The sequence below is a fragment of the Dipteris shenzhenensis genome, chromosome 17, assembly GCF_047967505.1.
Source record: "Dipteris shenzhenensis isolate YYH24624 ecotype China chromosome 17, Dip_SZ_1.0, whole genome shotgun sequence".
Taxonomy (NCBI): domain Eukaryota; kingdom Viridiplantae; phylum Streptophyta; class Polypodiopsida; order Gleicheniales; family Dipteridaceae; genus Dipteris; species Dipteris shenzhenensis.
The window spans coordinates 19,120,648-19,192,736 of NC_141612.1; the positions used below are offsets into that span (position 1 = coordinate 19,120,648).

The window sequence follows — 72,089 nt, forward strand, 5'->3', positions numbered from 1 at the left end:
ATAGCACATTGATGTCATAGAGTACTTCATCAAAGTGTTAGAAATAGATTACTTTCATGAGTCCAAGCCAACAATAATATATTGTGATAATGAATTGGCTCAAGCACTAGCCAAGAATCCAGTATATCACTCCAAGACAAAGTACATTGATGTTAGAGAACACTTCATTAGAGAAAGAGTGTTGCTTGGTGACATCACATTGTAACATTGTGATAGCAAAGAGAATGTTGCAGACATATTTACCAAACCACTTGGAAAATAGTTTTTTTAGAAGCACCCACAAGCTCTTGGTTTAATGCAAAGGAAGGAAACTCCCATTAAAGGAGTGTGATGGAATGTAATCCTCGGTCCTTCTTTGATTCCCCATAATCATCATCTTGAGGGAAGGAAAGATCATGAGACTAGAAGATCCACACAAGGATATGTATTTTTCCTTGGTCAAGGTGCTATATCATGGGTGTCAAACAAGTAGTTAATTTTTTCTTTGGCTTTAACAAAGGTAGAATATAGGGCACTCAAAGAGGTGCATGTGAGGCTATATGGCTCAGAAGACTATTGTCAGGAACAGATTACTTTGATGAGTCAAGGCCAACAACAATATATAGGGATAATCAATCGGCTCAATCATTAGCCAAGAATCTAATATATCGCTCTAAGACGAAATACATTGATGTCAGAGAGCACATCATTAGGGAAAGCATGTTACTTGGTGACATCACATTGCAACATGATGAAACAAAGAGAATATTGCAAACATCTTTATTACCAAACTACTTGGGAAAGAGATTTTCGAGAATCACCCCCACAAGCTCTTGGTTTGACACAGAGGAAGAAAAATTCCCATTGTTGAAGGAGTGTGATGTAATGTAATGCTTAGTACTTCTTTGATTCACCATAATCATCATCTTGAATGATGATCTACTTCATGATGTTGACCTTGCGGGAAGGTGTTGAGCATTTATTTCAACATCATGTGACCATATGTGCATAGCACTAACACAAAAGAGTCCTAAAAGGCACAAGGGTTGGAAACCCTAATCCTAACCCTAAAGAGGTTTGTATATATTCATTATTTTCAACTAAATCTTGTGTACAGTTAGTCATTTGTGGTACGCTCTCTTAGCAGTTATCTCTCTCTCCTCTCATCTCCACTCTTCTCCTCTTTTGTCTCCATATTTGTTCACGAGCAACAAATTTTACCTATGGGAGAGCTTGATCTATTTTAGGTAGCTGCTAAGCTCACAAAAAGATGAAAGACACACAGTTGGTAGAGCAACAATATTTATATCCTAGCAACTTTTCCAAAGATGTGATTGGTGAACAGGGGCTGGACAAGCCAAAGATGACAATCACTCAACTTGGTTCCGAGCACTTGGTCTCAGAATTGACTTGGGAACTTAATTTGGGAACCACAAAGGATTCATCTTCTTTATCTTGAAAAGGTTTTGATATATGCAAGCAAGTAGGTCTTTCTTGGAACCCAACTGAAAGCATTTTCTATGTATGGGTTGGTGTATTGCTCAGTCATTTAATTTTCCAAGGAAGAATTTAGATCGAGCTAGGTAAGATCAAGGCCATTGAAAGTATGCTTCAATGAGAGAATCAAACTCATCTTCTATATTTTATGGGATTCATCAACTTCTACAAAGATTTGTCAAGGATTTTGCCAAAATCGATGCTCCTTTGTATGAAATGACCAAGAAGGATATGAAGTTTGAATGGCCCAAGGAGTTATCTTTAACCTTCCATGAGTTTAAAAAGAGAGGCACTGAGACATCGATTCTCCAACAAGCCCCAGTGAGACATGATTTCTCATGTCCATGGTGAATTCTATAGCTATGCAATTGGCATTATTCTTAACCAACTAGATGGCAAGCTAGATTATCTTGTTTTTTATGCCATCAAATTGATGATGCCACCCAAATGAGGTCCCCCATGTGTTGCACCCATCGATCTATGTAGCCCATGTTTGCACGTCCACATAGCACATGCAAGGACATTGTGTGTCCGCCATGTTGTTATTATGGTGCCTATAGATTTACTAGGGCAACTAGTGCTACCATGTTGTTTACAAGGCTATCACATCATCTAAGGAGATGTTTGATTGCCATGCCTAGCTATCACATCATCTACTAAGGAGATTATAAATTTACTAGGGCAATTTGTGCTACCATATCACTTGCAAGGCTATCAAATCATCTCAGGAGATGTCCAATTTCCATGTCATACATAGGTCCATACTCCTCCATAGTATGCTACCCATTGATCCATGTAGCCCACATACTATACATCCCCATGGTGCATGCAAGGCCATTGAACGTCCATCAAGTCATTACTATGGTGCTTGTAGATTTAGAGAGCCAGTGATGCTACCATGTCATCTACAAGGCTGTCACATCATTTAAGAAGATGTCCGATTGCCATGTCATATGTAGCATTGCTATCTCATCGGGGAGTTATTGGGTTACCACATCATACAAAGGGAAATAGGACTACCGGGTTACCACATCATTTAGAGGACTATCAAGTTCCCACATCATCAGGAGTGATTTTAGGATCTAGATTAGGTACGGAGATCTCTAGTTTATCGAGGTCTCATCCAGCCAATGGTAGCCATATGCAAAGGCCACATATTCTATTAAGGCTTCTCGATTACACATTGCATAACTCTTAAATGAGAACGACTAGACTAAATAGTATTGGCACCCTGATAGTATGATGGAATATTTCCCACAAGTGGGACTCACATGTACATACCAAAGCGTGATGATTAAGCTTATATGGCACGCACCACACATGATGTCTTGTCTAGGTTGTGTCCATGCGTCATTGTATGCTTTTGGCCATTAGGGCCTTTCTTTCACTTTAAATCTTACTTTGAGATGAGATGAGAGGGGAGATAGCTGATGGAAATATGTAATCCTCTAGGCTATGGCTAAGTAAGGCATTGGCTTCTACTTCTCTACCTATGCGTCTTGTGTTCACCTCCACCAACTGCACTATGCTTGTAATCTCCCCTCACTTTGTCACAACATTTCGTCTTCCTAGGAATCGTGTGTTCACTCACCTCCACCAAGTGCACTATGCTTGAAACCTCTCTTAACCTCTCCTCGCTTTATTGCAACATTCCTTCTCCTTTGCATATGCATCTTGTGTTCACTCACCTCCACCAAGTGTACTATGTTTGTAATCTCCCCTCAATCTATCGCAACGTTTCATGCACTCTTCTCCTTATTAACTTCTTCACTCATAGCAATAGTTTCCTGTGATCTTTGAATACTTGGCGATGCATAATAGCTTCATCCAGTCGAAGGGCATTTGAAGATAATTGCAACAACATGGGTCTTCCCTACAATGGAATCCCATTTTTGACAAATGAAGCACCACATGTGGTGGATCTTGAAACTCCATTCCTTAGTGCTGCGAGATAAAGTTTCCATGGTGAACTCCATTATTCATAAACCCTTTGTGTTGACTTATTACTTCACCACAATGACCACTCAGTTGTAGACCCCTAAGCTTAGTTTCTAATGTTGAAGCACCTTTGAACCAAATTTCCCATAAGATTTGGTTTTCCTTGTTTTGATTTGGTAAAATTGGTCAACTCGTTCACAAATAGTTGTCCCTAATGTAAATAGAGCCTGGGTTTGTTTCCTAGAGCAGTGTGGATATATAGGGTCTGCATCGTCACATAATGGTTTTTCATGATGGCAATCATGGTTGAAACAGTGAAATGGCGTAACTAGATCCCATTCACATAATCCAAAGTTTATCATGTAGCTGATGCTAGTGAGATAGAAGAGGATGAAAACATTGTGGGCATGATTTGGCATGTAGGTGATTGTGAATGTGAACATTCTAAAACACACGATTTGGCATACATCTAACTGTGAATGTTCTAAAACACATCAGCCCCATAGACACCAAAGGTTTTGCATAACCAAGTGTGAATGTGCTAAAACACATCAACCCCATAGACACCAAAGGTTTTGCATAACCAATTTCTTTGAGATGATGGAGCAAAATGCTTGAGTTTGTGGAAGAGCTTATGGAGGTCATGCAATAAGAAAATGGCATGCTGCATAGGCACATTGTAGAATTTATAACCTCTACGGTTGAAGTCAACGTGGATGAGTTGAAGGAAGCTTAGAGAGATCCTCGATGTGTGCTCCCAAGAGAAAGCCAAGAAAGCCCAATCCCCTTGATGGAAACCAAGACCAAGTGTTCCACACATCCATCTTTCTCACCAAGGATACCAAGATTTGGTGAAGACAACAAGAATGATATGGTGCATAACCAAAACTCCTTCAGTGTGTCTTCATGAGCTAAGATGAAGATTACTCTTTAGCATTAGACATTCCTTAACGTTGAATGGAAGGCACTAAATTTCTTGAGGCATTTCAACATAGTCTGAAATTACATAAAGGCACAAATAGATCTCATGCGTTAGGTCAGAAAATGAGGAATGAAGGCAAATTATTCTCCTTTACATCCACAATTTGTATATTTGCTCATTTTTTATCTACCACCCCCAATTAGTTCATAATAATTATCCCTGTACTTCCCTTGGGATAATTTAAAAAAAAATATTTCTTCCCTCATCAGAACTCGCAATGAATCATCCAAATCCTTGGGCTCATGATGCCAAAAGGTGAGGATTCAAGAGAGGCATGCAATAGTTTGCAAGTAAAAGCACGCAGAGTCATTCTTATACTCGTGGGAAAAAGAGGCCATGACCTTCTCTTTAGGGAAAGTGAAAGGGGGACACCATGTAGTAATCCAACAATACTGCATCTAGTAATGCTCCTACATAGATAGCCCCTCTGATGTGTGCTAAGGGTAAAAGAAAGTTGGGCCCAGAGTAGTAAGAGCAATGGTGGAGTGACATGGGCCTAGCAAGATCTGGAAGATCAATTGCTTTATTTGTTCAGCATCTGATTATGTCAATACTACCCAACGAAACAATCCTTATGTCCCATAATTGGGAACCATGCCATATTGGAGGAAACCCGCACTCAGATCTTGACACCCTTACAATTGTGGAGCACTATGATAATACACACCTGTTCTTTTGAGGTCTGATATTGAGGGAAGATTCTGTAACGAGCCCTGATTCAATGGCTGACCTGAGTCCCATTTAGTCTCTCTGAAACATTGGCCCTTGAGATCTACACTCACAAGATGGCCCAAGATTTGTTATGTACCCATCTAGCTCCCATAATGTGGTATGGTTAGGTTGAGACCCTAATGGATTGTGTGGTCTCCCCTTTGGTTGTGTGGTCAAGTCGAGAGCTAATGGGTTGTGTAGCCTCCTTATATGGTAACCTTTGGTTGTATGAGACCCTAATGGATTGGAGGCTGCCCTTCATGAAATGGAGCTTAACAGCCTCCAAATAGTGTGCTAGCCAAGTAGCCCTTTGGATGATGTAATAGCCTGGCAACCCTTTGGGTGATGTGATAACCCAGCAACCCTCCGGATGACATGGTAGCTAGATTGCTCCCTAGATGAGGTGGTAGCCCCACAAATGGTGTTGTATCCCAATAGCTCCTCGAATGAGGTGGAGAAGACATGGCAATCGCAATAAGTCCAATTGAATTGTGGGCCCTGTAGTAATGAAATAATGGACATTGAAGAGCCCCACACTCATCAAATCACCAAAAAGTGCAGCACACATGGGCCTCATGCATTAACAAAGATGTGCTACCACTTAGCGATGTTGCATGGTTGTTCGGTAGATGATTGGCTGTAGGTGGGACTCGAGACTACATGGAGGCACCTGAAAGATTTATTTTTCAAAGGAGTACGATTAGAAATCTTTCAAAAATAAATCTTTCAGATGCACCTAGAAATTCTTGGACATCTTTCCCAAGGCCTGCTCATCTATGATAAACCATCATAAAGACTTAATCCATGGCACAAAGTCTAACCCTTTAAATTGGTTGAGGGCCCTAAGTGTATACTATCCTTTCAAAACAAGTGTCAATTTCTATTGGGATTTAATGTGATTCAGCAGTTGATGGCCCCAAGTGCACTATATTTTGCAAGGCCTCCAGATCTATGATAAACCATCATAATACTTGTATCCATGACACAAAGTCTCACCCTTTAATGGTTGATGGTACCAAGTGTACTATCCTTCAAAAGAGTGTCCATTTTTGTGGGATTTAATGTCTCTTTAAAGCTAGATTAAGTCCAACCTCAACATAAGAGGCACATCATGACATCAGGTTTACATAGCAGGGGAAAAGGGTGAAAAATTTCACATGGACTTATTGCTTTCAATACCAGATCCACAGGCAGAGGCGAGGCATCACAACACCGAGTCAGGAAAATCTAGAGAAGGATAATATTTGCAAATATCCTATCACTTTCAGCTATGATATGACCATTTTAAGAGTTCTTGGCCATGGCCCATAAAATAATTCTGTTTGTCAATACATGCAAAATCCTAATTGAAAGTCCTTGTCACTGTACGCCGTTAGTCAGAAACAATGGTTTCCTCATTGTGAGCGAAATGCAGAGTGCATGTGGGTGTTTGGCCACAATATTTTCACACGCAGGAGTAAAACAATGAAACTTTTTGTTCATTTTCTGATCACTGTTCTAGCATCCATCCACCCACTCACACTATAATAGGACCTATTTGTGACTGCAAACAGTGTTGACGAAAGGGGACAAAAGGTTTCCCACTTTATTAAATTCCATTAGGAGAGCCCCAGTTCTCATATGTTTACAGCTGCCTTTCTGAAGTATTGAGAGATGGAATCAGCACTTTCATAAGCTCCTTCCACACAGCGGCCAAGAGCCACACCCACGACATAATTTCCACCCAGAAAAAGTCCTTCCAAACCTGCCTTTTCTAATGCCTTGCGTGCATTATCTAGAAGGTCCAGATGACCCACTTCAAATTGGGGAATAGCTCTAGGCCAAACTCTCACACCCAACACATCTGGTTGCGGTGCATCTGGTTTGATCAGCATTTTCCGAACATCTTTGTCGACTTGGCTCACAAGTTCACCTTCACCCTGTAGTAGTTCATTGAAAGAAAGTTAAACTTGGATATTGAAGATAAGAAAATATGGTCTTACACTCAATCCTTTTTCTATTCTATGTGAGATTGTACCAGGCAAGCATACTCTATGCATACCCTTAACTTATCAGAAGTCAGTCCTGTAATAAGCTGTAGAGGTGTATTCCTCCCATTCGAGCACAACTGTCTCCAACGGATTCCCATGAATTGTTTTTTATACCATTTTACAGCATGTTTTCATAATTATCACAAAAATATATCATAAAGCAGAATGTTTATTCCATACTTATCAGAAACCTATTATGATTTCATACAATATCTGCCACAAAATGAAAGGGGCACACCTTCTCAGTAATCTCAGGATTTGTAGATCCCCCAATATAGTTTAGTAGCAAAACACGATCAGGAGGAGCCCGTCCGGGGAACAGAGAAGAAGAGTAGATGGTTCCTGCATAGATTTCTCCACCAGAGTAAGTTCACCATGTAGCCTACACAATGCTAAGCCTCAGGTGAACTTACCAATTGATCAGATATCAAAGGCAAGCCCTCCTTATTTAGCCGAGGACAATTTCAGTTGCTTTAATTAACTCTTATAATACAAACCAATGTCACATATAAATACCCTTTCTAGGATGGGTCTGAGCATGACTCAACTTCACGTTTATGCCATACTCACCTAAAGTTTGAACCCCTTGACTGCGAGGATGAAGCTGACCAAAACCTTTCAGCTCCCCATCAATGAGGCGTTCTTCCCTAACTGCAGACTTTGGATACGAAATAGTCACAGCTGCAACTGGTGGATAGTAAAATTTTGAAAGCGCATCAGCTGCAGCTTGCTGCAATGATTCACCAAGAACAACTTAAATTCAACAGGGAAAGACAAATATGAAGTACAAAATCAACACACATGATTCAAGAGGGGAAAGGCAAACATGAAGTACAAAACAAATACACATGCAATCTCTCTCTCTCTCTCTCTCTCTCTCTCTCTCTCTCTCTCTCTCTCTCTTGTGTGTGTGTATAGTTCTTCTTGCCTTTACTACATTGGTCCTCTAGAGATATCTCAGCTTTTATGTCTCAAGCTATGGAGCTGTTATGGAAGACAAAAACTGCTGTGAAAGCATTGAGACTGCTGAAGATGGAAATGGTGTGCTCCCCTAGGATGCATGGAGGACTTAATGTTCTAAATATCAGATATCATGTACTTGCAAGGAAGGCGACTATGCTCCATACTTTTTTCCGTCAAAAACAGCCATGGACTTGTATGATAGCATCCATGTGTGTCAACATGAGGACAAATGCTTATGGCCATTGGACTACTGATCATTGGGAGGTCGTAATTGGGAGATTTGTAGGAAAGATTCCTGGATGCCCTTTCTCTACTGCTCTGATACTGGACTGGAAACAAGTGCTTTCTAAAGTCAAATGGGCTCCTGATAATCATTCGGGGACAAACTCAATGAGGAAAGAAAGTATTCATTGGAGTGCCATCTTTGCCACTCCACTTGCTTTACAGGAACCGGTTAGGGCATACAATCTCATGAAATTGGGAATCAGATACATCAATGACGTGGTAGATGATCATGGTCATGTCTTATCTTTTCCTCAGGTCACTGCCACTTATGCATTGGGAATGCATCACAGATTGATATGGAAGAAAATTGCTGATCTCTTGCACCCTTTTCTACCTATTCCCCCTGTGGCTGACACAGACAGGCTTATGGAATGGCAATTGTACCCCTCTGCTACATGCTCTCGTCCTATTCCTCTGCCTGTTTTGACCTCCATCAAAGTCTACAAGCTTCTTCAGCCTGCCCCTTGGATTCATCAATATGCTAATACTCTGTGGCATATCAGGCGGCCCCTTTCATGGTGGCAAAAAAATCTCCGACTAATATGGAGGTGTAAAATGCCTTTGAAACAAAGACTTTTTCTTTGGAGATGCATAACCGGCACACTATCAGTGGGAATAACACTTGCCAAATGTCACATTGCTTCACCCACTTGCTTACGGTGTCACGCTCCTTCAAAGACTGTCCCTCATTTGCTTTGGCATTACCAGTCTACTCGGAACCTCCTGGGGGAAATTTCGGATCATCTTCGCCTCCGTTTCCCGAGTCACATATTTGGGAAACACTTTTGGTTATTTGGCAGATTTAGGATGCCTTTATCTCAATACTCACTCTTTTTCTCATGGGTGAGATATTGGGCTCTTTGGACAATCTGGGAAGAGCATAATCTGGCATACTTGGGCCGTCAGTTTCAAAAGTCATATGAATCTTTTAGAGCCTCATTGCGGCAATCTTTATATGATGCCTGCCATGAGGGTGATATACATGCATCTTGCATTGAGCTTTTCTTTTTATGTTTCTGATCTGTGGAATACTCTCCATCTTGGAGACTTTCCCTCTTGTAAAGTTATGACAATATAAATACACTGCACTGGATTTTACCAAAAAAAAAAAAAAAAGTGTGTGTGTGGGTATACCTATGTAAGACTAGAATATATCCAATCGTATAAATTCAGATTTTTGTTGTTATAAATGTCATGACAAGAGACATGATTATTTAGTTAATTAATAGTCATTAGAACCTTATTATTGTTAGGAGCTAATTTGATGGTGCTGTTTATGTTTGTATTTATGATTGATCAAGCGGTGTATATAGTACCGCTAAACTATGTAACATTGGCCCATGATTAGTAATAAAGGTGTGCACACACGTGTCTAGGTCCTAGAGGCAATAGGAAAGGAAAGGTTGCATTAGAGTGCATTAAATAGTAGGTGCAAGAGTCATAGGCTAAGGGTAGGTCTAAATGGGAAGATGGAACTTGAGTGATCTCAAGGGACATTAATGAAGGGGTACTCCCCTTCATTGTGATCATTCGTAGCATTCTCTCTACCACATTGCATTCATCCGCCTTCTCTCTCCCACCTTGCACGTAGGTCGAAAGAGAAAGAAGTACTCTCACGAGGATGCTCTTCCCCATTGGAGGGCCAATTGGCATTCAAATTATGCATGCATTGCACACATTCGCATTCTCGAGAAGCATGGTTCTTCACACTGAAGACCGAAATTCTACAAAGAAAACAAAAGAGAAGAAAAATGAGCTAACAAATTAAAAAAAAAAAACAAAAGGTAGACATACTTAGCAAGCAAAGCAACACTTATGTCGCCATCAGTACCCAAGCATAAGCAGCTATACGTGGTTTCTACTGACCCACGGAGTCTCTTGGGAAAACCCAATGCTTACTAAGATACATCAAATAAGCAAAAGAGAAAGAAACAAGAAATAAAGAAGAAAGGAGGAAAGTGACTCATAAAAACTTTAATTATTTTAATAATAATAATAATAACAAATAAAAATAAACCCCCAAGAAAATCAAGAAACAAAATTGACCTTTCTCTCTCTCTCTCTCTCTCTCATGTAAGAATGAAAAGAATGAATTATTTAAAACATAAAAACTAAAGGAACCACTTAAGTCTTACACTCATGTACCACTTCCTACAATTACTAACTTAGAAAGCACATGCATACTCAATCAAAATATCTTTTGAAACTAAGAGCACCTGAATTAGCAAAAGAAAAGAGACCGGGATGGAAGAAAAATGGGCAGCCTACAGGGAAGGGAGAGCAATCATTTCAATTTCAATGCTAAGAAAACTTAATGAGTCTATAACTGATGTGTAAAGACACTCAGTCTATAAATGAACCCTTACTATGCAGGAGATTAAAACGCAATACGTTTATGTTAGCTAGTGAAGGAGGTGCGTTGCCCTCGCTTTTGGCTACTGTGGTACTGCATTTTTAATCCCAAAGGCCATATTTGGCTTCCAGTGGGTGATAAAATGATGATCATCATCTACGTCCATTATCATTGTGCATCTGCAGCCCATGGAATTGCTTTGTATGTGGGACTTCACATCCCACAGCAACGGCAGGCCAGCCAGCTAGTTACCGCAAGGACAGCATGATGTCAGTCTGTATGGCAGCTGAAGTCAACAGCACAGTGCAGTAGGTCAGCAGCGCAGGACAGCAGCTCGGCAGTACAGTATGGCAGCCTGTACAAAGATTTGATGTCAATGTGTAAACTCGTGTATTTTGTTGCTCTCTTAATGTGCACTGAATTCACCAGAAATTATTCGGGCACTCAGGAAGCTGCAGTCTGGAGGAGAGAGGGAGAAGGGAAGGGGGAGGGGGATTCTCCCCCTTGCCGAAGGCTGTGAAACAAGATCGGGTCGAGGGGCAGAAGCAGAAGAAGCGTTCGTACTTGCTGCAGCAGTGGGAGGGGGAGGGGAAGATGGCAGAGAGGAGGATGAGGGACAGATAGAGACAGTGACAGCAAGGGGAGCGGGCAGAAGGGGGGCAGAAGAAGAAAGCGGCAAGGAAGGGGGGAGGCGCGAATGGGAGGGGGAATCGGTCACCGAAGTAATAGGAGATCCAATGCCTCGCTGCTGTGTAGCTGTGCACGTCATAGTTACCAGGAAACGGGAACGTTCCGAAATTTCAAGTGCCAGAACGGGAACGTTCCGGGAAGGAGGAGCGGGAGCCGGAACGCCACGTCATCAATTCATATAAAAATATACCAATTATGAAAAGAAAACCACTTTTAGCAGCTCTAAACTTTCCATTTCATCTTTAGACATTTAAAGACACTCTTAGAATACTCAAAACTGAAATGTACACGTTTGTGTAGGCCATCCTCTGGTGGTTCTAGTGATGCCCTATAGGCCATGGTATGTGCCTTGTAGGCATAAATAAAGACACTTATAGTGTTAGTGTCTTTTAGGCCACATAGGACACTTAGTCCTATGTGACACCTAGGACACTTAGTCCTAGGTCTAGGTACTTGTACCTTGTACTTCTTTGTTTTTATCTAATCCAAGATTTGACGTGACGGCTAACTCATCGCTTCTTTAGCTACCTGCACTCCCTCTCTCCTACTCGATCCAACAGTGGTATCAGAGCTGGTTTTGACTCATCTTCCTGCATCTTGCAGACAGTTGTTTCATTCTTTAGCTCATGCACCTCCAGGGGGGATTCTCACATGTGCTAATAATGCTTCATATGCTGTTAAAGGAATTGGAGATGTGCAGCTCACATCCATTTCAAGCCATCCTGTTACTTTGACAAATGTTCTTTTTGTGCCTGGAATTGAAGTCAACTTGATTTCAATTTCAGCAATTGCCACTTCAGGTTTCCGAGTTTTTTTTAATGGCTACAGATGCCTAGTTTATGATCTTCGTGATGACAATGCCATAGTTCTCACTGGCACTTTGCAAAAGGGGCTTTATCACCTTGATCATCACTCAGCTGCACTTTCTATTGAAGCATTTGCAATTTCAGATTCACAGCTTGCTGAAACTCATCTTTGGCATGAAAGAATGGGTCATCTCAATTATAGAGCTCTTGCAAAGCTACATTCACAGCAGATGGCAAATAATGTACCTCAAATTCACACAGTTTCCAAACAGGTGTGTGAGGGTTGTCTTTTGAGTAAGATGCATCGGTTTCCTTTTCAAAAGAATTGTCCAAAACTCTCACAAAGGAAATTGCAGCTAGTACATAGTGATGTCTATGGCCCAATGAGGACAAATGCCATTGGGGGGTATAAGTATTTCATGACTCTCATTGATAATTTCACAAGATATTGCTGGGTATATCCTTTAAAAGCCAAATCTGAAGTTTTCTTATGCTTTCAGAGATGGCTGAATATGGTTGAGAATGAATCAGGATGCAAGCTTGTCACCCTCAACACAGATAGGGGGGGAGAGTATATGTCAAAGGAGTTTGATGCATTTCTGTCTTCACGGGGCATTATTCACTCATGCACTACTCCTTACACTCCTCAGCTGAATCCTGTTTCTGAAAGGAAAAACAGGTCCACAATGGAGATGGCCAGATGCATGCTTAAGGCCAAGTCTTTGCCCAATAAATTTTGGCTTGATGCAGTAATGTGTGCCAACTATGTGCTGAATAGATCACCTACACGGGCATTGAAGACTGTTACACCTTATGAAGCATGGAAAGGCAGGAAGCCTTCACTTTCACACATGAGAGTTTTTGGGTCTCTTGCATATGTTCATGTACCATCTCAGCTGAGACATAAGCTTGATGACAAGGCAATCAAATGCATATTTACTGATTACAGCCAGGAGAGAAGAGGGTATCGGTTATATCAACCAAATTTTGGGAAGATTATTGTCAGTAGAGATGTAATCTTTGCTGAACATTCAGCTTCTCCTATTGTGGACTGCAAAGCAAAGCCAGATGTTGACATGTTTGATGCCTTTGAATCTTGGTTACCTCTGCCATCATCAAAAGAGGATTTTGACCAGCAACATGAGCCTCTTGCAGGCCCTCCACTAAGCAATAGCCACAACCTCATGCTGATTTGCAAGTTTCTCTTCCGGCACAAAATGATCCCACTATTGATGATGCAGTCATTGAAGAAAGAGCTGTCAATAGACAGCAAAGGTAAGTTCCCAGATGGCTTCTTGATACATTGAGGGACAGCAAACAAGATCAGCCTTTTGCTGCCCAGACAAGATCAGGGAATAGACAGCATGGTCACTTTCTTGAGTTGGCACTCCTTGCTACAGCTTGCAATGAAGAGCCTCTGTGCCATAAAGATGCTTTTGACAGCAAAGAGTGGATGGATGCAATGAGAGCTGAGTTACATTCCATTGCTAAAAATGACACTTGGGAATTAGTAGATCTCCCTCCCGGCAAGCATGCCAATGGAACGCCGTGGGTCTACAAATTAAAAAGGAAATCTGATGGCAGCATAGATCGATACAAAGCCCGTCTTGTTGCAAAAGGGTATGCCCAACAACAAGGCATTGAGTTTGAGGAGACATTTGCTCCCACATCCAGGATTACTACCATTAGATGTGTCATTGCCATTGCAGCCCATCATCATTGGCAAGTGCACCAGCTTGACATCAAAACTGATTTTCTTCTTGGGGATCTGCACGAAGAAGTCTATGTCACACAACCTCCTGACTTTGAGGTTGTTAATTCTGAAAATAAGGTATGCTGGCTTAGAAAAGCCCTTTATGGTTTGAAGCAGGCACCCAGGGCATGGTATGCCAAAATTCATGCACACTTACTATCCCTTGGTTTTCAGAATAGTCCCACAGAACCCACTCTTTATGTCCATGGGAGTGGATCTGATTTTTTAGTGCTGATTTTATATGTGGATGATATGCTTATCACAGGCCCAGATACTCAGCAAATTGCAGCTTTCAAGGCTGATTTGCAGCAGATTTTTGACATGTCAGACATGGGACGGCTCCATTATTATTTGGGCATTCAGTTTGCTCATGTTGAGGGGGGTATCATGATGTCTCAGTCCAAGTATATTGGACAGCTCCTTGATCGTTTTCAGTTTGAGGATTGCAAGCCAATCTCTACTCCAGTGGACCCTGGCTTCAAATTCTCAGCTCATGATGGGAGCCCACCATGCGATATCACTCTTTATGAGCAGGCTGTTGGATGCCTTATTTATTTATGTCACACCAGACCTGGCTTGCAGTATGTAGTATCTCAGCTCAGCAGATTCATGCACATGCCCAATTCACAGCATTGGCAGGCAGTGAAGAGAGTCTTCAGACATCTCAGAGGCACTCAGGATTTAGCCCTCTTCTATGGTGATCAGGATTCACTTACCATGCATGCTTACACGGATAGTGATTGGGCAGGATGTTTCGACACACCAGTGTCACATACTGGCAATTGTTTTTTGCTTGGCAATTCATGTATCTCTTGGCTCAGCAAGAAGCAACCAACAGTTGCCACATCTAGCTGTGAGGCTGAGTACAAGGCAGCTTTCACCGCTACATTAGAGTGTGTTTGGCTTCGAAAGTTACTTACAGATCTTGGTATTCGCCAGACATCCTCCACTATTGTCTACACAGACAGCCAAAGTGCTTTGGCCATTGCGCGTACCAAGCATATTGAAGTTCACTATCATTATGTTCGGGAGCGGTTGTCAGTAGGAGACATAGAGTTGTCCTATCTTCCCACAGAGGACAACATAGCAAATATGTTTACAAAGGCACTTCCTCGTCCCAAGTTCGAAGTCTTTCGACAGGCTTTACACTTAGTTCCCTTTGTTACATGATCTAACATCCCTTGTACATTCATAGGTGGCTATATCCTTTTGGATGAACATGTGCCACCATGACTAGAAAATACCAGGTATTCTGAGACGTTTCCAGAGTACTTCAGCCCATCCCATGGAGGGGGGTTTGTAGGCCATCCTCTGGTGGTTCTAGTGATGCCCTATATGTTAGAAAAGACAGTGTGAGAGCAAGAGAGCTGAACATAGTGCTTGTAATGGAAGAAGTAAGTAATACAAGAAGTGGGATAAGTTTTGTCCAAGTGACAAAACCTTATCCTTCACTAACCGTAGTTAGTGAACTAACTGTGGTTAGGGGAAAAACCCTCTAAATGAACCTACTTATTACATTACATTGGTTACTGCTAAATTATAATAATAATTCTAACACCCCTCTGCAGTGCCAATGTCATGTACAAGGAAATGATCAATCACCAAAAGGAGATAAGTTCAGGGCACTGCGAAATGTTTCAAACTTTTCACATGAAGTGCTTTGGTGAAGATGTATGCAACATTGTCATGTGTTGACACATAGATCATACTGATCTCTCCTACATGCAACTTCTCTCTGACATAGTGATAGTGAACCTCAATGTGCTTCGTGCGAGCATGAAACACAGGATTCTTTGCCACTGCTATAGCACTCTGACTATCAGTGAGAATCGGAGAAGGACCCTCCAATGAAAGATGAAGGCAAACACATTCAATTGTCGCTGTGAAAGCTGCCCTGTACTCAGCTTCACATGAGGCGGTAGCCACTGTAGACTGTTTCTTGCTCAACCAAGAAATGCAAGCATGTCCTAGAAAGAAACAATTCCCACTGGTGGACTGCCTAGTATCATAGTCTCCAGTCCAATCTGAGTCACTGTAAGCATGCATCTGCAAGTCACCCCCCCTGGGAAACATTAAGCCAAAAGACTTTGTACCTTGCAAGTAACGGAAGATGCGTTTTACAGCCTGCCAATGCATAATCTTTGGGCTGTGCATATACCTGCTCACCTGAGAAACTGAAAACTGAATATCAGGTCGTGTATTGCAGAGATAAATGAGGCATCCAACAGCTTGACTATAGAGTGTGACATCAATTGATTCACCCACATTATGCATTGTAAGCTTCAGCCCCGGCTCCATGGGAGTGGACATAGGCTTGCAATCATGCATGTTGAATCTGTCCAAGAGCTTTTGAACATACTTGGACTGAGACATAACAATGCATGTTTCTCTTGAATAGACTGGATCCCCAAAAAGAAATGTAACAAGCCCAAGTCTGACATATCAAATGTAGCTTTCAATTGGGCCTTGAAATCTGCAATTACTTCCTCATTTGATCCGGTGAGCAGCATGTCATCTACATAAAGAATGATGACCAGAATATCCCCCCCATCCTTCTTGATGTAGAGGGTGCTCTCAGTTGGACTATTGTGCAGCCTTTTGCTGGTCAGAAAGGCATCAATTTTATCATACCATGCACGTGGGGCTTGTTTCAGCCCATACAAAGCTTTATTCAGCTTGCATACCTGAATTGCATTTCCTAAAATTTCAAAGCCCGGAGGTTGTTTGACATAAATCTCTTCCAACAAGTCTCCATTAAGGAAAGCTGTTTTAATGTCCAACTGATGAACATTCCATTCAAAATTTGCAGCCATGGCTATAACTGACCTGATGGTGGTCATCCTAGATGTAGGAGCAAAAGTCTCCTCATAATCTATGCCCTTTTTCTGAGCATATCCTTTTGCAACCAGCCTTGCCTTTGTACCGATCAATGGACCCATCTGGCTTTCTTTTGACTTTGAAAACCCACCGTGTACCTATGGCATTCTTACCTGGTGGCAAATCCACAACATCCCAAGTCTGATTTTTATGAATGGACTGCAACTCATCGTGCATGGCATTCATCCAATGCACATTATCTTTTGCTTCTTCTGTCTCAGGCTCCTCCTCATCAAGAAGAGTACCTGCATAAGCTGATTCAACTGAATGAGCTCCCCCCATGTGCCTTACTGCACTACGAGTTCTGCCAAGCAATGGAGCTTCAAGCCTACTCTCCTTGAGAGTCTGAAGCAACCAATGCGGGACTGTTTTGGCTGCGTGTATCTCTTGAATTTCTTGCCTAACAACTTCATCCACACCCTGAGGTTGTACCAATTCAGATGGGGGCTGAATCTGTACTTGTGGAGCTGGCGGAGGTTGCTGTAAATTCTGATTTTCAATGGGGGAACCAAATGCTATAGGAAGCATCCCCTCAAAGACATCATCTGAAGAGGCCGGAATCTGAAATTCAGCATTTGTATGTGCAGAATTTTCAGAGAATATGACATCTCTACTAACAAAAATCTTGGGTATAGCAGGATTGTAGAGACGATAGCCTTTGCTTTGTGAACTATATCCCACAAAATGCATTTAAGTGCCTTATCTGACAACTTGTGTCTGAACTCCACAGGCACGTGGGCATATGCAACACAACCAAAAACTCTGAAGTAGTCCACTGAAGGCTTTCTCCCATGCCATGACTCATAGGGAGTGATTGTCTTCAAAGCCTTTGTAGGAGCCTGATTTAAAATATAGTTGGCACACATGAGGCCTTCCAACCAAAACCTGTGAGGCAACTTCTTCCTTGTGAGCATGCATCTATCCATTTCCATGGCGGTGCAATTCTTCCGCTCAGCTTTGCCGTTTTGTTGAGGTGTAAGCCTCACTGTAAGCTGATGCATAATGCCTTTTTCTTTCAGAAATGTCTCAAACTCATGAGACATATATTCCCCCCCTCGATCTGTGCGAAGTGTCTGCACCTTGAGTCCTGTCTCATTTTCAACCATAGCCACAAAGTGTTTGAAATGCATAAACACTTCTGATTTTGCCTTGAGACCATAGACCCAAGTGTAGTTGGTAAAGTCATATACCTAGATGAATCCAGGAAACATTCCCAAACTCATCCTCTAAAAACACAACATAGTGCAGTTTCAATCTCATGATAGTCACTCACAAGGTTAAAAACCATAAACTCCATCATGCATAGTAGGGACTAGCTACTATGACATCCCCACTGACGTCATCAGCGCCCAACAGTGGGTGTAGACCATAGTATAAAAATATGCTCTCACATACAAATCCACACACCCACACATACTTGAGCATCCATTTATACAAAGTCTTCATACTGAGTTTCTGTCGGCACTCCGAAGGTGAAGGGCACACTCAACCATGATGAAGGCTAGCACTAAAGGAGAAGGCTAATCAAAAGGTAGTCCAAAATCTCTTCATTCAAGCTACAACTGCTTGTGAAGTCTAAACATTTTCATTTTAGTCTCTCCCCAACGAGCATCTAAATCTAAATCTAGCTGATAGGGCAACGCACCATTTAAGATAGAAAGAATTGTCACAATACCAGCAGGCCGCAACTTGGATGAAAACTTCACAAGGTGAAATTTGCATGTCCGCTAATACGGCAGAAGCATATACCTAGATGAATCCAGGAAACATTCCCAAACTCATCCTGTAATAACACAACATAGTTCAGTTTCAATCTCATGATAGTCACTCACAAAGTTGAAAACCATAAACTCCATCATGCATAGCAGGGACTAGCTACTATGACATCCCCACTGACGTCATCAGCGCCCAACAGTGGGTGTGGACCATAGTATAAAAATATGCTCTCACACATACAAATCCACACACCCACACATACTTGAGCATCCATTTATACAAAGTCTTTGTACTGAGTTTCTGTCGGCACTCCGAAGGTGAAGGGCAGACTCAGCCATGATGAAGGCTAGCACTAAAGGAGAAGGCTAATCAAAAGGTAGTCCAAAATCTCTTCATTCAAGCTACAACTGCTTGTGAAGTCTAAACATTTTCATTTTAGTCTCTCCCCAACGAGCATCTAAATCTAAATCTAGCTGATAGGGCAACGCACCATTTAAGATAGAAAGAATTATCACAATACCAGCAGGCCGTAACTTGGACAAAAACTTCACAAGGTGAAATTTGCATGTCCGCTAATACGGCAGAAGCATATACCTAGATGAATCCAGGAAACATTCCCAAACTCATCCTCTAAAAACACAACATAGTGCAGTTTCAATCTCATGATAGTCACTCACAAGGTTGAAAACCATAAACTCCATCATGCATAGCATGGACTAGCTACTATGACATCCCCACTGACGTCATCAGCGCCCAACAGTGGGTGTAGACCATACTATAAAAATATGCTCTCACATATACAAATCCACACACCCACACATACTTGAGCATCCATTTATACAAAGTCTTCCTACTAAGTTTCTGTCGGCACTCTGGAGGTGAAGGGCAGACTCAGCCATGATGAAGGCTAGCACTAAAGAAGAAGGCTAATCAAAAGGTAGTCCAAAATCTCTTCATTCAAGCTACAACTGCTTGTGAAGTCTAAACATTTTCATTTTAGTCTCTCCCCAATGAGGATCTAAATCTAACTCTAGCTGATAGGGCAACGCACCATTTAAGATAGAAAGAATTATCACAATACCAGCAGGCCACAACTTGGACGAAAACTTCACAAGGTGAAATTTACATGTCCGCTAATACGGCAGAAGCATATACCTAGATGAATCCAGGAAACATTCCCAAACTCATCCTCTAAAAACACAACATAGTGCAGTTTCAATCTCATGATAGTCACTCACAAGGTTGAAAACCATAAACTCCATCATGCATAGCAGGGACTAGCTACTATGACATCCCCACTGACGTCATCAGTGCCCAACAGTGGGTGTAGACCATAGTATAAAAATATGCTCTCACACATACAAATCCACACACCCACACATACTTGTGCATCCATTTATACAAAGTCTTCGTACTGAGTTTCTGTCGGCACTCTGGAGGTGAAGGGCAGACTCGGCCATGATGAAGGCTAGCACTAAAGGAGAAGGCTAATCAAAAGGTAGTCCAAAATCTCTTCATTCAAGCTACAACTGCTTGTGAAGTCTAAACATTTTCATTTTAGTCTCTCCCCAACGAGCATCTAAATCTAAATCTAGTTGGTAAAGTCATCTATGAATGTAACAAAATAGAGATAACCCCCAAAAGCAGGTGTCCTCATGGGACCGCAGACATCACTATGAATAAGCTGCAATTTTCTTGTAGCTTTCATTGCACCATCCTTCTTGAAGGGAAGCCTATGCATTTTGCCAAGAATGCAACCTTCACATGCATGAGGAGGAGGCGACTCCAAAGGAGGTAATGCATCAATCATATCATGCCTCTGAAGTGTCATTAAGCTGCCATAGCTCATGTGCCCATACCTGGCATGCCATAACTCCGCATTTTGCATCACAGCAAAGGGAGTGCTAACTGATAATGCAAGATGGGATCTTTTTTCATATAAATCAAGCTGAAAAAGACCCCGATACAAAGTGCCAGACAACCTCAAAGCATATTCATTTTCTTTGTCTCTGACTGCACACTTGTCATCATCAAAAACAACCTGAAATCCTCCTCTATTGAGTGAGGACACTGAAAGCAAATTCTTCTTTATACCTGGCACATAGAGTACATCTGAAATTCTGAAATCTGTGCCATCAATGGATGTGAGAATAATGTCTCCCACTCCACACACTGAATAAGAAGAATTATTTGCACAAGTTACCTTCTTCTTGGTGGGTGAAGAATGCAGAGTTACAAACAAAGAATTATTTGCACAAGTTACCTTCTTCTTGGTGGGTGAAGAATGCAGAGTTACAAACAGATTTTTCTTGGAAGTGATGTGCTTTGAAGCACCACTATCAAAATACCAAGTATGTAGTGTCTCATCAACACTGAAAGAGCATTCATCCTTTGAAGGATCGTAACTGCAAGTCAAAAAAGCATATGGGTCATCATCATTAGTGGCTGTAGTATCTGAACTACCCACTGAAAAATCTGAATTGGCATGTGGCTTATGCTGCCCTTTACTGAAGTCCTACCAACTCGTGAAAGAAGAGAGGATTGCTGCACCCCCTCAATGACAAAGTCAGCGAGGTGTGGAAACCGAGATAGGACTCAGGAAGAGAGTTCAGAGTGGTGGAGATCATCTCTGAATTCATCAATGTTCAGCAATTGTTCCCTGAGATCCTGAAGCTTCGTGAGGTGAGAATTCATGGAATCTCCCTCCTCCATATGTGTATGGGAAAGTTCTCGCTTCAGAAAGGAAACTCTGGCATCGTTTCTTGCTGCAAACATACTCTCCAGTATTACCCAAGCTGCCATAGATGTCTTGCATGACCGAATATGAGGTATAATGAACCTCTTGACAGAAAGAGAAATTACTGAAAGAGCTTGTGCATCTCTAGAGTCCCATCTTTTCTGCTCTGATGTGGGAGCTCCTGGAGCGGCTGCTCCAATCACCTGTGCTGTATTTGTACCTCTACCTCTGCCTCCAGCTGTAGGAGTGACAGGTATAGGCGTTGTATTTGGTCTTTCTTCATCTCCATTGACATAATCCCAAAGATTTCTGCCAACTAAGATATTGCGAACCATGAAACTCCACAAGGAGTAGTTGGTGGCATCCAACTTATCCTCCTGTGTGAGAACCCCGAACACCTTATTTGAGTTGTTCTGTGCCATTTTTGCCAGATAAACTCAGAAATACAGCAAACTGAACAAGTAAAATCCCTTCCTGAGATGTAAGATGCACAAGTAAAATCTGCAAAGAAAAATATGCCCACAGTGACAAATACTATCACAGCCTGTCAAAGGCTCAAAATGCACCACAATGCTCTCTGCTCAATGCCCAAAAATCTGCAAATAGAATCTGCAAAAGGTGGCAAAAGTCTGCAATCTGACTCGTACTGAGTCGAAAACTGTTTGAAGACTTCCAAAATGCCCTTTTACCCGCAAAATTGCAACCCAAATGCAAAAGCCCCAATTTCTTGTGAGAAATTTCATACAAAAGAGGGCAAATGGTCTGAAAGCCCCAAATGTTGCACAAATTGCACACTGCCTGCAAAAGCCCCAAATTTCACTGCAAAATTGCAGTGTGATTGCAAAAGCCCCAAATTTTGGACAACCTGCAATGCCCCAAATTCTTTGCAAGATCTAAGCCAAACAATGGCTATCTGCAGATAATGCCTACCAGAAAACAACTGCTCGAGTACCTGCAAGAATATAACCTGCACAAAAGTGCAGATGCCAACCAAAAGTACAAGGGCCTGCAAAATGTACGAAAATCCGTACATACGATTTGCAGGTGCCACACGTGCGGCGCAATTGTACTGTGAAGTACAGACTGTCAATCCGTCGTACGAAAACTGATGGAGTTGTACGGACCTGGCAATGGTACGAAATTGTACGATGGTACGGATTGTACGGCGCCTGTTACGGAAATATAGTCCGTACGACTGTATAGACAGCAACGTACAGACGAATACAGATTTCACGCCTACAGTACAGAAGTCAAGCTACTGTACGGGCAATGAGCTGTAGTACGAAAGTCTGTACGTTGTACGACGACTGTACGGCGCATGATAGTACGGCTGTAAGAACGGGATCTGCGAGCAGGGAGAGCTTGCGGGCAAGGAGCAGGGAGCAAGGCAGGGAACTAGGAGCAGGGTCTTGCTTCTAATACCAAATGTTAGAAAAGAGAGTGTGAGAGCAAGAGAGCTGAACGTAGTGCTTGCAATAGAAGAAGTAAGTAATACAAGAAGTGGGATAGGTTTTGTCTAAGTGACAAAACCTTATCCTTCACTAACCATAATTAGTAAACTAACTGTGGTTAGGAAAAAAAACCTCTAAATGAGGGAAAAGTGCCCCTAACCTACTTATTACATTACATTGGTCACTGCTAAATTATAATAATAATTCTAACACTATAGGCCATGGTATGTGCCTTGTAGGCATAAATAAAGACACTTATAGTATTAGTGTCTTTTAGGCCACATAGGACACTTAGTCCTGTGTGACACCTAGGACACTTAGTCCTAGGTCTAGGTACTTGTACCTTGTACTCCTTTGTTTTTATCTAATCCAAGATTTGACGTGACGGCTAACTCATCGCTTCTTTAGCTACCTGCACTCTCTCTCTCCTACTCGATCCTACAGTTTGCAATGTGAATAAAGCATAGTAGACTATAGAATACTTAAGATCCGAGAGCATATAATATGCAAAGTACAAAAAAGGGAGGCCATGCCTCGGGCCTGAAGGCCTCAATACAAAATAGGACTCCAGACTCTCGAGTCAATTACATGGTGTATAGAAAAAAAGAGAGTCAGCCCTAATGGTCTGAGGGTGGCATAGCGATGGAGGCCTCTCCCTCACCCTGCTGGGCCTCACCATCTTGGTCCTGGTCTTGGGCCTCATCATCCTCATGCTCAGGAGCATCCTCTGCTGCATCACTGTAGGAGTCCTCATCAAGTTTAAATCCAAGATATGGTTCAAGAGTGCACTCTGCTTTGAACTTGTTAAGCAAACGCAAGTTTGCAATAACAAATACAAGATCACTTGCCTTCTGAACCCCAAGCTTGTTCCTCTTTTTCAATGCAATGTTTCCAAAATTGCTCCACAACCGCTAAACGGGTGAAGAGCTAGCTCCCTGGCTGAGTATATGAATGGCCAAATGTGGAGCATTTGCCCCATAGTCCTCCCACCAACAAACAGAGGAAATCTTCAACCTGTCATTCTGTGCATCCTCCAAACCAAACAACCCTTTTCCTTGCCTATAATATGACAGCTCCTCCCACACTTTTCTCATATCATCTTGACTTCAGACAAGACGTCTCAATATCTTCTCCCATCCTTGCACTACCTCTTTATCTGTTTCTTGCCCCTTCCCTTGAAATTCCGGATCCAAAACAAAGGCTGCAGCCTCCAAAGGTGAATGCTATTCTGTCCACCGAGAGGTTTGCCAGGGTCCTCAACTCCTCCTTCCTCCAAGCATACAAAGCATCTATACTTTGAATGGTCTCAATCATTCTATCCATCCCTTCACACACCTTCCCAATACAAGGACCATCTCCATCAACAAGCCTCAACATCAAAAGAATTGGCTTTGTAACCTGAAGAAAAAGGCGAACATCATGCCAAAAGAGGTCATCCAAGACAATGGACTTAAGTCTCTAAGCCCTTGCAGAGTTCCGTTCACGCCATGCATCCCACTCAACGGAAACAACAAGCTCTCTCAATTGAGATTTCAGCTTTAAAAGCCCCTTCAACATGATGAAATTATAAGCAAAGCGTGTGTCAGAATACTTCAAGAGATTCTTTTGAGGGGATATCTTACGAAAAATAGCCAAAATATAGTGATGGCGAGTGATGAAAGATACAACCTCATTACCCATATCAATGGTAGAATCCACCCAATCCAACTTACCAATATCCTTCAAGAGATTATTCAGCCCATGTGCCATGCAAGGAGTGAAGGTAAGGTTCTCTTTTTCCAATCTTTTCTTGCAGTCATGGATATAATGACTTGGCTTCTTTAGTAATGACATCTTCCCTTCCGTGCTTTACGTACTTTATCCTTTGACTTGTGAGGAGTATTTTTAAACTGTGCACCATTTTAGGCTTTCGTTTATTCCTCTCATGGAATACAGGAAGACTTATTCTTCCTTGTCTACTCCTCACATAATAACAAACCCACTAGCTCCTCAAATTGCAGAGGATAAGCATTGCCTCTCAAAGACAATTTGAGACAATTGTGGAACCTTAGGTAGGACTACAGTAGTGATTGAAATGTCTTGGAAATCAAGTCTTTTTCTGAAATGATCTAGTCACATGGAAGAAAAATCTCACTATGAGCATTAGGACAATTTGCCGGGTACACGCCAAGCATAGGATGAAAGTCTCTTTCACTCTAGACTTAAAAACTTACTTTCTAACTCTATGAAAAAAAACAAATAGAATGGGTATGAAACCGGCGACCAACCTCCCAAGAAGGGATAAAACACTATTGCAATACATACCTCTGTAAGACTAGAATATATCCAATCATACAAATTTAGATTTTTTGTTGTTCTAAAGTCCAAAAATCTACACAAAAAATAAAAGAGAAGATGAAAGAGCAGAAAAAAGAGGTAACAAAAACTTTTTGAAAAACAAAAGGAAGACATACTTAGCAAGCAAAGCAACACTTATGTCGTCATCAATGCCAAAGCATAAGCAGGTATACTGGGCTTCTCAGGACTCACGGAGTCTCTTCGGCAAACCCCGTGCTTACTAAAATACGTCAAATAAACAAAAGAGAAAGAAAATAACAAATAAAGAAGAAGGGAAGAAGGTGACTAAGGAAAAAAAAACAAGCAAATCAAGAAACAAAATCTGCCAAAAAACAGGAATAAACACACTCTCTCTCTCTCTCTCTCTCTCTCTCTCTCTCTCTCTCTCTCTCTCGATCACCGAGCCACCCTTATCACCCACTCCCTTCACAATGCAGCCTGCCACATCTTTCCTTCCACTGCCCGGTCCACCCGCCCTCCACCTGCTGGCTCTACCCCTTGCAACAAATGGTATGATGACGAGTGCAAAGCATTACGCCGCACACTCCGACTCACAACCCAGCGAAACGCTAGGGCCAATCCACGTCTCACCAGGGATTATCGTCGACTAGTCCGTCGCAAGAAGCTAGCCTTCCTGCGCCAGAATGAGGATACGCTACTGAACATTCTGTTTAGTAGCAACTCCAAGGATTTTTGGAGGAAATCCCTAGAACGCCGATCCCCCTCCCCCCTCACGGACACTTCCCTCTGGCACACCTACGCACGCACACTCTATGATATCCCTGATCAGCCCCCCCCCCCGACCTCTCAACCACCCCCCGCCCCGTTTCTTGTATCCTCTTCACAACCCAGGGAGTCACCCACGCAGCACATAAGCTTCATAACGGTCGAGCTAAGGATCATGAGGGCCTATGCACAGAGTTTGTTGCCTACGGCATCAAAACTCTAGCCCCCATCCTGGCAACGCTGTTCAATGAAGCTGTCTGTCACGGGTTCCCCAGAGCCTGGACCCTGAACACTATCACACCCATCCACAAAGCAGGAGATCCCATGGATCCAGGGAATTACAGGACCATCATGGTTGGACATGTTATGTCCAAGATCTATGCATCAGTGTTAGATGGCGAGGTCAGTTCTCGCGCAGAGATACAGGGGCTCAGGGCATCCGGACAGGCCGGCTTCAGGATGGATCACTCGACTTACGATCACATTTTTACACTTAGAGGGATCATTGAGGAGGCCAGACACAGGAGACAGAGAGTATATTGTTGCTTTGTGGATTTCCGCAAGGCATTCGACACCGTTCCCCGCGCCCGACTCATCAGACGTCTGCAGGAGTTAGGCTACGAGTCGGCGATTATCTGGGCAGTAGTAGCTCTCTATGAGCGGGTGACGGGGCAGGTTGATTGCACCAGCTGGACCCCAGAGATCACGAGCACTATCGGAGTCAAACAAGGATGTCCCTTGTCATCGACTCTATTTGGCCTCTACATCGACGAGCTCGACACCACCATCAAGACACTCGGAGGTGCAGGCTGCTCTCTTGCGGGGACTGCCATCTAGATTCTCCTATACGCAGACGATGTAGTACTACTATCCTCTTCTGCTACTGGTCTTCAACGACACTTGGATGGACTTCAGGCCTTCTGTGATACACATGACTTGAAGGTCAACCTTGGGAAAACCAAGGTGATGATCTTCAACACTTCCAGACCCGCTATGCACCGAGAGCAGTTCCTCTTCGCCGGCGACCCTATTGAGATAGTTGACTCCTACACATACTTGGGCGTTGTCTTCTCAGGCCCGATCTTCACGATGCGCCCGGCCATGCAGGCCAGGATCAGCCGGGGATACGCCGCTCTTGCCAGGCTGGAGCGACAGTGCTACCACTCCCACTTCCAAGACCCGCGGACCAAGTCTCTCCTTTTTGATTCTTTGGTTCGCCCAGCAGGCATGTATGGTAGCCCTTGGTGGGGAGTTGACCTTTCAGACACAGAGTGGGCTTGAGTTGAGCGCCTGCAGATACTGATGTTTGCTCGGATGATCCGTAGCAAACCATCGGTCCCACACCAGATCATTCTAGCAGAGTTCGGCGCCTCACCCCTACAGCTTGATGCGGCTTTTCAGGCTATCACCTACCTCCACAAAGTCAGGGATTTTGGCTCCTCCGCTGACGGTCGCCTCTGCCTACCTTGGTTAGCCCTATCCTCCTCTATGGCCTTATCCATTGATGGGGACCAGCGATGCTGGTATAGTCGTCTTTCCAGTTGGTTCACCCGACTGGGCCTCAACTTAGACCGGTTGCCTCCTTTTCAGTACAGCCTCGATGCTCCACCATCTCCTCTCTCCCCCACTGACCAGGAGGTCAACCGGCTCATTCGGGCGGATCTGCTCCAGCTCCACACCTGGCGGACATGGTTTCTTCACTCCGAGCTTCCTGTGAAGCTCGACTTCTACCGCCGACACTGCCTCCAGATCTCACAGGAGGGCTTCATCACACCTCCGGGTTACACACAACTTCATCTACCACATGCGCTCCGGATCTCCCTCGGTCAGTTTAGGGTCTCGTCACACCGATTACGGATCGAGAGTGGACGCGCAGAGGGTATCCCACGAGAGGACCGCCTTTGCCCACTTTGCGACTTACAGGAGATCAAGTCGCAGGAGCATTTTGCTTTCAGATGTCCTATCTATTATGCCATTCGAGGCCGATACCACTGCCTCTTCCGCAACGGATTCGGCTCCCTCTCACACATGCTACAATTCCCGGATCAGCGGTGCCTTGCCGCTTTCTTACATGAGATGACCCGCCACCGAGATACTTCTCTCCGAGCACGGCAACACGAGCAGCACACACAGCGTGAGGATATCCGGCGGCCTATCACTAACTTCTTTCAGCCACAGGATACCTCTTCTCAGTCTAGCCGACGACGCGGACGTGAGCGAGAGCCAGAGTCACGACAGCTGCGTCAGCGGACAGATTCACACATCCAGGTCCATGACATCTCGTCTCTGCTCTCGGCCCGCCCCACTGGGGTTACAGTTGCCCTCATCCACAGGGCCACCCACCGCCCCCAACGACCGAGCTCGACTAGGCCGCGTGACGTCAGAGGCCAATCATCTATCGCAGGGTTTTTTCCGACTTCCCATTTGACGGCCCCTCTATGATTGGTCTCTGACGATCACCACTTGCACATGTATACTGTATCTCCCCCCTCTGCCCCACTTTTTTGTGCCCCCCCCTTCTTCTTCTTTGTATCACCTGGAGGTAGACACATATTTTTTGTATCAGGACTAGACACATAGTCCTTCATAACCTCTTTTTTTGTAGAAACGGTTGGTTGGCCAGTTTTGAGACCACCACCGTTATGCTCATTGTATCAGTTATCTTTAGTCTCATAGACCTTCACCGTCTCCCGAAGACTTTAATAAACTTTCTTTCTTTGTTTCTCTCTCTCTCTCTATGAGACCCGCAATGCACGCACGCTTGGGCAGAGGATACACTTCATTGGCCAGACTAGAGAGGCAGTGCTTCCGCTCGCACTTTCAGGAACCACGGACCAAGGGGCTGCTTTTTACTCCTTGGTCCGCCAAGCGGGGATGTATGGCAGCCCTTGCTAGGGGCCAGACTTGTCAGATACAAAGCGGGATCGTGTGGAGCGGCTACAAGTTCTCATGCTCTCACGGATGATTCGCGGTAAGCAATTTGTTCCTCACCAAATCATTCAGGCTGAGTTTGGGTCATCCCCATTACAGCTAGATGCTGCATTTCAAGTCATCGCGTATCTGTACCGAGTCAAGGAGTATGGGGATTACACGTCTGGGCGCAGCAGGCTACCATGGCTAGCATTGTCCTCCTCTATGGCACTTTCAGCAAGAGGTGACGAGAGATGCTTTGAGCAATTGGGGCTCCACATGGATAGACTCTCTCCCTTCCAGTACAGTATGGATGCTCCGTTTTCTCCCCTCCTGTCACACGAGGTCAACCACGTAATCCGTGATGAGGATCTCTTACAGCTACACACATTCCAGAGATGGTTGGGACCGAGCGAACTCTCAGTGAAGCTTAGCTTCTACAGAGATCACTGCTTACATATCACAGAGTAGGGTTTCATTGACCCACCAGGATACACGCAGATCCACTTACCCCCCTCACTGAGGATCTCTATTGGGCAATTCCGGGTCTCTTCACATAGACTTCGTATCAAGAGCGGCAACGCAAAGCGCCTACCCAAGGAGAGGCGCATGTGCAAACGAGCTGTGAGGGTGGAGCTACTAAATGAGCATCCACACCAATGTAGAACACAAAAAATGCAGAGTGGTAGTGCTAAGTACTAAGTACAGCGTGTACTAAGTACAGCATAGTCATATTGGTGGTCGACTACATATCAATCACATCATCATCATCATCACATCAGGGTGGATGAGGCAATGGAGGCTTGAAATTGGCGATAGAGTGTTGTTGCCCACTCACGGGTGTGGCCGTGTGTCGTCTCCTAGTCATAGCTGTGCGCCTAACAACGGCGACAGTAACTCCTGTTGGCCGAGCTCCGGCTCTAAACAGGGAGGGGATATCCCCAAGTGTAATTTGCGCGCCAACCCTTTGTCTGAGCTGTCGAATCATCACTGGCTCTAGGCCACGATCATGTGGAGGCCTCGTCTCATGGGGGTCCAAGTGATCTGGCTGAAAGAACTCCATGATAGAGCTCTAAGAGGGATTTGCCAGTCTGCTCCTATCTCCATGATCGAAGTATCCTCTTGCGGTGCCTGACTACCTCATGAATGAAGCCTGCCAAGCATCTCTGGTCTGGATAGGAGAGGAATCGGGACAAAACCCCAAAGCTATCTCTGAAGAGACTGTAGAAACGCCCTTGGATCTCATAGTAAACAGGACACCTGAAGATGAAGTGCTCCTCCGTCTCAACCTCTTGCATGTCACATAATGTGTACCAGGATATTCACAGTCTCATAGACCCATCGGTCTTCCGAAGACTTTAATAAACACTCTCTCTCTCTCTCTCTCTCTCTCTCTCTCTCTCTCAATTAAAACATAGAAAACTAAATGGACCTTACACTTACGTACCGCTTCCTACAAAGATGCAAAACTACAATCCTAACTTAGAAAGCACATGCATACTCAATCAAACTCTCTTTTGAAACTAAAAGAAAAACGAGCTATTCAGCTCCCCGCTTTTTGTTTTCAGCTTATGTTCAATCATTCTAAACATGCCTAAGGCCAATACACCATAGATAAAAGACTTCATATCTAGAAGAACAACCATTCGTTTTCGGATCTCATGGCTCATAGCCTATAGAGAGTGCTAGCAACTATGCTGGTGGTCTATATGCCCAACAAATACCCATCGCAGAAAGGGTGCAGAAAACTCCTACCGGCCATGTCTAGCAGAAGCGCCCCCACATCTCGACAATCGCTCTCGAGCCTGGAGTACCGCGCTCCAAAATGGCGCGCGATGTGAATATAATATCCTGCCAGATGGCTACTAGAGTAGCCGTCAAAGGGATCGTCTAGCCCCCCATCACCCTGCTGCATCTCGCCACCCATACATTCCAGGCAGTGACGCTAGAGACAGTCTCCCAAACCACATTTTTTCGGGAGAGCTGGTGGGCGTGGAGCTATGTTGTCACGATCTGTGACGTATTCCTTTCTCTTTCTAGACTTATGGATGGTTTAATGAATGGACACTTGTGGAAGGGTATGCCCTTTCGACGGGACACTTGCCCTTTCGACGGGACACTTCCTAATGAGGCATAACCCTTCACAAGAGACATTCTAATGAAGAGACATTCCTATTGTAATGTACCCTCTCATCAAGGGTTACACCCTTCACAAGGGGTACACACCTCTTCATGCACATACCCTTTGGAGTACACACCTTTTCATGTGTGACTCTTCACTCTCTATATAAGAGAGGCCCAATTGTATGGATGACACAATCACATCCACCCTACAGATATTCAAGCAATACAGTTATTCCTTGTTCTCTGCTATCTCAGTCTCTTTTCTGTTCCTTAGCACATTTCTAAATATAGTAAATCTAGGATTTCTTACAGTGGTATCAGAGCAAAATTCGCTCCTACTTGTAGGAAATGCCCCCCACCTTCTAGCGCTGATCTGATACATTTTTGCCGCTAGAAGGACATCCGTGCACATTGTGCATGGAAGAGATGGAGAGGATGAGCGTAAAATTTTTAAACGCCTACCCGGCCTAAAGTCATCCTGGCCTCTCCATCTCCCTCTCATCACAAGTTGATGTGAATGGACACGACCAAAATCGTGTCCTTTCAAGTGCTTGGGCTGTCCCAAAACCAAGGGACGCACCTTTTCCACCATGGGACACACCTTTTGGTGACGAGTCTCAACTCCTCACTCATGGGACATACCCCATCGTGGGCAAATGGACATACCTATTCATGCAGGGTCGCATCCCTTTTAACAATAGGGACATATCCCCTCATGAACAGGTGCACCTATTCCAAGGGTCACACCCCTTCGAATAGGCACACCTCCTAGGCCCCAAGTACCTACCTAGAGGGGTAAAAAGGGACAAAAATTAAACCCATCCCCTACCCCTAGGTTTACCCTAGCTACCCTAGGGTTAAACTAAACCCCCAAATTAATTTTTGGGCAATGAACCCATTGGGCAGCCCCCAACGAAAAGAGGCGAACCTCTTCATTGCACCGTACGGATCTCGAGCAAATCCCTGCGCAGCCAGCCGTACAGCCTGCGCAGCCAGCCGTACAGCCCTGCGCAGCCAGCCATACAGCCCTGCGCCATCATTTCCGTACCCCCCCTGTGCAGCCCGCCGTACAGCCAGCCGTACAGCCGTACAGCCATACAGCCTGCGCTGCCAGTCCCTGTTTCGCGATTCATGCTGCCAGCCTGTTTACTGCCAGCCCTTGCCTCGCCATTTTCGCTGACAACCCCTCGCTATTTGCAGCCCTAGCCTTGCCCATTGCGGCCCTGGTTACCTGCCATTTCCTGACAGCCTGCAGCCCTTCCCTTGTTTCGCCATCTTTGCCCTGCCAAATTAGCACCAGTTGCAACTATTCTCGCGATGAAGACAGCCCGTTGACAGCCCGGACCAGACAAGCCTCGAGCACTCCTCGCAAAACACTGCAACATGGACCTCCAGACAACGATTTGCAGCCTTCTTCTACGCAATCACTTGGCAGATTAAAGTATTGCCAGGTGGAGTCTTTCCAATCTGCTTTTTAAGGATTCTCTTTAACAATTACAGCAAATGAAAGAATCCACATTAAAGCATGGAAACCCCTGGTAATTCACCTGGCCTTTCAAGGATACCTCAGGCATCTGCTACTACACAATATCGTGTTCAAATTGCACAGCCAGCCCATTTTGGAGCCTTTGCATCTTGGGTCTTCTCTGTCACGTGCCCTCCGAGTGACTTGGATCACATCCTCTACCTTCTGCGTGAGGCACCTCAATTACATTATTTCCTCAGCACAGTACAGGTTGTGTTCCACAAGACACGAAGATATCCGGAACACGATATTCCTCAGGAGTTTGCTGTTCATTTTTGGAGAGAATTTTACCCTTCACCTTCGGCATCTCCAGGTTACTCTCCACCTCCTTCAGCTCCCAGATATCCTCCTCTACAGGTTGTACCTTCTCCAAGTCAGTATTTACATTCTGAAGGCACTCCCTCTCCTGGATATCCGCCTCTTCCGACAGCAGCTCCTTACCCTTTTTCAGATCCGTGGACTCTGCTACCTACCCCTGTCTTATCACGAGCAGTAACACCATTTTCAGAATCTCCAGTGTTACCTCCGACAGGACCTCCCTTACCAGATTTCCACGGGTGGTTCCATCCTGCCTTGCCTGCACCCTCCAATATGAGCAACCTCAGGGAGCAGCCCGAATCCTCTTTCAGGAATGGTACAAACTAGAGCGCAAGTTCGCGCTTTTCTCACAGGGATCTCCGACATGTCGCACCGCTCGCGTGAAGCCTCTCCAGAGATTAAAGAATCAAGTCCCAAAAAGACCCCTGAAGTCAACGTACAAGGAAAATCACTATTGCAACTTCAAATATCTCAGCTTCAGGACAGCATCTCCGACTTGGTTCAAAAAATTCAACAACTTCAAGATTCTCGAAGTCCAGCACATTTAGAGGATGACGTGACGCAACCCGACGACGATGCGGACTCTTTCCCACCAGATCTAGAAAACACTAAACTACGTGCCCTCTACCGATTACTTCAAGCTTCCAAAACTAAAAGACTTGACGTCAAACTTCCGGAAGCCTACACTCGTCAACGCAATCGCCGAACTGTTGACCAATGGCTCGCTAAAATGCGCATGTATTTTGACACTATTGACCTCACGGAAGGCAAAAACATCGCCTTGGCAGCCTCCCTCCTGAAGGATACAGCATTTCTATGGTGGCAAAGACGCTTAAAGGACGGAAAAAGTGTGTTAACATGGGAACGTTTTGAACACGTGCTCCGTAAGCAGTTTGTACCTACCAATGCGGACTTCCAAGCACGTTCAAAACTTCGACAGTTGGAGCAAACGGGTTCCCTGACTTCCTATATCTCTCAGTTCACCACATTGGTGCTGGAGATTGATGGTTTAACTGAGGATGATCGCCTTCATGCTTTCATCTCAGGCCTAAATCCCTCGTTACGCATTGATGTTCTTAAAGCAAATATCACCACCACAGATGGCGCTATTGCTTACGCAGAGCGCATTACAGATTTCCTAAATACAGGGAAGCAGAGTGCTAATCGCACACAGAACTCTACTATGGTCAAAGGTGCTCGCCCTCAAGATAACACCAGGTTTCGAAAAAACTTTGGTAATCAAGGTCAGCGACAGTCTCAAGATCCCCAGAAGCCTCAGAAATCATTTGCTGGATTCCAACAGAAGCACTCCCCCAAGGATCAGTTTCTTCTTCTTCACAAAGTCATTACCGACATCCCCAACATAAAGGTGCGGCCACTGACAAGAAGAACAACTCCAGCTCAAAAGGACTTTGTACCATCTGTACAGGCGACCATAGATGGTTCGATTGTCCCAAGCGACCAAAGCAAAATTCCAATATGGAACCTAGCACTTCCCAAAAAGAAGATGCTACTTCAGCACAAGACAAGAAAGGCAAAGCTGTTCGAATGGCAAATACCATCCACCTGAGCCTTGCCAGCAACCCCGAACCTTCCCTGGCCACTCAAGTACTTTGTGTTCAAGGATCGATTCGTGGAACAACGGTCACCATCCTCATCGACAGTGGCTGTTCTCATAATTTCCTAGCCAGTTCTGTGGTCGATAAACTTCGGTTTACCACCAGTCCTAGCCTCATGGACTATCAGATTGAACTCGCAAATGGAACAACTTTCTTGTGCAACACCAGGATCAAAAACTTGTCTTTTCGCATCCAACATTATACGGACAAGTTGAACTTCGACATAATGCCTCTTTCTCGGTACGATGTCATACTTGGACAACAGTGGCTATACGATTATGATCCATCAATCAGCTTTCGCAGCCATACTATCCATTTTGTCCACCCGGGAAAACTTATTGAGCTAACTGGTTCTAGGGACTCCCCTTCAACCCCAGTTGCCTCTGCCCTACAAGTAAAGAAGTGGGTTCGTAAACGCCAAGCAAAGACTTCACTTCTGTTGGTTACGGCAGTAGAGGAGACACCAACCAAGGATCCTCCTGAATACCTTAACCAACCTTTTTTCCAGCCTTACCTGGATCTTTTTCCACAGGAATTGCCAAAGCAGTTACCACCTCAACGACCAGTGGATCACCCAATCGAACTTATTCCCGGCAGTAATCCACCGTCGAAGCCTCCTTATCGGGTTTCTTACACTCAAAATGAAGAAATCCAAAGACAGGTCACCGAGCTACTCGACAAAGGTCACATTCGGCCCAGCCGCAGCCCTTTCAGATCTCCTGTACTACTTGTGGAAAAAAAGACAAGTCTATGCGCCTTTGCATCGACTACCAAGCCCTCAACAAGCTCACCATCAAAAACAAGTATCCATTGCCTCGCATCGATGACCTCTTCGATCAACTTCTACACGCAACACAATTCTCAAAGATTGATCTTCGTTCAGGTTATCATCAAATACGCATACGAGAAGGCGATGAGTACAAGACAGCTTTTCGAACAAAGTATGGACACTATGAATGTTTGGTCATGCCTTTTGGATTAAACAATGCCCCGGCCACATTCATGACATTAATGAACGACATCTTCAGGCCTTTCCTCGATAAGTTTGTCATCGTTTACCTCGATGACATCCTCGTTTTCAGCACATCCCTACATGAGCACAAACAACATCTTCACCAAGTTTTTGAAGTTCTCCGTGCAAATTCTCTCTACATCAACATTGAGAAGAGTGAGTTCTTCAAGACCCAACTTGAATATTTGGGACATGTTATTTCAGCTCAAGGTATCTCTGTGGATCCCAAGAAGGTCGAGGTAATCCGAAATTGGCCTACTCCTAAGAATGTTCATGATGTCCGCTCTTTTCTCGGATTGGCAAACTTCTACCATACAAAGGTCTATCAGTTTTCCGAAATCGCAGCTCCTATGTCCGAATTATTGAAAAGCACAGCAATTTTTCAGTGGCTTCCCGAAACAGAGTATAGTTTCCAACAACTCGAGCAAGCACTCACTACTACACCAGTTATGGCTATTGCTGACCCAAACCTTCCATTTGAGGTCATGACCGACGCTTCCGACATCGCTACAGGAGCACTCTTGATGCAAGAAGGCAGAGTTATTGCTTTTGACAGCCATAAACATTCTGATATCCAAACCCGATATCCGGTCTATGATAAGGAGTTTCTTGCTGTTGTACATGCTTATCGCTCTTGGAAACATTATCTCATGGGTGCCGACTCTGTGGTCAAGACAGACCATCACTCTCTCAAGTATATCTTTACTCAGCCAGTCATGAACGCTTGACAAGCACGCTGGGTTGAGTTTTTGGCCAACTTTCACATGACCATTGAGTACATACCAGGACTACGCAATGTAGTTGCAGATGCTCTCAGCAGGTTACCTCTAGCATCAGCCATGGTAATCTCTACATTATCTGTGGATGTTCCAAATTCATTCAAAGGAAAGTATTTCAATGATAAAGACTTCGGCACCGCAGTATAGGTTCTTTCCAAAGATCAACCTTCGACTTCCGAACAGAAGATTTTCTCATCCTATTCTTATACGGACGACCTTCTGTATTATCAAGATCGCGTCTGTGTACCACATGACAAGGATGTTCGACGTCTTTTGTTAAAAGAGCATCATGTAGTTCCTTATGCTGCCCATCCAGGCATCAATAAGACTTATCGGTTACTCAGTGCAACATACTACTGGCCTCAGATGAAAAGCGATGTCATCAAAATGGTTACATCTTGCTTATCATGTCAACAAATGAAAGCAAGTCGACGACTTCCAACAGGACTTCTTCAGCCTCTTCCAATTCCAACTGAAAGGTGGGAAAGTATTTCCATGGATTTCATTACAACACTACCACGATCCTCCAGAGGTAACACTCAGATTATGGTAATTGTTGATCGCTTGTCCAAATTGGCACACTTTGTTGCTTGCAAAAGCAGTGCACACGCCCCGGACATAGCCAAACTCTTTATACAACACATCTTTCAACACCATGGATTACCCAAGAATATCATATCCGACAGAGATCCTAAGTTTACCAGTCACTTCTGGATTTCACTGTTCGAATCTTTGGGTACAACTCTACTGTTCAGTTCAGCTTACCACCCAGAATCAGATGGCCAGACTGAAAGAGTCAACCAAGTTCTGGAAGAAATGCTTCGACATTATGTTCAGTCACGCCTCGCAGCTTGGGAAGAGTATCTACCACTCCTTGAGTTTGCTTATAATAACTCTTTCCATAGTGCCATCAGCATGACTCCATTCCAAGCAGCTTATGGACACACTCCGATTGTACCAACAAATTTTGTACTTCAACATCGAGTGGCCCTAGCTGATCAACTGGTTCAAGAAATGCAAGACATTCTACTGCAAGTCAGGGATCATATGCGAAAAGCGCAAGAGCAGTATCAACGGTCTGCCAACAAACATAGACGTCACCTGGAATTTAACACTGGTGACATGGTGCTATTATTTGTAGCCCCACATCGCTATAAGTCTGTGTTTCCTAAGTTGCGACCAAGATACTATGGACATTTCCGGATCGTCAAGAAGAATTCACCTTTAAGTTATAAATTGGAATTACCACCATCATGGGGTAAAATCCATCCAACATTTCATATTTCTTGGCTAAAGACGTACATTCCAGGCAATGAAGCAGTTCCTCCTGCAGGTGATTATGTCCCAGAAATCGAAGACGATTATGTTCTCCTTATTCCTGAGCGTATTCTGGACCATCGACAGCGAGAGACTCCACATCGACTTATCACGGAATTCCTTGTTCTTTGGCGAGATCTGGACAACTCCGACGCTACTTGGCAGTCTGATGAAGACTTACAGCAGTACCCTGATCTTTTACAGCAGTATTTTCAGCATCTACCGTGATATTTTCTACATCAGTTCATTATCTCCACCAGGGTCTTCTTTTGAGTGGGAGGGGATGTCACGATCTGTGACGTATTCCTTTCTCTTTCTAGACTTATGGATGGTTTAATGAATGGACACTTGTGGAAGGGTATGCCCTTTCGACAGGACACTTGCCCTTTCGACGGGACACTTCCTAATGAGGCATAACCCTTCACAAGAGACATTCTAATGAAGAGACATTCCTATTGTAATGTACCCTCTTATCAAGATTTACACCCTTCACAAGGGGTACACACCTCTTCATGCACATACCCTTTGGAGTACACACCTTTTCATGTGTGACTCTTCACTCTCTATATAAGAGAGGCCCAATTGTATGGATGACACAATCACATCCACCCTACAGATATTCAAGCAATACAGTTATTCCTTGTTCTCTGCTATCTCAGTCTCTTTTCTGTTCCTTAGCACATTTCTAAATATAGTAAATCTAGGATTTCTTACATATGTCATGGATCTCAATCAGGGAAACCTGTCGTCCGTGTATCTTGTAAGCCAACATGACAAGGTCGATCGCAAAGGCGTGGCCTCCCTCCATCGTGAGCCAAGCCACCATCCCCCACGTGAAATCCATGCTCATCCTCTGCATGCTAGCAACAATGCTAAGGGCCGCCAACCAAATCCGTTGTGCAGCGAGGCAGCCCGAAAGATAGTGTGGGATGGTCTCCAAAACTCCATCCCCATAACCAGTGCATCTGCCATCAATCTGCATCTGCTCTAGCCAGGGGCCGATGGGCAGACCCCCATGCGCCAACAGTCAAAAAAAGTAAGAAATCTTTCGCGGGTGCAAACTTGTCCAGAGGCGGGGCCAAAAGCAACCTGCTCTAGCCAGTGGCGCTCCCTCAAAGGGAACCATGCTGCTGCCTCCAGCTGTAGACAATGCCCGATGCGAGTGGTATACGAGAAGAAGGAGACCTCCTCTATCCGGTCCGAGTGCCCTATGCGGGTGGGCCAAAACCACTCCCCTAGGTCTCACTAAATGTCACATAAGGGTCTGCCCTCCCAAATCCAAAGGCACCACACCGCTCCCTCTTGGGTCAATAAGATGATGGAGGGCTCAATCTACCAAGTCCTGCCCAAGCAACCCACAATCCTGACCCTCTGACACTCCAGGTCCTCTAGGTCCACCTCTGTCCCCTCCTTCATCTCTATCTCGTCCTGCAATGAGCCTCCCGGTCCCACCCGATAGAAACGAGACTTGGGGGGACCAAGAGACTCTAGAAAAAATTGTCTTGCCAATCTCTGCCACTCCAGGTTCTCTAGGTCCACCTCTGTCCCCTCCTCCATCTCTATCTCATCCTGCAATGAGCCTCCCGGTCCCACCTGATAGACACGAGACTGGGGGGAACCAAGAGACTCTAGAAAAAATTGTCCTGCCAACCGGTGCCATACTTTGTATAGACTCCGCATCAACGGAGAGCCCTTTCTGATCAATGGAGCCCCGGAGAAGATCCACCTGTAGGACTGCTGTCATTGCCCCCCAGTGCGAGGCATGTTCCCAAGAAGCCCCCGTTGGAGTAGGAGCTTCCAGGGTTCCGCACCCGAAGTAAGGCCTCTCACAACCACCTTGCACAAGAGGGCTCTCCTTTGCATCTCACCGACCAAAGGAAGTTTCGTACTAGGCGCCGTAGCTGCCCCATGCAGCCCCGATGAAAACACCAACATGAGGCGATGTACCAAGCTGTGGCTAGGAATACCTGGTTCACCACTAGTGCACGACCCGCAAGCGAGAGTTTGGCAGAGCTCCAGTATAAGAGCTTCCACTTAACACTCTCGAGGATCAGGCTGAACTGTTGCTCTGCCGAAATGTCAATGCCTACCTGGCAGCCCAAGTAACGCGTCGTCACTCCTCTCGGGATCCAACAAAAGCCAAAATCAGCTCCCCAATCACGAGCCTCCTGGTGTCCTCCGAGTTTGTGAAGAAACCAATGGGTTTGGTCCAATTTATGCGAGCTTCGGAAGCCTCACAATAAATGGCTAGGGCCCCTCTGACCCTCTCCAGGCTAGCCGCAGAGCCATCCACAGAGAGCATTGTGTCATTTGCGAACTTGGAGTCAAGAAGCTCCTCCTCCTGCCTGATCGGGAGCCGCATCCCTGTAATACCAATAGCCTAGGATCGCAGAAAGTAGCCTAAGGCCTCTGCCATGAAAAGGAAATGATAAGGGGCCAACGGGCAACCCTGGCTCATTGAGCGGGAGAGAGGGAAGGCCTCGCATGTGTGGCCCCCAATACTCATCTCGCTAGAGCTGCCTGCATAGAGAGCTAATACCCCTCTGATCCATCTCTCAAAGAAACCGAGCCTCTGCATGATCCCCTCCAAGAAGGACCACTCCACCCTGTAATATGCCTTCTTGAAATCGAGAAGAACAACGGCAAGCGGTTGCTCCTCTTCCCTGGCCCAGTCCACTGCCTCCTAGAAAGTGAAGATGTTATCCAAGATGCTGCACTCCTGGGCAAAACCAATCTGCGACTCATGAATGATATCTGGGAGGTGGGGTCTCAGACGTAGACTCGAGACCTTAGCCAAGATCTTATAAGCTGTGTCAAGAAGGGTAGTCGGCCTCCACTGTCGAATGTTTGATCTGTCACCCCCCTTCGGAAGCAGGCATATCCAACCTCTGCTCAAGGAGTGTCGGAACTGGCCTGGAAGAACTGTCGGGTCATCCTTATCTCCCTGCTGGACCCACCTGGCCCGGGAAGAATGGTATGAGAACTCTGCTCTGCGAACCTCCAAATCCTGTAGCTCCAAGCGTGCACACTCCAAGCGATCCATAAGCCACTAGGATCTCGCATCCTACTCCCTGAGTCTCTCGATAGATGCAAGGTCTCTGCAAAGGGCTCTCTCCCGCTCCTGAAGAGCCACTCTTCGTCTGAGGGCCTAACTCTGGAGCTCCCTACTGCTACGCTAAATCCTCTCAGCCACCCAAGCTGCCCATCCCTCCTCGGGGCCTGACTCTAGAGCTCCCTACTGCTACGCTAAAACCTCTCAGCCACCCAAGCCGCCCATCCCTCCTCGAGTCTGCTCTCAGGTTGTCTCTAGAGATCTGCTATCAATTATTGAACGTTCGCCTCCTGGAAGAGAACATCTACTATACGAAGCCCTTTTTGGGGGAGTCCGCGACAGGGCTGCTCCAAGTGCAAAACCGCTGGAGAATGGTCGAACATCGTAGTGCTTGCTAAAATGCCAGTGGAGCCACCGCGGAGTAGAGCCAATCCCGAATATAGAATCTATCCAGATGCTCCAGTAGCCCATCCTGCCTCCTCTGGCCAAAGGAGTGGCACAGGCTGCCCGGAGTCCTAGAAAACTCATGCTCTCACCAAGGGTCCCTACCATGGATCGCAAAGATGAATTGCTCCCAAGTACTCTCCCCTGCTGGCATCTCTGCAAAAGAGGCTCCTCCCTACTTATCCTTCAAAAACTCAAGATTATTGAAGTCCCCTCCAACAATCCATGACTCCACCTCTGGGAGGGAATCCATGAGCTGTGGCCAAAAAGCCAGGCGGTGCTGTTTGCGAGTGGGTGCATACATGCTCAAGACACCTATCTGAGCCTCTCCCACCTAAAGGCCCATCCACACTGCATGGCCTGGAATGAGCTCGCCCTACGCAAAAATGTATGCGGCTACCACCTAGGATGCAGACCCCTCCGCTCCTGCCAACTGCTGGCGACTAAACCTCTGGGCCACTCCCAAGGAGAAGACAGTGACGGCGTGTGATGTCTACTGCAGAAAACATGTGCTCCAAAATCAAGAGAAAGTCAACTTGTCCACCTACTAGAGCCCGCTGCAGTTCCTGACAGAGAATCAAGTACTGTGGTTAACTACGTGCATGGTCATGAAGGCCATGCACATTCCAGCTCACCACGATCAAACTCATGGGGAGGGGGCGGCAGTGAACAAGGCTCGCCTGTGTGTGGGAGAAACCTGACTTTAGCGACTTCGCAGAAGTTTGGAGGGAGAGTAATCTGTGTCCGTGCACCGACCGAACACTGTCGCCACTGGCTCAATCCCTACCTTGCGTGCCCAGTACTACATGAAGGAGACATCTATGCTGAAGAGGTTAGTGCACTACTGAAGGGTCCAATGGTGAGCCTGTGAGAGAACCATCTCCGCTGGCAGGCGGAGCACTACTACAACCAAGCCTAATACTATCCCCTAGGAAGGGTGCTGCCGTGGAGGTGCCTGCGTCCTCTGAGGCTCCTTCTCAAAGCTCGAAGGGGGATGGGCCCTCGAACTATGGGCCCTGATGCTCTGGGAGTCTCCGGTGCCAGCTCTGGCTGCGGTGGGCGGTTCTGCGGTGGATGAGAATTCTCTTCTCCATAGGGGCTTGGGGGAAGTCTTCAGGTTGATGTCTCCCTCTCCGGATCACGTGATACCTATGGGCCTCCAATCGGATGTCCCCTTGACTCCATAGCTGTCTATGCTCACCTCTTATGGTTGGCACGGTGTCGTTGATTCTTTTTGGCCCACTTGCTCCTTTTCTTTTTCCCCACCTTAGTCCATCTACCCTCCGAAGGTTCTACCCAGGGGGTTTGTGACTCTTGCTGTTGTCTTTGAGACTCCTGCTGTGTCGCCTAGGTGGCCTCCAAGTCCCCTCTCCTCTCATGTCGCTATGTTGTTTCTCTATCTCCTAGGGGGATGGATGAGTCCGGTGCTAGCCTCGTGTGCAATCTCGAGCTAAGTGCCCCATCTATCTACATCTCAAACACTGGCCTGGTAAACCTGAAACCTCCAGTCGCAGACGAAGAGCACCCCAAGTCTAAGTCGAGGAACCCCATCATTTGTCACCACTGCCTCCTCCGACTCTGCCAGGTACTCCAAATTTGTGCCAAACACTCGTCCAATGGAAGAAAGGATGGACTTATATTCCCTCGGAAGTCCCGGGAAGTGGAGGAGCGAGGAACATGGTGAGGGGAGTCCATGTCCTCCACCATGAAGCCATGATACAAAGGGATGAGGTAAACCAAATGGGGTCCCAGGAGGATAGGGCTATGCTCCACAAGAGTCAGAGCGGTATCCGGGGAGCCTAGCTGGGGAAGGAAAACACCGCTCCCAAAGCTCTTCCACTAGCAAGCTCTCAAACTTGGAAGGACCGTGAACTGCACAAAGGGAGCTGCCACGCTAAAAAGCAAACCACCAAGAATCTTTGGCGCTTTCCGTGAACTCGGAAAGCGCTTCAGCTCTTCTTCTTATTGAGGGGGCTGGCCAAACTAATGGAAGAAAGCTTGAGCTGGACGTACAATGCCAGCCCCTAGACCATAAGCTACCTACACGAGCTGCCTTAAGCCTCTTTTGGTCGATGAAGATGCGTCTTGGAATTGGTGAGGGCCAAAAGGAGGGCTGAAAGACCCACCATGTGTTGTCCTATTCAACAACAGCATCTCGTGAGCCAAATGGCGAGCTGCAAGGCAGTAGAGTGCGTGATGTACACGAAGGGGCAGCAGGCTGGGAGAAGATCTCGACAGCAGAAATCGTGTTGCTCTTGGCTGCGGCCATATTGTAGCTATGGTGGCTGACAACCGTACAGTGGCCACAGCCCATACGGTGGGCTGTGACAGAAGTAGAAACGAGGAGGAGGGTCGCAATAGCAATACGCCCCCTCTAGTCGCGCATTCACGCACTCAGCACCGTCACAGACAAGGCGGAATACGCAGGAGCCCGCGAGGGTTTGAACGGAGAGGTTGGAAGAGGGGGGAGGTGCAGTGGAGAAGCACTTCGCAAGTACGGCTCCCAGGATCTCTTCTAGAGAAGAATGTTAGACAGCATGCACCGTAGAGTCTGGAGAGGCTCCCTAGTGCTATGGCAGGTGCTTCACCAAAGATACCCACCTAGCACTTAATACAAAGCAAATCGGATGCCTGAAGGAAATAGCAGGCAACAACCTGGCTATACATCCTTTCGTTGGCGCATCTCTCTACTCAAAAAGCTTATCATCTTTTGCTTCCACAGCCCTGTATTCAACAATCTTCACAAGCCTCTTGCTTGATGGAAGGCTTGTCTTCGATGCATTTGGAGTAGCCTTATGAAAGACCCCTTAGTTGTACAAAGGCGGGAGAATTTATGTAATCGGGAAGAAATGACTCCATATTTTGCCAAATCAGAAATGTTTGAGTCAATGTGAGGCTTTTTTATAATGTGTAAACCACAATATTCAGGTTGTTCACGTTTATCATATATATCAACCTCTAATCCTACAGAAGATTGAGAATGTCTAAGATCTAAGAAAGCACAAGAATCCCCTCTTGAAGTGCAGTTCAGTTCACAAAAGTCACAAGGATAGATTCCTTTTCCAAAAGCACAAGCGTCTTTTTACATAAAGTCTTGAAAGTCAGGAACATAGGAACATCTAGTACAAATAAATCATCTATAAAACGCCTAACTTGGCTCAGCTTGTCTAAAATGATAGGGCAGGTATTGATAGAAATAAGACGTTGCATAAACTCAAATTCAAAAGTGAAAAGATAAAAGTTTGCTAAAAAGACAGCACAATTAGTGCCCATGGGGATTCCTATAATTTGTTGAAACAAAGAATCACCTACTGTGATGTAAAGATATCTAAAAGAAAAAGTCATTGCAATACTCCTTCTTAAATGTATTGTGCAGGTTGAAGTGACATATGCGCACAGAGTAAGAACATATGCATGGATGTATTTTGTGAAGACAAAATATATTCTCGAGAAAGCTCCAAGAAGGTGGAAATTCAAACCAGCAACCTTGTAGAAAATCAGTCAGAATAATGCTAAGTCATAACTTCATGAATTGAGCTTGTTCTTGGACCTTATCTAGGTCAAACAAATCAAGAATGCAGTCTCATCCTTACAACTCAATACACAAAATGTAATATGTGTTTGAGTTTTTGGTTGGTTGAAGGGGAAGTGGAAGAAAGGGAAAGAAGAGACGGGCATGCAAGTTTGAAACTAACAAGGATTTTAATTGAGAAAGCAATGATTGAGAGTACGAACCGACAATGGCCGTAAGATGTTACTAGCAACATAAGATGGCACTGTGAGTACAACAACTTTAGTCAAAATGGACTTTAGCCCCTCGGGAGTCAGGTACATCAATTCATATCCACCACTCGAACTCCTTTGAATGGACTGGAGCTGCCAGTTGAGCTTAACATTGCTGCCTAACCTGAGAAATGCACAGAAAACAAGATATAAACAATGGTAGTAGAAATTCTAGAGTGAGAAAGAGAAAAAGAAAAGGAACCACATGCCAAGGGAGGCATTGCACTTAAATCCAGACTTACTTTTCTGCGATCGCCTGAGGTAAGGTTGTTAATCCCCTACGAAATGATCCTACAGTTTGCCCCTTTGGCTTTGGTAGCCTCCTGCACAAAAATCCTGGCCAGGTCAAAAGCGTCTCATAGCTTGTCTTGATCACTGCACGACCCAAAGACCCAACCAACTTTAGAGAGTAAGGATACCACTGTAATAAACAGCACAAAGTCCATGCTAGCATTCGTGTGCATCACTCATACAATATAAACCTACATTAAAAAGTGTTTTTCTTAACAGCTATGGGCTAGAACCTTGCTTTCCTTCCCCCAAAAGAAAAAACAAAAACCAATGAGGATTAATCAAGATATCTCATTCACACTTCATTTTGAACTCATGCACCAGCAACCATTGATGCAAAGTGATCCCATTGCCATTCCTTGTAGCATCCTTACAAACATGGAACATCAGCAAACCAATCATAGTTACCAGGGAACGCCGTTCCGCCTTCTTGGAACATGGGAACGCCGTTCCCTGAAGGCATACTACACGGGAACGTCCCGGAATGTCCAGGAACGTTCCCGGATGAGGGAACTCCATGGGAACGTTCCCAAATGGCGTTCCCAAACCGCGTTCCGGCCTCTGACAGGTCACAAGAGTGGTAAAAGTCACTTAGTTGCTGTTTTTGGCCATAGTTTGCTGCTCCTACTTGCTCCAACCACTCAGCCCCTCCTCTCACCCACTCAGCCCCCTTGCAAGCCCCCATTTTATTTGAATATTTTGGTATGTTTCCATGTGATTTGATGACGTGGCGTTCCTGTTCCGGTTCCCCCATTCCCTCTTCATGATGACAAGGTTGAAAACCATAAGCTCTATCTCACATAGCCAGGACTAGATACTATGGCATCCCCACCGATGTCATCAGCCCCCAAAGATAGGTGTAGACCATAGTATAAGCAAATGCTCTCACACATGCATACCCATGCACCCATGCACTTGAGCATCCATCTACACAAAAGTCTTTGTACCGGGTTTCTATAAGCACTCCGGAGGTGAAGGACAGACTTATCTGTAACAAAGGCTAGCACTAGAGGAGAAGGCTAATCAAAAGCAGTCCACATTCTCTTCAAGTCCAAACCTAGTGCAATACTCTAATTCAGTTAACCATCTGTTTTGAAGTAGTCATATGAATTAAACATGGACAGGCTCAAACATTCTTAGTGCACTACGGTCAATTTAGCAAACCGTCAGTTCTGACATGCACATTCTTACACACACCAATCAATTTGTCTGTGTCTATTTGAACCACAGCAGCAAACCAAACTCACTGTATAGGAAATCTATACAGACTGCAACTGTAGGAGCATGTCTAAATCAGTCAAAATACGTTTAGCCATTTGCTAGTTAAAATTATCTTTCCAAAACACCTTATTTCTATGTCAACACAACCATGAGGAATGCCTTGTACATGAAATAAAAAATGAACATGAACATACGGGTCTCTTGGTGGAGCAGGATTCTTCTTCTTCTCCATCATCACCTTGAAAGTTCCTCCAATAATACTACCACCTGTCTCTTCTAGCTTCCAAACTCTTCCAAAAGCAGCTTTCATGCTCAACTTCGCAGGATTTCCAGCATACACACCTGCAAGGACCCTAAAACGTTGTGATAGGAGAGAAAACAAGATGATTAAGAGCGACCCCTACACAACAATGACTTTACCTGAACAAAATGGCTCAATCAATCTTTCAAAGACCTCTGAGCCAAGATTGCGGCGGACAAACTCCTCGACAGATTCCTCATACCCCTATCATTGTTTCCATGTCAAGGAAGAAGACAAAAAAATTAGTATGAACTTGAAAAGCTTATGCTACTCATTCAGAAACCTATGCATATCAACTTAACTACTGATATATTGTGCCACAATCACAACCAGTCACTTACTGGTGGAGAAGGGCGTAGCCCAAGCGCACCCAAACCAGCTCTTAACTTCCCTTGAATACTCATCAGATCAAAAAAAGGAAAGTCTGCAGGCCCTGCAGGCACTGGTCTCAGTTTGCCTTGCCAATACACGAAACGTGGAGCATCCGGATCTCCAAGCACTAACTCATCCTTCAAGCCACTATCCACCTGTTTCCACATTCGAAGCCAACTGACCATTACAATATTACTTATGAGTACTAAATGTCTGGTTAATAGCTTACTCACCAGCAATGCCTTACTAAGAAACTTCCCAACGAGCTATGCAGAACGAATAAGAAAAGATACGTAGCCATTATCAACCGATAAAATGTAAAGCAGCCAATTTATTACCATATGCAGCTCTGATTGCAGGTTGCATACAATAAATTCAACTAAGCTTCCTTCATGAGAGTACAACTATTTTAGTTGTTCCCCCAAGTGCACCCCCCAACCTCTCATGCCCTTGTTGTTTCTGCTACCCTCGAGTTTTCCCACTCACTTCTTGTCTTTCACCATCCCCCCTTCACTCACCCTTAATTCGATCACTGCTACCTCATTTTCCCCATCATGGCCCTCAGCACTGCTTTCCCTTGCTCTCTCCCCATTCTTGGCTTCCTCTCTTATTTCTGTGTCATCTAGTTTTATAGATATATGCCTTAATAAGACTAGAATATATCCAATCATACAAGAAGAGAGTTTGTAAGTGACTTTATAGTGGGAACCAATTTTGAAAAGTATATACTGCTGCTGGTGGTGTTTCTGATCTTCTGTACCTATCGTACAGTACTGCCGGTGCTCCTGATCAGCAGCTGTACCTATCATACAGCAATGCCGCACTGTACAGTCCTTTGCTGGTCCCATTTAGCTGCAATCTCCTCCAGTACCCGCAGCTGCTGCTGGCACTCCTGATCTGTTGTACCTATGGCACAGTCCTGTCACACTGTGCAGTCCTTTTTCTGGTCCAATTGAGTTGCACATTGCTCCAGATCATGTGCCCTAACCAAGGGTCTAGTGCCAGCAGTTGACGCTGGCCTGGGTGGAGGCTGTCCTAAATACAATTCAACAAAGAAGATTGTGCTGCCCATGTGGCAGCCAATCTGCTGCCCACATGGCAGCTCTCATTCTACCCTCTCTGTCCCATCTCACACTGTATGTCATCCTCCCCATGTTCTCCTCATATGGAGACTAACAGTTGGGAGGTGACCCTAGCATTCATGGTCTTCATATTGTTGCTTGATCTCCAAGCAAGCCAAGTACCTTCTTGAGGTACTCCCGGAAGGATATCTGTGAGTTTTGGAGCCAACACTTCAATCAGTGTCAGTCACAAACTCATCTTCCATCTCAAAGTTGTCCTTTCCATCCTTGCCCTCCGTGATGGCAGCCTTGTCCTCGCATGCTCAGAGCAACCCGTGCTATCCTTTTCATCTACCAAGGAACCTGGATCTTCTAATCATTGCCCAAAATCGGACATGAGCACTACCACACCGGGATCCATGCTACCAACCAAGGCACTACTGAGTGTAGTCACCAACAATAACTCCCCTTTTACAGAACAGCTGATTACTTGGCAGAATCATCTTCCTTGGACTGGTCCTCCTTTTCATCACCCTTCTTCTCTAAACAACCTCTTCCCATTTGTCCAGTCATATCACAAAAGTAGCATTTCTTCTTCTTTCCCCATTGGAAGTGTCTCCGTCCTTAAAGTGTCCTAGCCTTTCTTCTTAAGCTTGCCTTTCTCTTCCTTGCTCTTACCTTCGCCTTTAGTGACAATGTTGCATTCTCGTACAATTTCTACTTTGCTTCCTCCTAGGACAACAAGGGACCAAGCTCTTCGAATGTCGACCAATTCAATCACTCTCCAACTATCAGGGTTGTCACTAACACATTGAAGCCATTGGACGAGTATGAGAGTGGGCAACTCACCTTCTAACCTACAACGGCCAGTTGATCTATTAAAACTAAAACGTTGACCAGATGCTCAGTTACCAAGTCACCTTCCTCCATCTTCAACATGAACAACTACTTTTGAAGCATCAATTCACCATCTCGTACAAGTCTCGTAGAATCGTCCAAGCCTCAAACACAATTTCCAGCAGCTGAATGTGCGAAAGCATTGAATCTGCAGTGGTCCCAATGATCATTGAAAGCGCCTCAGTATCACTAAGCACCCAATCTCTGATATCTACTGGATCTGCTGCTTTGACTACACTACATATCGCATCCTTTTGATCTGCAGGCTCCATACCATGTCAGATAATCCACACAACGGAAATGTGTAAAGTGCATGATGTATGCAATGCAAGAATCTAAAGAAAAAGAGGGAACTCCGTAATCCAACTATAAACAATATCTGTGCACAAGAAACAACTCACAAGCACTTAGATCTCGAGCAAAAGACAGCAGAAAACAGCCCAAAATTAGAGATGTATTGCCCAAAATGGAGCCAAGAACCTCTTACAAATAGCTCCCACAAAGATCTGTCACCATGCACCTTGGATGCTCTGTGGTGAGCACATGTACTGCTCCTAACTCTGCCCTGGCGCTCCTCGGTGAGCTTCAGTGACCTTCTGCAACTGTGAGCTCATCAGGCTGCACCTTCTTGCACACTTGTGCTCTCCTACATGCTTTAGGTTTGCACCAAGGTATGCCAAAATGGATGAAGGCTACTTCACTCTCTGAATGTTTGAGTAGCTCCCACAAAGATCTGTCACCATGCACCTTGGATGCTCTGTGGTGAGCATATATACTTCTCCTAACGCTGCCCTGATGCTCCTCAGGTTGCGTGCTCCTCAGTGAGCTTCAGTGACCTTCTGCAACTGCGAGCTCTTCAGGCTGCACCCTCCTGCACACTTGTGCTCTCCTACATGCTTTAGGTTTGCACCAAGGTATGCCAAAATGGATAAGGGGTACTGCACTCTCTGAACTGTTTGAATGCCCCTATAGGAGCTCAAAACTCCAATAGACTGGCCAGTTTGTAAAATCACACACTAGGGCAGGGTCTGCCATTTAGAATTTAGAGGACTTATAAAGCACGCAGTAGCTCACAGACTTGGAGATGACTCTTCACACAAAATATAAAGCTTTATAAAAGAGAGCAGTCGATACTACTGAAGAAGGACTAGCTGACCTCCACGCATCGCTACTGGGCTTGTTGTGGAGGTTTACAAGTGAATAGACTGGCCACAAAGGCTCACAACCAAACTCAGCTGCAGTCACAAAGACTTATGACAAAACAGTTATCAAGAGGCCAAAACACAGCCTGGTTCAACTTCCCCCACAGGCAAAAACTGTTGAGATGAGCCACAAAGGATTCAGGGAAGATCATTGCGACATACGCTGCATAGAGCTACGTAGAGATGCTCTGTAGAACGTTGTAGATGATGCCAGCAATGCGTAAAGCCCTCCAGCCAACCCGAGATGTCGCTAGCAGCCTGAACCGATTGGAGAAGCCCTCAACAAGCCAAGACCCGCATCTTGGTTACTGCACAGAGAGCTAGCCTCTGACTCTCATGGGAGACAAGCTAAGAGTTCAGGAAGATAAGGAGAAGCCACTACATACTGCCACCTCGAATAACCACGTCCGGCCATGCATGCAAGAATGCCAAGTGTCCAGAATTGCCAACCACTCTGTCACCTTAACATACCATGAATGGTTACTCAAACCCTGTAGTTCTAACAACCTCCCTTAAACTGAGCGGGGAGAAGCAACACTCGCAAACCAAAAACACTATCTACCAAAACCAGTCTGCTAAAGAACATTCAGAAACCAAAAACTACTGTCATCTGTCCAAGGAGAATATCTCAATCGATGTGATGCTTCAAAAAGCATAGTCTTCATCCACGTCGATTACAAGAGGTGTTTCTTGAGCTAAACCTGCGTACTGATTTTCTTAATCTCTGTCCACTAAACAAGCCTTCGAGCTGCTAGCTTCTTTACTCCTAACATCATAGGCTTTCTTATAGCAGTTCTTTTCCTCGTGGCATTCACGCCACAATAGTCACAGATGACTAATACTTTCTTGCCACTGTCTTTGCTCTTTCGCTTGCCTTTAACTGCATATGCATGATCTCCTGTGTCTGTAGCATTTAACTCTACCCTTGTCTCTTGACTTAAAAGCATAGCAACAATATCATGAAAGCTCAGTGCATCAAATTTCAACTGTAAAATAGCAACTATTTTGTTAAACCTCGGTGGAAGACTTGTGAGGAGTATTGCATGATCTCCTGTGTCTGTAGCATTTAACTCTACCCTTCTCTCTTCACTTAAAAGCATGGCAACAATATCATGAAAGCTCAATGCATTAGATTTCAACACTAAAATAGTAACTATTTCATTAAACCTCGGTGGAAGACTTGTGAGGAGTATTGCCTTTGCATCATCATCTTCGACTCGTACTCCTAATGCCTGCAATTGCTTCACAATGGATTGCATTTTGTTGAGATGCGTACCCAAAGATTCTCCATCACCCATTTGAAGTGCGAACAGTTTCTGTTTTAACATTATCTTTCAATTCTTGACTTTGATTCGAACAAAGCTTCTAATATATTGCAGTTTTGTGCAGCTGCCTTTGTAATATCCACATGGTGGGAAAAACAACACCCAGAGCTCAATCTAGAAGACCTAAGGCTTTTTCATTCTTTAAATCCCATGCCTGTATTTTTTCCACCCTCTGATTGTTAGCAGGTTTCTTCTCTATACCGGAAACAACTTCCGACAAACCCTTTTCCATGAGGAGGAGACGGGCAAAGAGTTGCCAGGAAGGAAAATTCCTCCCATCAAATCTTACTATAGACGTTTCCAGGAGACCAGATTTGGATGACAATTTGAACCAACTATTCATGACTAAATTCTGATCACAGACTCCAGGAAAGATGGCTCTGATACCAATTGTTGGAATTTAGATGACTTAGAAAGCACGCAGTAGCTCACAGACTTGGAAACAAGTCTTCACATAAAATATAAAACTTTCGAACTCAGACAGTAAACACAACCAGCAAATCGATACTACTGAAGGACTGGCTGATCTCCACGTATCCCTACTGGGCTTGTTGTGCAGGCTTACAAGTGTATAGACTGGCCACACAGGCTCACAACCAAACTCAGCTGCAGTCACAAAAACTTACGACGAAACAGTGATCAAGAGGCCAAAACACAGCCTAACTCAACTTCTGCCATATAGGCAAAAACTTTCAAGATGAGCCACTGAGGCTTCAGGAAGATCATTGCGACAGATGCTGCATAGAGCTGTATAGAGATGCTCTCTAGAACGTTGTAGATTACACCAGCAATGCGTAGAACCCTCCAGCCAATCCCGAGATGTCGCCAACAGCATGAACCAATTGGAGAAGACCTCAACGAGCCACGGACCACCTCTGGGTTACTGCACAGATAGCTAGCCTCCGACTCTCATGGGAGACAAGCCAAGATATCCAGAAGAGAAGGAGAAGCCACTACATACTGCCACCTCAAATAACCATGTCTGGCCATGCATGCAAGAACGCCGACTGTCCAGAATTGCCAACCACTCTGTCACATTAGCACCCCACGAATCAAAACCTAACACTGCCGACGCAGTCTGTTATCAGCAGTGTCTAGAATTTCTAACCACTCTGTCACCTTAGTAACCCACGAATGTTTATTCAAACCCTATAGTTCTAACACCCTCCCTTAAACTGAGTGGGGAGAAGCAACACTCACAAACCAAAAACACTGACTACCAAAAGTACTGTCTGCTAAAGAAACATTCACAAACCAAATATCTCAATTGATGTGATGCTTCCAAAAGCATAGTCTTCATTCACGTCAATTACAAGAGGTGTTTCTTGCACTAAACCTGTGTACTGATTTTCTTGATCTCTGTCCACTAAACAAGCCTTTGAGCTGCTATCTTTTTTACTCTTAACATCGTAGGCATTCTTATTACAGTTCTTCTCCTCGTGGCCTTCATGACCACAATAGTCACAGATGACCAATACTTTCTTGCCACTGTCTTTGCTCTTTCTCTTGCCTTTAACTGCATACGCATGATCTCCTGTGTCTGTAGCAATTGACTCTTCCCTTCTCTCTTCACTTAAAAGCATGGCAACAAAATTATATCATGCCTGCATTTTCTGCAACCCCTGATTGTTAGCAGGTTTCTTCTCTATACTGGAAACAACTCCCCACAAACCCTTTTCCATGAGAAGGAGACGGACAAAGAGTTGCCAGGAAGGAAAATTCCTCCCATCAAATCTTATTATAGACGTTTCTGGGAGATTTGGACGAGGATTTGAACCAACTATCCATGACAAAATTCTGATCACAGACTCGAGGAAAGATGGCTAATTGTTGGAATTTAGAGGACTTAGAAAGCACGCAGTAGCTCACAGAATTGGAGACGAGTCTTCACATAAAATATAAAACTTGAAGAAAGAGAACTCAAGACAGTAAACAAATCGAGCAAGTCAATACTACTGAAGGACTGACTGACCTCCACTCCCTACTGGGCTTGTTGTGGAGGTTTACAAGAGTATGGACTAACCACAAAGGCTTACAACCAAATTCAGCTGCAGTCACAAAGACTTACGATGACACTGTGATCAAGAGGCCAAGAGGTCTAGGCATAGACAATTTTCAATACGTCCCCATGGAGAAGAACCTTTCATAGACCATGAAGAAAACAGTATTGGTACAGGTGCCCCCCCTACCTGTCATACAGCTCCCTAATGCCCCTTTCCTCGTTTCTGTTACAGTCCCTCTCTCACCTACCATACAACCCTTAAAAGCCTCTTGAATCTGTACACTCCCCCCCTCATACCCGCTTTGCTATCCTCCAATTCCCCCCTCTAATCTACCCTCAAACCACCCCTCCTGCGTAATTCACTCTATCCAAGCGCAAGGGCTGGGTGGTGCATGAGCTGCCCGTCCCAATTTTCGCAAAAACCAAACTGATTTTGAGGCTGTAGTTAAAAAAAGTAGAACTTCCAAACTTTAAGCAAAAGTCTAGAGATTTTATTTTCCCTGTCAACTGACCATCCTAAATCTTTTGCCTTCTACACTAAAGCCACTCCATGCATATAGAGAACATAGCAATTATTGCTTCACTACAACATGGCTTTGTCAATTTTGCTCTAATATAACGATTCTTTCACTCTTGGGAAACCCCTAAACGTGATAGATCGAACGAGCAGAAAAGTGAATTTTCTGCGAACAAGCTCAATATTCTCGGGAGTCTTGGACATAATCATCTTGCTTGAAAAAAGATTTTCTACAACTCAATAACTAGCGTTTCAGTTTTATACTTTACACTACACGAACGAATGTATATTAGAAGAAATGCTTATAAGTTGGGCATAGGAAGTGTATTACACGGGAAAGTCAAAAGCTATTATGGCATCTTTGACCACTCGAATGCCTTTTTAATCATCGATTATCGTAAACAAAACTCAAATGCAAGTTACAGTAACAAAGTAAAAAGGTACATACCACCATTGTCAGCATTGGATCACTGGGTTGGAAGCTATTAGGCCCCTCCTCCCATAGATAATCACCTCTTTGCACTGTCGTAATGTTGCCCCCGACTCTGTCCCTCGCTTCGGTCACCAGAACATTATTAACAGCAGATGCGTGCTTTGTTGCTAGAGCTTGCGCGGTGCATAAGCCGGAGATGCCAGCCCCGACAATAACACAATCATAATACTCCTTCTTGTCGGTTCTATCAACCGTTGCGGGCGGAGGAGCAGTGGCCTGTTTGTCAAAGACCTGACAACAGTATGCCCTACGTTGATCTGTCCGCGAAACACCAGACGTCAGGGAGTCAGGGATGCGCTGACCCCACACAGGAGACCTGAGAGCAGAGATGTTGGGAATGCGGCTAAGGAGAGAAGAGGGTACAAGTGAAGCATGGGAAGCGGGGAGATAGAGCGAAGAAGAGGGGAGGAGAGCAGCGCCCACTTCCATGAGAGGAGGCTTTTGAAGGTGGCAACAAAGGAGAGAGAGGAAGGTCGACAAATACCGAGATGGGCTGTGAATGGGTAATGCGAATAGAGCGAGTGGTCAAATGTCTCAACAGTCGAAGGTTGCTATACACAGCAGCTACGCTTTCCCGAACAAAATTCAGATGTTTTCCAAGCTACTACAGATGATTTGCAAGCCTTGCAGCTTTTGCAGATTTCGAGGGAGCAAACCGTGCCACTGAGATCATTGGCGTCCAGAATAAAATGAAAATCCCGGAATCGGACAAGAATAGATAGAAACCGCTGATGCTGTGGATGGGTACTCAGACAAATGTGCAGCTGAAATGGAGCTTATGACCAAGGTGCATTTGTCTGTTTGGGATTGAAAAAACCGTTACTTGATGATGTGAGATTATGAGCTCAAATTTGGAATGCAGTATCAGAAGATCTACCAGCCTCGGTGCTTCAAGCAAGAAAAAATTGCAAGCATCAAAATGGAGTTGCAACTCCCCAAAGCTCGAAAAAACTTAGTAAATTTCTCATCAGAGATAAGAGGAGAGTGTAGAGAAGATGATAGAATCCACAAGTACTGCAGAACGCCACGCTGGGCGACACGTAAGATCTTTGTTGGCAATTTTAGAGATGGACAAAATCTCCTCCATTCAAGTGGATTCTAACACTTGGCCTTCCACAAGATAGACCACGGCCCGCACAGATATTCTCCGTCATCCAATCGGAAGCTTTCACTTGTGCTCTCCAAAAAAAATAATTGGCATCCTACAATCAAAAATCCGAATCATCAGTAAGCCCTATTATGGGACACGTTCCCGACTCAACAACTAGGTTGAAACAACTCGACTTTTATTCGATAGTTCTTCAGGGTACTGGAAATGCTTGATGTGGCCCCCAAGTTCTTCATTTCCCCTAATTTTTCTAAATTCCCCTTTTTTTCTCCTCTCCCTAAATTGTCCTTGTTCTTCCTATTTTCTCCTCTCCTAATTTTCTCTATTTTTTCCCCTCCCCCCCTTTTCCCTCGTTTCTTCCCTAATTTCTCATATTATTCCCTTTTTCCCCTATCTCCCCAAAATTTTCCCTCTCTCTTCTTCCTCTCTCTAATCTTCTCTCTCTACCCCTACCTCTCCCTAATTTGTCCCCACCCCCCTTCTCTTCTCCTTAATTTTCCTTCACTTATTTACCTAACTACACTAACAAACTAACCAAACTTACTAACTACCCCCGACTCCCTAACTTCCCCCGCCTAACTACATCCTGACTGTCCTTCTAGCTAACTACACTAACTAACTAACTACCCAATTCTCCTAGTTACCTAACTGATTGTTCCCAAACTCCCTTGTCGCCTTGACTTCCATCAATTTTCCAAATTCTGCGGTTTTGTACACCTTCTCGTTCCCACCGACTCCCAACCCCCGACTACCAACCGACTGTTAAAGCTTAAATACGCCCCCATCTCATGCCTCCAAAGCTTTACCAGCCCTTCCCCGCCCCCCACTACTGCTAGTTCATCGCCTCTGTGCTCTCCACATGTTCCATTTCTTTGCACGGTTCCCCCCCTCAAGCACCCTACAATCTGACCTTGCCGCCTCACTATGCTCATGCTCCTCGATATCTCTCGGCCCTCAAGCCATCTTTACTCCCCCTCGTTGCCCGTGTGATCCTATGAGAATTTTCGCATCCTCTATTTGAATGTTGATATAACGTTTGGCTCCTTCACTTACTCCATGCCTTCTTCCATCCATTCTCGATCTCTTTTAATCCACCTAGGCTTCAAGTGCCCACTACCCATTGCACCCTCCACTTCAACTCCTTCCCCCCACACGAATAGCTCGCATCATGTATTCTAAGGTGGAAATTTCGATACATTTCTTCTTCTTTTTCTATTTATTGTTAGGTTCTAAAGTCGTGCTGGCCTTTAATGAATACTTTAAGTCTCAACGCCCCCCCCGCTCCCCCATAACTAGTTTTTTCATTTCCCTATATAAAAAAAAAAAAATTCTCCCCATTATTAATAACCCCCTTTTTATGTCTCTCCTAATTTTTAAAATGTCTCTTTAAAATTTTAATTAACCCTTTTAATTTTTTAATTCCCCCCTTTTTATGTTTCCCTTCTTCCCCCTTTTTTTCATTTCTTTATACTTATTACTACCCCTTTAAATCCTTTTGTATTTAAAACACTCTCATAAGTTTCTTTTGCCTTATTTCTTTTTATGCTTCTACTTACGTTACACTAATAGTAATTTTTACTTTTTCTTAGGCTTAATTTTTATTTAATTATTTGTAAAGATTACGTCTAAACCTTATCACTTTTTAATTTTCTCCCTTTCCTTTCTTTTCCATTTTTTCGTTTCCTAATATTGTGAAACTTTTTAAATAGTCATATCCCTTATTAACCTTCTTTATCTATATAACCTAATTTTTCCCAAATGGTCTCTCCTAACATTTTTTCTCTCCCTACCTTCTATATGCTCATAACTTTAATTTTTTCCATTAAACTTAATTTCTCATTCATTTTTTAGAAATGCTTATGTCCCTATATTGGTTCGGTAGGAAGCCGATTAAGCAAGTAGTTTGCTGTAGCTATTGCTTCTGCCCAATACTGATTCGGAAGATGCTTTTCACTAAGCATTGCTCTAGCACTGTCTGCTAAAGTCCCATTCTTCCTTTCAGCTCTTGCATTCTGCTAAGGAGTATCTGCACATGTGAATTGTCTTCGAATGCGGTGATTTTTGCGAAAGTTCATGGCTGCTGAAGACATGTATTCACCTCCTCTATCTGATCTCATGACCTTGATCTTTCTGCCTGTCTGGTTTTCTACCATGGCCTTGAATTCTTGAAATCTAGAAAACACTTCAGATTTCTCTTTCAGAAAGTAGACCCAACAATATTTGCTGTAGTCGTCAATGAAAGTCAAGTAGTAAAGTGAACCATTGATGCCACGGGTCTGGGCATAACCCCATACATTTGTATGTATCAAATCAAGAATACCTTGTGCACGAGAGGTACTTCTGACAAAGTTGGTTCGCTTTTGTTTGCCGAAGCAGCATGCTTCACAAACTTTTCCAAGAAACTATAGCTTCGGAATCCCAATTGCCATATTCTGATTCCTGAGATCTAACAAGTACTTGAAGTTGACATGACCATATCTCTTGTGCCATTTTGTAGATAGTGGCATCTGTTGCGGTTGAGCTGACATGGCATGCTTATCTGGTACTATAGCTAGCATTCTGTATAAGCATCCTTCCTTGACACCTTTTGCTACTAGCTGACATCTTTTGGATTTATCTCTGATAGTGCATTCATCACCGTCGAAGATGACTTTGTAATTGTGTTCCATCATTTGACCTACTGACAAAAGGTTCTTACTGAGCTTCGAAAAATAGAGCACATCTTTCACTAATCCTTTTGTACCAGTGAAATTGTTCATAGGGATAACGCCTATCCCTTGAACTGGATTCGGTGTATTGTCTGTTGTGTAGATGACATTTTTTTGATCTTCTAATGGTTTCATCTCTATGACCCATTCCTGATGATTTGTCATGTGAGATGACGCACCGCTGTCAATGTACCAAGGATCCTGTTCCACTTGGTCGACTTGACAGCTGTAATCCTCTTTGGCATTGAAATCGGTGTCTAGGTACTGTCTAGGTACACTATATCAATCTGATGCAATTTCTCGCTTGCAAGAAACATATTTCCATGTTCATTGGCAAAATGACTGTGACTAGAATGTCCTCCACGATGATTTCCTTTGCCTCGAGAATTCCCTTGATTACTACTAGATTGACCACCTTGGTCGTACTGCTTCTTGCGGCAATCTCTTTCATAGTGTCCAAACTTGTGACAGTAGTTGCACTGAATGTTTGACACATTGGTGGATGCATTCCCTCGTCCTTGAAATCTTCCTCGGTTGGAATGATTTCCTCTTTCTTGATTCTGATGTTGCTGAGGATGATGCTGATGTTGACTTTGATTTTGTTGCTGATGATTATGACCACTTTTCTAATATGATCTACCTCTGCCTTTGCCTCTACCTCTGCTTCTGTTTGAAGCTGTGAATGCCTGATCATTAGAATGACCTTTTCGAGCTTGAATAGATTGAGTTCTGAGTTCTTCACCAAGTAGAACTGACTGAAGTTCTTCTAGTGTCGAAATTTGCCGTTGGATGGCAATACTCTGGACTAGGTTCTCGTATCCTTCTCCTAGTCCATTCAGAATGACTCGAACCATTTCTGCGGGGTTCATAGTCTCTCCTACTACTACAAGTTGATTGTTGTAGTCTTTTATGCGTAGTACATAAGCATGACCGGTTTCGTTGCTGTTGCAAAAACTCTGGTTGATTTGGTTTCTCAAGGTGAGAATCTTGGATGTGTTCTTGGATTCGTAGAGAGCTGTAAACATATCCCATGCCTCTTTTGATGTCTTGACTGTGTTGAGCTATCCTAGCATGACATCTTGCACATTCAGCTTGATCAGGTGATAGGCATACTTGTCTTTCTTATCCCATTCTGCCTGAGCTCGGGCAATGGTAGGATTGGCTACTAGTGCGGAAACTGTTTGTGTAGATGTAGATGCCATTGTAGATCCCATTGTTGGTGCTCTGACAATAGATGGAGTAGAGCTACTTGTGGCTAGATCGGCCAATGGTCTAGGTGTAGACCCATCGACATACTCCCATTTGTCCTGAAGTACAAGAATGGTCTCCATTTGATATTTCCATGTACCGTAATTGGAGTTGTCTAACTTAGCAGATGCCTCCAGATTGAGGTTGCTAGTCGACATGATGCAAGAAATGTACTCAAAAGTGTCATGAAAATCTCTGTATGAATCAACTGCAAATACACTGTCTATGCCAAGTGAAATTTTTGAACCGTCGCTGAAGATAAAACTGCAATATATAAAATCTGATCTGTATTACAAGGCTTGTGGCAATGATGCCGGGAATAGCCAAGAGGCTTTACAAGGCTAAAATGATGTGCACAAGGTTGAAATGATGTGCACGATGCCGTGAGATAGTCGAATAGGCTTTACAATGATGGCATGTGTGTGTGAAATCAAGTGCTATTTGCCCACTAAAACAATCTGCAATGCCTCTTACTCTGAAGTCTGCTCATTGAACTGATGAACGTAAGGTTTCAGGTAATGTAATGATGTGAAACCGTATGTGAGCATATGGACTGACTCCGAGTAGGTACTAGTTGGGAATTTTGGGCATGGCTTAGATTGGCAACTTGGGGAAATTCAAAGCATCCCCTCTATGGTGATCTAGTCTACTCTGATCTAGATCTAAAATACCAATCGTTGATCGATGAAAGAACAACATATAATTCCTTTTTTTTTGTTCTTTTTAAGTGCTGGGTCAGATGCATCGATGTAGAGGCGAATGTGCGTGAAGGAAGTGGTTTTGTCGGTGACGTTCAAATGTGAGTGTAACTTGCACTGAAATGTGTGCATGATGTGACGAGCACGTGGAGCACAAAAAAACGAGCAATTTGGAGCACCCTCAAATTCTTTCTGGATCAGGAGATATGACTTGATCTAGGTGGAGGGGCAAAAGGAGTGCAAATGTGCTCAATGATGATGTGTCACTGTGGGTCACATGCAATGATGATGTGGCACTATGCCTAGCAAGAGGTGTGCCAGCGGAGCCTTGTGCTAAGGTGGCAAGAGTGGTCACATGCAGTGACTATGGAGCACTGTGTGTGCCTGCAGAGATCAGTGCTGACTAGACAGCTGAGGTGGCACTACTGAGGTGGCACAAATGATGATGTCAGCAAGGTGACATGGCAATAATGATGTGGCAATGATGATGTGGCAATAATGACGTGTCCCTAACGATATGGTAGGTGGTGTGTCATTGGTGATGTGGTAAGTGATGTGTCACTGGTGATGTGGCAAATGATGTATCACTGATGATGTGTCTTTGATGTCATGGTAGGTGACATGGCAACTAAGTTGGCAGGGGTGACATGGTAGCCTCACAGGGTTGTTGACGTGTCAGATAAGTTGATGTGGCAAGTGCAAAAGGCTGCAGACATGGCAAGAGGATAGGGTGTGACATGTGGCAGATAATGTGTGATGACACATGGATAAGGTGAGGTGGCACTAGGGCCATGTGTCACCTTCTAGTGTGGTGATCCAAGAGATAGCTACCACGTGTTGCAGCATGGGTAGTCGGAATATTTTCAAGATGCTCCACAATCTTTGATATTCCATCGATGAATTCATAAAGGAAGTTCAACCTCTCATCTCTGATAATGGATCTGGGAGGACGGTTGTAGAGCGTTGTGGCTGTAGAAGGCTGTAGGCGGGCTAGCGACGATGGAGCTCGATGGTTGGAGCTTGTGGCTTGGAGGTAAGCAGTCCTGTATCTAGATGGCATGCCATGCACTACAGCTTTGTTGGAGAGTGAGGCTTGGGAGGGCGTTTCTTGTAGGGTGGAGACCTTATTGTGCAGCCACAGAGCCAGCAGTGCCACAAAAATCTACGGCTATTGACGGTCGTGCACTTGAGGTAGAGCCTCATTGGAGAGGTCTATTGTAGTGGCTCGTAGTCCCGTCGTGGAGGAAGCCAAAGCTCTAGATCTGAGGTGGCTGCTGGAGTTCGACGTTCGTTGGAGGCATTGTAAATTTGAGTCTGGTTAGAGTAGAGAGTCACAGGCAAGGCTGATCTTTGTGCGGCTGAGCAAGAGACTTGATATGCTAGTCATTTGTAGAGGCTAGCTGTTGGACACTATGGGCCTAATGGAGAGGTTGATGCCATAGCTCGTCAAAGGCCGATTTGCTACCTTTGAGGAGGATGTGCCTGGGGAAGAAGGGACTCTCTTTATAAGCTTCTTGACTTGAAGCTTTGATCAATGGCTATCGCACTGTATATAAAGGCCACTTGAAGCTATAGAAGTCTATGCTCTCAGCTTGTGTGAGATACCAGAGAGGACTCGACTCAGAAAACCTCTCTCATTAAAAATCTTGAAGATGATGGGCCTTAGAAGATTCATAGAAATGAACCTATCTCTTAAGGAATTTCAATGAAATCTATCAACATAATATCTTAAGGAGAACATTCTCTCTCTCTCTCCCTCTCTCAATCAAAGAAATTGATCTAGCTCTCACAAGAATGGACGGAATTCTCTGACGGAAACTCCTATGAAAGTAGATGGGAGTCTCTCACCAAAAGTGAACTCTCACAGAGAACACTCAAGAGAACCTCTCAATCTCTCAATCACTCTCGCAAGGATCGCAATGCCTCAGTGGAGGGCAAGGGAGCTCTGATACCATGACAAAATATGAAGAGGGGAGAGGAGAAGAGTGGACATGAGGAGAGAGGGCACAGCTAGAGAGCACACCACAAAATGACTAACTATACACAAGATTTAGTTGAAAAAATAGAATATATACAAACCCATTTAGGGTTAGGGTTAGGGGATCTAACCCTTTCCTTTATAGCACTCTATAAGGTTAGTGCTATGCACATATGATCATGTGATGGTGCTATGCACACATGATCACATGATGTTGAGCATGAACTCTCAACACAGCTCAGTCTCGGCATGCTCCCCTACCCTCAACCCTTGTAAGCGCACCTAGGGCTACTTTGTTCGTGTTCATGTCTGATGACCCTGTGAGACCCCTGCCTTGTGGCTTGACATTAAAAATTTTCTCCTCCTTGTGTGTGTGTGTGTGTGTGTGTGTGTGTGTGTGTGTGTGTGTGTGTGTATGCTCCCATATTTATTTTTGGAAGTAGCGTAGTATGTTTTCTAGATATATACATTTTTACAATTCCAAAAATAATTTTAAAAAACTTTAAAATGCATTTCAAATTTAGAAATATTTTATAATTATTCCTTTCCAAAAAGTTGCCCTTCACAAAAATGGGCACTTATTTTAATTTTCTCATCTTAAGATGGATATCCATTGTGATGTGGAGATACCATCCTAGGCACTTATTTTAATTTGCCCTTCTTGTGATGGATATCCACCATGATGTGGAGCCCAAGATGGGGGAACAAACCCATCCTTTCTTGTACATAGTAGATATAGGAGGGGGGAGTGGGGGTAGGATTGCGGTTGACAGGCAGTAATCTTGACTTATGGTCTTAGGTGGCTTTGTGCCAATATTGACTCCACCACAACAACCACTCTCTCTCTTTTTCTTTGAGAGAACCTAATCCAAGACCCACTTGAAGGGTTGGGCTCATCTTGGATGCACTGCCCTATGATGTGACTTGGGATGGGATTTAGGATGGGGCCTGGGATGCACTAAGTGACACCAAGAAGTTACCCAAAATATTGTAGGTTGAGTTGTGATGTGAAGATCTCTCCTTGCAACTTGAAGATTCAAGATGATGTCTTACTTTGCTAATTCTATGATTGTAAGGATAGGGAACATGAGATAGGGTATATGCATTTAGGGCGTGATAGGGTATATGAGGAAGATGGTGATATGGGTTTTGGGTGGATATTGGGAGAGGGAGATAAAGGGAGGCATGTAGGGATCAAGGCCCAAGGGACTTAGGAGAGGGAGGTGTGCCAGTGTTCACAGAAAACCTGCAAACTATATACAATGAACCTGTAACATTTTCATTTTCATTTGTAAAAATTATTTTCTCAATTTTATAAAATATGCAAAAGTTTAGGCAATTTAGTTATATTTTAGCTAAAAGGTCGGCAAATTCTCAGGAAAAACCTTCAAAATTTGAAACCCCAAGTTTTATGATTTGTTGAGAAAAATGTTTTCTGTGAACACTGAGGTGCACATACCTGCATAGACTGCTAGTCCTGCAGTCAAGCCGCTGCCACCTCTTGCAGTTAAATGTCTGCACAACTTTGCCTGCACATCTTCACCTGCCATGTGTCTTGTATTTATTCGAACTAGCAATTTTACTGCTCAGGCTCGCGTTCTGCCAGAGTGTCACCCACGGTTGCTCAGTGCTAAGTAGTGAGCTGCTCTCTACTTCATTCAATGCAAACTGCAGTGGTATTTTTACTATGTAGCACTTTCACATGTGCAAAAATGGCAAGCATACTCTCTCTCTCTCTCTCTCTTTCTCTCTCTCTTGTTTCCACTCCCCTCTCCTACACTCTCCTCTCTCTCCCCCACCTCTCTTTTTTCTTCTTCCCCATCTCTCTCTCTCTCTCTCTCTCTCTCTCTCTCCCTCCCACAACCAATTCTCTAAAACTTTTGTATGCACTATCAAATAAACCATTAGTTGTTGTTGATGAGATGATGCACCACCAACAACATAGAGGGCTTTTTTTAATAATCCACCCAGCCACGAGTCCATAGAGAGAACGAACTTGTTCCATCCCAGAGACAGATATCCCAAACTTGTGTTTCACAATCCTCTCTCTCTTTTCACCTTGGAGTTCTCTCTAGAATTCTCCCTCCAAGCCCACTACATGCCATGTGGAGTTTCTAGATGCCAAGTCTCCATCTAAGGGACCTTATTCTTTACCCCTTCTTGGCATCCCTCTCTAATGCTAGGCCCCACTTATGCCTAGACACAATAATTTATGTCCACTGTTGCAGTGTCAAGCCCTCTTGGTTTCCTGCCTCACCATAATCACGTCACACGGCTCTAGGATTATGGCTAACATAACATTCCCTTCCCATTAAGAATGGTTTATGTCCTTGAAAACAAAATTGGGAAACCTCCTCTACAGATTGCTTACCCTTTCCCATGTCAAACTCTCTTCATGTCTATCCTTCCAATTAACCAGACATTCTTGCCATATTATATGTCGTGTTCTTTTTTCTTGTCTATCTAAAATTCTTTTTGGTTCATAAGGTAAAGTACCAGGTTTAATGAGTTCAACTAAGACTTCATTTCCAATGAGGTTATCATCATCTCCTAACTTTATGTTTAGCCTACTTACATGAAAAACTAGATGCACTCAACATCCCTCTAGTAAGGCTATTTTATAAGCAAGTTCTCCAATTCTCTTAAGTATCATGAATGGTCCACAATACCTAGGAGACAACTTTGGACATTTTCCTATCTTTAGGGATTTTGAAGATTCAGGGGGTGAGCCATTTGTACGAGCAAAAACCTATGAGTAGGGGAATCCGAGTGTGTTTTTCAAGAGATTAAAAAAATGGTATTTCTTTAGGAAACATGGTTTTTACACTTTTATTTTCACTAGAACTAGACCCCTTTATCATAAAAATATCCAAAATAGTCACTCATTCACTTTCACATAATGTAAATTTTCTTGTTCATATACATCTTTGTACCTCTATTATTACCCGAAAAGAGTTTTGAAAAATAATTTCTTTAAGAAATATCCCTCATAGTCACTCGCAATGTAATAATATTATACATATATAATTACTTAGTTATTAAACACATTTATATCAATATGACAAGAGCTTTCTAGTGTCTTTATAACATAAATAGCAAGACATTTATGGATATATTTCTAAAGAAGTTAAAATTACTATAAATAAGTACTAACTTGGGCTTACATATCTACTCTCATAAAATACATGTAGGATTTAAAACCATATATGCAAGATTTTCTAAAATACAGCCCTATAAATGTGCTTAGATGGCATTTTTTGGACAATTTGAGTGGCTGAATGACTATATTTGGACATTGTATGTGAAAGTTATGACACTTTTAAAAGTGTTGTCTAAGGTAGTTTTGCCAGTGAAACTACCTTAGAAGACCTACTTCAAAGGGGTTTCACTAGCAAAACTACCTTGTATGGCTTGCTTCAATGAGGTTTCTTTGGAAAAACCCTTTCATGAAGATAGGCTGAGACATAGTTTTCAATTTCACCCCCTATTAAAAGTTGTAAGAAGGGTCATACGGGAATTTTCATAGAGAAATCTACTCTACATGTGGGTTTCTTCAAAAGCCATCCCATTACATTATTCACCATCCCCAAAGATTCATGTAAAAATTGTGTATGAAATTAGCATTTCTATAATACTTTGCATATTTATGAGTGAAACTATGTTTTCTTTCGATCCAATGTTGCCATAATTTTACATAGTTGGAAGCTTATTTTTTTCCTTTCACTTGGATGCTCGGAAGGTTTCTCTCGAAAAATGGTCATCCCTAGATTTAGGTACCCTGAGATAGACTTTCTCATTTGCTTTAAACTCCCACCTTCTACAGTGGGGCTGATGTAGCAGTTGATGTATCTCTCTCTCTCTCTCTCTCTCTCAAATTCCCATTGAAATAAAGAGTTTACATTGCAAGCATCCATTCTTTTGGGTTTAGTCTTAAAAACGCGAAGTAGATATGTTTGCATGATTATTTTTTCTTGTCATTGTTATTGCACTATGATTGTGTGTGTGTGTGTGTGCCTTTGTCATATTCCTATTGAACTAAATTAGTTTTTCTTGTCATTGTCATTGCACTATGGAATTCTCTCTCTCTCTCTCTCTCTCTCTCTCTCTCTCTCCCTCTCTCTCTCCCCTTCCCATTGGAATAAATAATTAGTTTTTCTTGTCATTATTATTGCAATATGGCACTCTCTCTCTCTCTCTCTCTCTCTCTCTCTCTCTTTGTGTGTGTGTGTTTCTCTCTACATCATAGAAAGAAATTATTAGTCTTGCTTATCAATGTTATTGCACTATGGTATTCTCTTAGTCTCTCCACATCTCTTTGCCCTCTCTTCCAATCAAACGATTATATTAAGTCTCACCTTCATAGTACAGATTGGCATGAAGCTTGTCCATACACTCAAAATAAACTAGTCAAACATATTTTTATCACTTGAAATTTTACCTTAGGATAACTTATAATGAAGCAACCTTCACACATGAACGACTGTGTATTAGACTAGAAATTGAAACTTTAGAGAGCTTTGTAATTTTTTGAGATAAGCAAGTCACATCTTGTGATTTTCCATTATATATGCATACATAGTCTTACGGGTACATCCAATATGGGATAGTGCCATAACCACCTCTATCGTTGAGAGCACAGGCTGATGGAACATGTGCTCATTTTGATGGAGACCCATCACTCTTAAAAACACGAAGTAGATATGTTTGCAAGTAGATGTGATTCCGCAAGAGCAAGAGGCTAATTCTATCAGCAGTAGGATGGTTGGGGCAGCGAAACTGATAGGAATGATAGCATGTCTAGTTGCATGTGTTGGCTAGAGTGGCAAAATTTATTGGTCGGATCTTGTAGCATGGTGACGAGTTGACCCACATTTCAAAAAGGATGTTGTGGGTTTTCAAGTACCTCATCAACAAATGCATACCTGTGTTTTTTTATGGCATTTTGATCTTTTCCAAAGTTCGTGCTTAGCATGACCATTACCTTAGAGATGTCCCCTCTAGCTCTAAAGTTTTTTCTTAGCATGATCATCACCTTAGAGAGGTCCCCTCTAGCTCTTAAGGAGAATCAATTGTACATAATGCCAAGAAGTCTAGTTTCTTCTTATAGGAGCTAAGAATGAGGTTGTAGATGCTCTTAGGAGAAGGGGCATGGTGACTACAATTTTGGTAGAGTTCATACTCCTCAAGATGAAGAAAAATACCATAACTCTTTTGAGTTCAAGAAGTATTTTGAAGGAATGATGATTTGGAAGCCCAACTTGGTGACTATGCCATACACGATGGGTAAACTATATGTGCTCTCTTAGTTATTGCGAGGATCATTGTATATAGATAATGACTCGACTATTGGCAGACATCTACGTATTCAAGGTGCCTTAGAGAAATTTAGTATCTTTGGAGCAAATTATGGATTCCTTATTTGTTGCATCCTCCCATTGAAAAGTTCTATTGCACAATTCGACGGATGATTTAGGTGAGCATCCCCAAAACTGGCGAGCTCACACTCTCTCTCCTCTCTCCTCTCTCTTCTCTCCTCTCATCTCTCATCTCTCATCTTTCTTCTCTCTTTGAATGTTTGTTTCCCTCTCTCTCATCTTGCATGTACTCTTTCAGCACGGTAGGAAGGGAGATGTGGGGGAAGAGAGAGAAGAGAGAAAAAGGTAGGGGTGTGTGTGTGTGTGTGAGAGAGAGAGAGAGAGAGAGGGAGAGAGAGAGAGAGAGAGAGAGAGAGAGCGAGAGAGAGAGAGAGAGAGAGAGAGAGAGAGAGAGAGAGAGAGAGAGAGAGAGAGAGAGAGAGAGAGAGAGAGAGAGAGAGTTTTAGCTTGCCATTTTTGGGCATGCTCGCAAAAAAACATACCCCTTGATTTAGGAGACAATTTCAAAGAGACTCTAGGAGGGTTTAATGCTTTACTTAAGGCTATATGAATATACTTGGTTATGGGATGAATATGAAGACACACATAGTCTTCCTTTTTCTTTCTCTCATGGCTTGAGATGTATTTCTTTGAATCTCTCCCTCTTGCTCTTCCTCTCTTGGTATGTTTTTCCATAGCTTAGCTCTAGCTCATTCATGTAGGAGTTGACAAATTATTTTCCATATCAACATTTGGCATGTGCATCATGACCATAACCCACTCCTCTTTGACCTTGAGTGGTTTTTTTGTTCAAAGCTTTTGATTCCTCCTGTAGGTTCACTATGTCTTAACTTGTGCTCTCTTCATGATCTTTGCATAGCTCTCCTCATCCTCACTTTCACAATTGTGACCATAACCCACTCCTCTTTGACCTTGAGTGGTTTTTTTGTTCAAAGCCTTTAATTCCTCCTGTAGGTTCACTGCGTCTTAAGTTGTTCTCTCTTCATGATCTCTGCACAGCTCTCCTCATCCTCACTTTCACAATTGTAGTAGCTCAAGTGGGCTTTGTCCCTACATCTAAGCCTTTGGAGGACATTGGACACAAGGGTGTTGGTTTTTGGAGTGCACAGTGCACTGTGCTCTCTTATCTCTCTTTGAAGCGAGAGTGATAGCAACATATATACTAAGCATTATAGGATTCAAGATGGAAGACACAAAGTACTCTCAAGTGATGGATGTTGATAATGTTTGTCTTTTAATTAATCTTTATTGTTATGCGAAGGTTCATCGTGAGATTTTGCTCCATCTCCAAGGCATCCAAAAAGGTTGATGTTTGCAAAGGATCAAAGTGAGCTTTTGGTTCATCTGGAAGGCTCAAACTACTACTAGGGAAGGGGGGACTCTCCTTCTCCCATTGTTGCCAAAGCTTCTTCAAAATAGGACGCAGGGTGGTGGTGCCATCAGCACATCCTTGCTTCACAATCTCCATTGCCAAGAGCTCCTAGATGGTGGCTCCTTGCTTCTTGATCTCTGACATGCCTTGCTTGGGGCTACCCTCTACATCTGCACCTGCAAACTATGAAATCCTAGTAGAGGTACCCCCTTACACAGCCCCAAAGTAGTTCCTGCTGATCCATCCACCACTTCCAAGTAGGGCCATTGCAAACTGATTATGACAGGATCACAATCCGACAAGGTAAGAAAAAGGTGAAGCTATCCATCTCAAGTCCAAAAGGGCAATTCACACATGCGTTAACCTACAAGTGGCTAAGGGAGTCAACATGACCGAAGGACTTGACAATAATGAAGAGGAGTTCTCCAAAACAATCTCAACATTGTTACTCTCTTTGAGGTGATGGATGTAGTTTCCATACTTGACAAGTATCACTTCCCTCAGGAAGGACGGCTACTAGACGATGATCTTCCAATCAAGGCCCGATCCGAATCCATTATTGAAAGTAGTAAAAGATACCATGGCCCATATCCTAAACCCCATTTGATCAAAACAACATTTTGAGAGTGAATTACAACACTCTCTAAGGGAGAATGAGGATGCCCTAATGGACCTTAACCTTGGAATTGAGAATGACCCATGGATGGTCCACATCAGCACTTGGCTCAACCTTGAGTTCCAAACGAAACTAAAAGGCTTCCTCGAGATATTAGTCAACGTCTTCAAATGGAGCTATATGGATATGAAGAGTATTGAACCTCAATTCTATCAGCATACGATTGTCCTTAAGGATGATGCCAAACCAATCCGACAACAATGTTACTAGTAGATGAACCCGAACTATGCAAAATGGGTAGAGGAAGAGATTGATAAATTACTGCAAGTGGGTGTCATATAACCCATTGGTAGGGTGACTTGGATCTCTACGATTGTAATTGTACCCAAGAAGAAGAACAAGTTGTGGATTTGAATGGATTACTGTGAGCTCAAAGCTACAACAACCGTGAATGGTCCATACCCTCTCCCTTTCATGGATCCCCTACTAGATGTTGTCATTGGGCACAAAATAATGGTTTGAGCGGGTAAAATCAGGTTTGAATGGCCAGAGAAGACCAAGAAAAAATGGCATTCATCATCAAATGGGTGGTCTTTACCTCCTACATCATGATGTTTGTCCTTGAAAACGCTCTAGTGGCATTCCAATGCCTAGTCCACGGAGTGTTCGATGAGTCTCTCAATTCTTTCATGCAAATCTTCTTAGATGACTTCAACATCTTCATGAGTAGAGCTTGCATATCAGCCACCTTTGACTGTCCCTTACCAAATTTTGAGTTGCATAGCTATCCCTCGACCAGGTGAAGTATGCCATGCTTTCTTGGCCATATTATCTCAAAAAAGAGTGCCACAGAGCACGCAGGCTGAGAGATCTAGGAGTGTCAGGCTTGTAGTAGAAGGACCTTTTGGTATTCTATCCTGTCCTATAAGTTTAAAAAAAAAACCCCTCATTTTGAACTCTCATAGTATAGTTACATTTATGACTAGCAAGCAATTAGCCCACTTTCTTTGCCAAGTTTGGTGGCTTAGCCACATGATCTGATACCTTGGCAAGGTGGCTGCCCCTCTCAATGTGCTCCTCAATATGAAGCCACTCATATGGACCTAAGATTGTGATTGGGATTTTTTATTTCTCAAGTTGATGCTAGCCAAAGCCCTAGTCATCCAACAACTTGATTGGAAGCTTCCTTTTCATGTCTTTGTCACAATGCCTTCGACACTTGCAATTGATGTGGTAATGATGTAGGAAAAGACAAAGAATTGGTACTGCACAATTTACTATGCAGGCCACCAAGTGTAGAAGGCCGAGAAGAATTATTCACTGATGAAGAAGGAGGCACTTGAGATGAATTATTCCATCAACAAGTTTTGGCATTACTGCTCGAGAACCCCTTTGTATTTCACATGGATCATTCGCACTACTAGTTCTCATCACAGCAAGTGTAAATTGGAAGGTAAGCTTGCTCATCAGATGTTTTTACTTCAAGAGTTTGACTTCATTATTGTTCGTACTCTAGGTGGTTGACACACTTTGGCTGTCGATTACCTATCCTAGATGGATGGTGGCAAGAACCCTGACCTCGATGACTTCCCAAATGTGGACCTATTGGATGCACACTAGCCAATGTGTTAGACGGAGCATAATTACTAGTGCAGGACTAACAAGAAGTGCAAGATGACATCTCATCATTCATAGCGACTTGGTTTGATGACATGTACCAGTTCCTATCAACCATTTTCTCTTTTCCTACAATTAGTTCAAATGCTTTAGCAATAAACAAGAACATAAGATTCATACTTTTGAAAGAAAACAAAGTTGAAATTTCTACCTAGAAGAGAAACCTCAACGAACCTGGTTTCTCATCCCTAGTATCATGAGGTGGAGTATCCACGTCCTCTATTTCTACAAAATAGAGATTCCAATACTTTAGAACCATAACTTCGATAGAACTTTTCTACCAATACAAGGCTACAAAATAACTAATGGCATACCTTTCTCTTTAGTTGTTCGTTTTGTCTACTTAGAGGACATTCTCTTTGGAGTAACTTCTTTATTAGGCTTCTTACTTGTTGAGTGATCATCAAATATATCTCTCTCATGTGTAAATACTTGCCCACCAGCTAGCAAAATCCACCATGGGCAGTTACTAAGCTCCCACTAGGACAATCCATGCATCGAACTAGGGTACATGCAAGTGCTAGGGTTCCCTATCTCACGCCAGCCTTTGCATTGAGTAGGCATCTCAATTAACTTATTCTCCTTCACAAGGTGCTTCAAGTACCTTCAATGTGGTAGAAATTTATTACTTATCAAATGGACAATATCTAGTTTTCTATCAAAGAAAAGTCTTATAGATCATGCACATGTACCTGAAGACAACCTTGTGCACATCTTGATTGATCTATGTAGCCTTCCTTGGTGCATGTCCATCTCCTCTCTTTGAACCTTTGATAGGGGATTTGGTGTCACGTGCCTTCACAGAGGAGAACCTATGCTTCTCGCCTTCTAGCTTGATGTCCTCCATGTACTACTGGAGTGTATAATCTGTAGGCAATACAAGTGGATGGGTCATGGCATAGAGGGCACACAA

At 43.9% G+C, this 72,089-nt stretch overlaps 1 protein-coding gene and 1 pseudogene across 1 annotated transcript; both read right to left on the minus strand.

The window, feature by feature from the left end:
* Positions 1-6,662: 6,662 nt before the first annotated feature.
* Positions 6,663-55,386, minus strand: LOC147891807 (Flavin containing amine oxidoreductase family). Its single transcript, XM_087388204.1, has 9 exons — positions 54,352-55,386; positions 46,869-47,054; positions 46,647-46,731; positions 46,421-46,568; positions 44,957-45,037; positions 44,667-44,838; positions 7,708-7,867; positions 7,376-7,479; positions 6,663-7,026 (listed from the first exon to the last, which is right to left on the minus strand). The coding sequence occupies exons 1-9, from the start codon at positions 54,823-54,825 to the stop codon at positions 6,724-6,726; spliced, it is 1,713 nt and encodes a 570-aa protein (XP_087244330.1). The 5' UTR covers positions 54,826-55,386; the 3' UTR covers positions 6,663-6,723.
* LOC147891808 (uncharacterized) lies at positions 23,386-24,517 on the minus strand (annotated as a pseudogene).
* Positions 55,387-72,089: the final 16,703 nt, after the last annotated feature.

Excerpts from the sequence above, each read along its gene's own strand:
- LOC147891807 (XM_087388204.1), bottom strand. The coding sequence starts at position 54,825 with ATGGAAGTGGGCGCTGCTCTCCTCCCCTCTTCTTCGCTCTATCTCCCC. Across the intron at positions 45,038-46,420 it reads CCTGCTCCACCAAGAGACCC|GAGGCTACCAAAGCCAAAGG; the intron begins GTATGTTCATGT and ends ATTTTTGTGCAG. Across the intron at positions 44,839-44,956 it reads CCTCAGGCGATCGCAGAAAA|GTTAGGCAGCAATGTTAAGC; the intron begins GTAAGTCTGGAT and ends TGCATTTCTCAG.